The sequence below is a fragment of the Passer montanus genome, unplaced genomic scaffold (genome assembly GCF_014805655.1).
Source record: "Passer montanus isolate IOZ18808 unplaced genomic scaffold, ASM1480565v1 scaffold45, whole genome shotgun sequence".
In the NCBI taxonomy this organism is placed as follows: domain Eukaryota; kingdom Metazoa; phylum Chordata; class Aves; order Passeriformes; family Passeridae; genus Passer; species Passer montanus.
This window is the reverse complement of record NW_024369373.1, coordinates 11,008,472-11,080,278: the sequence shown is the minus strand read 5'-3', so window position 1 is coordinate 11,080,278 and position 71,807 is coordinate 11,008,472. Positions and strand designations below refer to the sequence as shown.

Here is a 71,807-nt window from a genome sequence, read left to right as displayed (position 1 = left end):
AATAATTTCTGTATTTAAGCAGCTTGTGCAGTATAATTTCAATCCTACATAATTAACACAGTATAAGAAAAATACTACATATGAGGTATGACCAGTAATGCAACACTTCACACCTCTCAGTGTCATTAACCTGTGGAATTACATGCCACATTGATTTGGAATTTGATTTGAAGTTTCAGATAATTACAGTGATCATATTTCTTACTCAACTACATTAATTTCAATTAGTTCTGAATTTTGAGGCGGTGTTCCTGCCATGCAGGGTAGCTGCTGTGCCCATCCATTTTCTGTAGCTGCTTACAGGTTTCCTGGCAGTTTTAACATCTGGAGGTGGTTAAAAAAACTAAAAATCAATGCTTTTCTTATATTTTTTATACTGACTGTGCTCCACTGTGCATTTGTCTGATTTTACAGTTGTGTCAGGTATCTCTGCCTGTATTGTGCCACACACACAAAGGTGAGAGGAGGAAGGCACGTTCTAGTTGTAGCACACTGGCACTCTTGGGAGCAGTCATTTAGCATTGCTGTGATAGCCTTCATGATAATTATATGCCATAATTCATTTTAGTGCTTTTATCAGAAAACAGACTGAAACCTCAAAGTACATTCTGTGTCTTTCATAAAAGTTGTTTCAAGTGCTTACCAGATCTGATCATCTCTACAGCTGCAGAAAGTACCTAATTTGTAGCTGAAAGGCAAAGAGATAACCTTTGAAAAGGCAAAATGCAAGGCAGTAAAATCAGACTACTACCAATTATTTTAAAATAACTATAACCATGCACTTTACTTCAATAGTACAGTATTTTCTTTAACATTTTCCTAGTTTTCTGCACCCAAATACAGAACCTACTAGGGGATAAAAGGATTGGTACAGAATCCCAATGTCTAAATATTAACATTTTGGGAACCCTAACAACTGATTAGATTTTTAAAGAAAAAAACCTACATTTTTATATGTGTACTAGCAGAATCCTAGAACTGTTTTCCCTGTATTTCATTTGATAATCTTTAAATGTATTTTCTACTTGACTTGGCCAGCCTTTGGGAGAGTTCAGTGACTCAGTGTTTTGGGGTGTCAGGAATATGTCTCAGAAATAGGGGGGAAAAGTCTATAATGTAATGCATGTACAGTGCCTTTAACACTACTATCACTTTTTAGCAGAATTTAAAGTGTCTGTGTTAAACTGGAATCTTGCTGCCATATTTACAGAGAAATCCAAGGCATAATCCATTATCTCTTCAAGTGAGCTAGATTTTGTTTGTTTCAGTTCCTGTTTTCACTGACACATGGAGAAGACAACTCAGCTATAATTTAAGGAGAAAAAAAATCTGATACAATTATTGGAAAATCACTCTTTCTTCATTTTAACTGTAATAGCTCTGCAGAGAAAAGTGACTAATCTAAGAAAAAGGCTGCTTAAGAGTGAAGCAATACAAAAACTCATCAACAACAGAATTTAACAATAGAGCCCAGGGCAATTTCCAGGCTATTAGAACTGCCTGTGGAGACTGCCAAACTGCAGTAGCTGGAAAAATATTTTTCAGTTGGATGTGAAATCATGTGTTTTCCTGGCCTCCCTTCTTGCTTTAAGGACATACCATATAGTTATTAAAAGGCAATAAACAGTACATTTAGCATGAATTTTAAAACTAAGTACATACAGTAGCAACGCTAACAATCAAATACTAAATGCTACTAAAGTGAGTTTGTTTCTCTAAGTTTATTTTTAGTAGATATCTAACTTTTAAACTTAAATAGAATTAGGACTGAGTTGAAAAAGGAAAAAAATACTTATTGCATGTTAATGTCTTATTAGGATTTGAAATTTTTGCAGACTGAAACCCTATTTAAGGAAAAAAAATCCCCAAAATCTGAATATCCCCCCAAACTGAGGCACTTAGCTGAGATTGCACAATGACGACAAGACAATAGTAACATACTTCTACTAATAATGAATAAACCCCTTCTAATTCCTTTTATGAAATGAAGCAAACTGAGATTCATTTTCTCTCATGCATTCTAAAAAAAATGAGTTATGTTTATGTATCCTAAACACCCAGAGTTTTTTTGGATTTTTGTTGATTTTTTACCAGCACTCTAGGAAAGTAATCAGATTTGGGACATACTGTACTAAATAGGATATAGATACAGAAAGAAAATGTAGCCTATTCTTTGTCTTTAGTGAAATAGTTCCAAGCTCATTTTAAGAAGATATTAAAAGCAAGTTTGATATGTTATAAAAGGGCAGTAATTTGAGATGAAATCCATATTCAGTAATAGTGACACACAGATTAGCTGCATGCATGAACAACAAACATCCTTTTCTAAGGTACAGAAAGATGCCCTGTGTTGCCAGTGGAATGTTTATCTCTTTGAGAAGCATTTCTTGGGACTTACTTGGGTTTTTTTTTTTCTATTTACTGAATATAAAGGACTAACATTTAATATGGTAATATTACCTGTTGTTTACGAAGCCTTGCAGATTGATGTGTAAAATTACTTCAGTAAACTCAGTGAAAGAAATTCTCTGCAAGCATGGAAATTGAAGCTAAATTCTGCTCCACCATAGAAAAGAGAATTATGCATGTAGTTTTATATGAATGTCTCTGTCTACAGATTAGACAAAAGATAAGTCAAGGAACTCTGGAGATGGTAAGTTTGAGGAGAATTATCTTTCCTGGATGAAATTGTGTGTTTCTGAGAATCAAACCTCAGTGTGGTGTGAACCATCCCATTTACAATGTGTGTCTGACAGTGAGAGCACCTCTGGTGTGCACAGCGTATCCTGGCTATATTGATAGCTCCCTGTTTGGAATCCTGCCAGATCAGCCTGTTTTAATTGGCCTGATGGATCACTGGGTACCAGTGAACTGCAGTGAATTCTCTACTCCTGTGCATGCTGGCTCTGGTCAAACCTTGAGAGAGCTTTTGTAAGCAGCAAGATACATGTTAGCAGCATCTGAACCCTCTAATGATCCTGAACCTTATCTATTTGAAACATTTCTAAAGGTTGCCTAAAACTCAAAGGTAGAAGAATATGCTATGTTTAAAGATTGGCAAAGTGAGACTGGATTTCATTGCAGGTCTGTAGTTGAAATCAGTAGCATTTGTGTTACTGCTCCATTTGTAAATATAACAAGCTCCAGGATTGTTGCAGCTTGTGAAGCACAGTAACACTGACGGAAAAACTGTGTTTTATCACCCTGTTGAATGGGGTTATCAGCCTAGAGTATCCACAATCAGCTGAATTTAAAGGCAGCATTGCCTATCTAAATTAGGGTAAAACGAAATACAGAATGTTCAACTGTATTTGTCTTACTGATTGACAGAGTTGTCTTTTTTTCATAAGCATGAATTGCAGTGAGACCTTGCACAGAGGGTTCTGTATGAGACAGCAGTGGAGATCTGCTGGTTTTCATTCCTGTTAGTTCTTAGATAGTTCTCAGAAAAACTGAAACAGTTGCAGACTGTAGTAACTGTATGTGCCAGTGAAACTCCTGGCTGTAAACCACAGCTGATAGTTTGTTAATGACACTGTCTCATGCAGGTGATCTGAACTGAAATGTTGCAGTGTGTGCACAGTGACAGCTCTCTCATCATTTGTGCTCTATAATTTTGCCTGAATGTCCCAAGAATGCAGAACTCTACATGTTCTTCTGGCCTCTGCTTTGATTTTTCATATCAGCTGAGTTCTGATTTCAATTTAGTGAAAATTTGAGTTTTAAAATACCCTGCACCCTCAGAAGTCTGCAAGAAGGAAGAAGGTAGTCCCCTGTCACTGAGAAGAGTGACAGTTTTATGTAGGTTTGGCATGTGGAGAGTTAGGACAGCCTTGCAACTTTCAGTTTTAACACATCTATCTTAGGATGCCTTCAAAAACCTGTTTCAGGGAGTAGCTACCAGCACTTGAATTGGTTCCCTTCAGGTTATCTCAGGTCAGTTGAAAACTCTGTCTGCACTTGCTACTTCTGTCTCCTTTGTCCCCAGGTCCTCCCTGAAGCTTTTAGCATAGAAGAATGTTACCAATACCTTTTTTGTACTCATAATCTCCTGTCATGTTTCAGTAGTCTTAATACACTAGTAACAAAATAATGCAAGATCTTTTCCCTTGCAAAACCTCTCTTATGTTATTTTGTGTCCTTTCATTAGTGCTGTTTTGGGAATATTGAAGTCTGGAAAAACATACAAGAAAAAGAGTGAAAATGCTTTAATAGGTATTGTTAGAAAGGGACAGACACTTGAGGAATAGCAGCACACCTAATCAAGAATACACTCTTTAAAAGAGGACAGCTGTGTTCTCTGGAGTGATGCCTGAATGGGAGAAATGATCTTTGAATTTTCTAAATTCTTGCATTGCTGGGTGCTCTCTACCATGTGCTACAGCAGTGAATTTCCAGCCATTTCAGTGTGCCATTCTAACCCGGCCTATTTCTGGATCTTTGTGGATGGCTGCAGGACTGTGGCTGAGCAGGCAGCAGTGCTGGACACCAGCCTTTGTAATCACACTCTGCACACATGGAGAGACTTGACTACATCAGAAAAAATGACTTAACCAGAGCCCTTTGTAGAAAAAGCAGACAATAATTGACAGCTTGCCATGCTGAATGTGCTTACTATATAAGATACTGTGTTCTACTGTTCTCAGCTTCTGATCAGCCTTTACAAAGAACTGAAGATTAAGGCTAAAAATCAAAAGGATGCACTGTAAATTTCTGTAGGTCAAACAAAAAGGACAATTCAAATCACTAAAAATATCTTGAAGGAGTAGTACATCGACTTACCTAAACAGTGTAAACAAACTGATATCTATGATAGCAACTGCAATTAGCAGCAAAAGAAAAACAAGAGCTATTTTGACTAGAATAAAGAAGAGTTCAAACTGCTGCAAAAAAATCTCAGTGTGAGATGGAAGGCTCACATCCAGTTCATGTGTATTATTAGCAGAAATGGTTCATTAGGCTGCCAGTGGGATTTGTATCAGAGAAACTCGCTGGACTCTGTAAAATCTGTGGATAATGGGAAAGAACAAAATCAGATGGTGGAGTTAAAAATTATAGGAGAAGCAAACAATTTTATTACAGCTTTTTCAATATGAGCATTTATAAAGCACCTTCTTAAGTAATGCTTTTGAGAGGAAATAAATTTCTTCAAGTCTGAAAGTCTTCCTGTTGCTTTCATAAGTAAGGAAAAATAAAGAAAAGCATTAGAGTTAGGATATCAAGGATTTGATGATTTCACAGCAAAATATACTACTCCACTTAGCTCTGTGTCTTGTACACAAATAACAGCAACATCAGTGAAAGCAGATTAGAGAGGCTGTTACAGACTGAGGTTACACAGAGTGATGGCTTCACTGAGACACCCTGTTAGAGACTTTCAGACATTTTATGAAGATTAACTGAGTAAGAGCTTTTATAGGTAGTACTTTTTGTATTGTAATAGCAAACCTGATGTAAAAGGCTGTAATTCATGTAATCTGCTTCAGGTATCCATAATGTAGATGTCTGCAGTTGCCAGTCCTGTTGCTACATCTCTTCTTTCTTTCCTTTAGTTTCACATGCCCCCTATGCATTTCTCAAGTTATATAGAATCATGGAGTAGTTTAGGGTTGGAAGGGATATTTAAAACTCATCCAATTCAACTTTTCTCGAATGAGTAGGGACATCTACAACTAGATCAGGTTGCTCAGAGCTCCACCCAGCCTGACCTTGAATGTTTAAAGGGATAGGGCATCTCCCACCTCTCTGGGCATCCTATGCCAGTGTTTTACAGCCCTCATCATAAAAAAATACCCCTTCCTTACATTTACTCTGAATTTACTTCCTTTAGTTTGATACCACTGTCCCTTGTCCTATTGCTACAGGCAGTGCTAAAATGTCTGTCCCCATCTTTCCTATAGTCCCCCTTCAAGTCCTGCAAGACTACAATAAAGTCTCCCTGGAGCTTTCTCTTGTCCAGGCCCCAATTTTCTCAACTCTTGCCTGTAGGAGAGGTGTTCCATCCCTCTGAACTGTTTTTTGACCCTTCTGGACCAGTTCCCACAGGCCTATGACTTCCTTGTGCTGAGGAGCCAGGAGCTGGATTCAGTGCTCCAGGTGGTTTACAGGAGCTGCAATACAAAATGCTTTGTGGAACAAGATGTGCTGGTTTTTGTGCTAATGTCTGCCAATATTAAGCATACTTTAGCACAATAACCACATAAAAGTGCCTTTGTGTAAGCTATTTCACAGGAACTTTTTTTTCAAACTTACTTATTCATACACAGAGTCCTTGCCTTTGCTAAATGCTGCTGTGTGGTAAGTACTCCTTCCATTTTGTAGCACTTATTGACTGACTAACAAATTATAATAAATTATATGTACTTACTTGGAATGATGAGTAGGTCTGCATACAGAACTGCATTGATATTCCATTTTCCCCCTTCTCATCATTGACAAAACAAAATGTCAATAGGAAGAAATGCAAAAGCCAAATTTTGTTCCATAGACAAGTAGTTATAGATCCATTTCCCCCTCTGCCTCCCCTTTTCTATTTTTCTGAATTGAACTAGCAGGGCAGAATTTTTATAGATTAAAAAGTGATTTGTGATCTTGAAATGAACCTTCAAGCTATAAAGAAAATTGCTAAGGGATGATGTAAGAGAGATCTGAAAAGATGAGAACAAACTAAACAAGATGGGTAGGAATTAGATGGTCAGTGATAATTGGGATGGCCAAAACTTTTCTGAGCCAAGGGTGGTGGGTTCTTTATAGCATAGGCAGTAATCTCTGGAATTTTACTGTCTGTGCTCTGTGTAGTTCCAAAGGCAGACTGGACAAGTTCAAGAGGAAGAAATCAATAGATTTCATAGATTACTGAATACTCAGAAACTACAGTTAGTTAGGGAATTGCTTTATATGGCCTTCAAATAGCTAAACTCACTTCCATAACCTGTGTTACTGATGGAATGCAAACATATTTTTGATCCCATAAAGACTTGAAAGGGGTTTTTTTTTTTGCCATGGGTGGTGATGAAGTGGAAGTGTGCTTCTGCCTGTTCATTGAAACTGTAGGAATATCAGGTTCCAGGATTGTGTTGGGGCAAAACAGGAATCAGGTCAAGCTAATGTACAAGTTCAAAGAAATGAGTTGTCAGTGAAGACAGACAGCTTAAGCTTTTGTTTAAACTGTTCTGGAATGATCAGTGGGCAGAACACACAGAAGTGATACAACTGGTAAATATTAGCTCTCATTTAGAGTCCTTATTTTACCTTGGTGATCCAAGATAATTAGTTAGCTTGCCAAAAAACCAAAAAAATCAAACTCCACATACACAAAAAAAAGGAAATGTTCTTTTTATTTAATGATTTATATTTCAAAACAGTTGGATACTTGGACATTTGTACATCCGCTAATTTTTTTTAGGGACAATTCTTCTATTTTCTGAAAGGCACTTGCTCTTTGCAAACAAACAAAGGCCATGAAAAATACTCAGAATTGAAAGAAACAAATATGAAGCCATGTAGATTGGTCTTTTCTTGAAACAAGACTGACAGAACTAAAAAGCTCAGTTCATTGCAACAGGTAAACATGAAGTAAAAATCGGTTTTTAATGTTAATATTATCTTGTTACTGATCTTCATAGTGAGTTTGTCACAAAAAATCTCTCTCCCCTTGAAAACTCAAATGCTTTGTATTTACCTGTTACTCCCTCTCTTCTACCTGCACTACAGCAATCTTCAGATGTATTGTTTGCTTTCTGTTCTGTTTCTAAAGGGAAAGTGGTGTCTCTGATACTTATTTGCATACTTTTTTTAAGAATTGTTACTATTTTATGAAAATGCATATGCATATTTTATACCACAGCATTCATAAGCGAAAAAGACCCCTATTTACCCCCTGTAGTCGAAGCATTGCCAACAGTATTGTTTTTATTTATTTTTGGTTTTTATTTAAGAGCAGCTTTTATGCCTTGTTCCAAAATAAGCTTTCCAACATGTGCATTAACTGCTGGTAGGGGATCATCCAACAAATAAATATCTCTTCTGGCATAAACAACAAGCACAAAGATGATTTCTTGTTGCTGATCACCAGACCTCTTTCATCTATGCAGGGGGAAGAGGGAACTACACGAATTAGAGGATAGATACCTAGACAAAACACTGTTACAGCATAATTACAACTGATCCATGATTATAAGGCTGTGTTCATAATCAGGATTTACTTACCTGATACAGTTTTGGCATTCCATGGAGCATAACCATTAAATCCCACACAAATTTTATGAAGCTTTACTCTGTGCCTCTGTTTCTTTTTTTCTTGTTAGTGTTGCAGTTGCTGATTTTCATGTTGCATATCTTCATAAAACAGCATTGGCACCTGTCTCCTGATGTTTGCTGATTTTGCTAATATTATAGGAAATTATTCCCTCACAGAGCTAGGCATAACCTCCTAGACATAATCCCAAAACTTAAGGAAATTTGCAGCAAATTTAGACTTCAATTTGATGTCATTTGCTACTTCAGCTCTTCCATCTTCAGTCCCAGAGTCTCTAAAATTACAATTTTTAACAGAAGAAGACATATCAGTGCAGGGAAAAAAAAAAGAAAAAAAAGGGATTGTGGCTGTGTAAAGCTGCTAAAGAGAATGAAAAAAGAAAAGGCAGCATTCAATCTTGTAGGCATTAGTAACTTGCATTCAAAATTACTTCAAAGCATTCCACAAAATGGCTATTGCTCAGGAAAAGTGCTGCATATTTACTAAAATTCTGCATATTGTTCTTTATCTGATTCAGATGAATCACATGAGATTTCTTTTAGTTTTCAAAATGGTTAAGCCAATCAGTACTTTTCAGAGACGATCAGCAGGTAGTAAAAGGGGCAGATGGAAAATGGGTAGGAAGGTCCTTTATGACTTCAGCTGCCCCCCAGATTTAACAATTTTTTTGTGCTACAGCACAGCATTTGATTCCAAATCTTTCTGAAGGCTGTAATCCCATCTTTCCTAAACCTGAAATAAAAGTTGTGGTTATCAACTGTTTAGCCAGAATATACACTTGGAGAAATTAATATATGAGCTTCAGTGTGAGTTGAGAGGGATATAAATATGGAAAACTTCTGTTTAAATGTATCCTTCTGACAGCTACTTCTCCAGCCAAGGAAAAGACCTTTCCCAGCACAGGTCAGGGAATAACTGATCTATTATAAACTGGCATAGAGAGGTCTCCTCTTGTGCAGTTTTGGAAGTGGGTCATTCTCATTCCAAGTTTTTTGCAAGAGAAGGATGAAATCTTAAGGGGAACCAAGTGGCTGTGTACCAGGCTGCTCTGATTGTATCACTTTTGTGACTGATCACATTAGCATTTTCTCTGATTATTAGGAGCAACTATATAATTTGAAATGCATGCCTCTGGAGTAGCTGGATTAGTTTAATCAGTCATAGCATAATTTTTCATTTGCATTTTGAATCCCTTCATGCAGATCAGGGATTAGTCACTTTTAAAAAATGCCTAATTTCAAAACATTTCAGAATGTTTGCTCTTAAATGCATGATCAGAGAAAAAAACAGGCAAAATTCTGCACTTAATTCACCATTTGGAAACTGACTGTAACATTCAGTAACAGATGCTTAGCAGCTATAATATAATAGAGCTTCATTCACTTCAGTCCCCCCCAGCTGAGACACTGGCCCTTGTTAATGGACTATAAATGACTCTCAGGAAGTCACCACACTGAAATGGCAGAAGGGAACACAATAATTCTCCTGAGCCGGTTAATGAGAGTTTCTTTATGAAGATGCTCAGTGAACCTCTCTATTTCATTGTTTTACCAGCTTGATTGCTAAATCTGACAGGATGTGATGTAACTTTATCAGCAGTAGAAGGAAAATATTAAAAGATGGTAAAACACAGAGCTATTTATAAGTAGTAGTACTTCAAAAACGAATACATACTGCACAGTTTATTTGAGGTTATTAGAGGTAAATCCACCAGTACAAGGAAAATATATCCCAAAGATGATTGTGCATAGGAGACCTTGGTGGACACAACCAAGGGCATGTTGGAGCCTTGGGCCTCCAACCATGGCAGGATTCTGACAGGCTACAAAGCAGCATGTCTGAAACAGATGTGAGTGCAACTGAACATGTGCTGCTTTGCAGAATTTTTAAGAAACATAAGTGTGTGAAAGAAATCCTGAGACACAAAATAGGTGGGTATATTTGAAGACTTTTCTTTTTAGGGTTAATTTTATTAATAAATTTGCTACAATAAGATTGATCCTACAACACAGTTTTGGTTCTCTTCACTTAAAAAATTATAAGCAACTTCAAATCTAGTCTTTCTCTTTTATTTTCTCCCTTTTTCTTACATGACAGTATAGTTGGATGCATTTTAGTATGAATTGTAATATTTCAATTGTAGCTTCATGAGGAAGAATTTCCATACGTAACTCCAGGCTGTATATAGACCACATAATTGTATCTCAGAGTACGACTTCAGTATTTCTTATTTCTCCCCATCTGAATAAAATGTAGTGCATTTTTAATTGTAGTATGTGTGCTCTGAACTATTCCATAACTAAGATTCGGTGCTTCATCTTGCTTTTCTGTGTTTCTGTGTAAAATTGCAGCTGTTTCCTACTGTGAGACCTGTGGTATTCTCTTTAGTTCTAAAATTCCAGATTGTACGAGAAGAGATCAATTGTTACACTTTCTAACTGACATTATGGACAAGAAGCACTCTTTGAAATTTTGAGCACTTACTAACAAGTTATTGACTTAACATAAGCTTTTACTGTTAAAAATTCCAAACGAGGCCAGATTCCAGAGCAAGTTGAAACAGGCTCTCGTTTATTAAAAAAAATAATAAGCCAGCAAGAACAAGGGACCTGGGATAAGCCCAGAATCCCTACACAACAGCTCAAAACAGCACATCACCAACAACAAAACCGAAAGAACCCCCAAGCAACTGAAAATCCCCCTTTTTATTGCTACCCCGGTCCAGGATTGGTGGGTTTTGGATCCGCGCACCGATTGGTGGAATTCAGGCGCTTTGATTGGTCCTTACTGGTGTTCATTCTGGACCAATCATTTCCTCAGGGCGTCGAGTGATTGGTCAGTGCCCTGGTCCAATCACCTTCCACCGCCAGCCCCCACCAAGTCCTGGACACTTCCCTTCCCCCACAACAAGCAAACCCCAACTTTATAAAAAACCAAACTTATAACATTTACTTAGTATATACCATGTACAGGATTTTTTTCCTCTCATAGGCCAGTTTGCCCTACCAGTGGGGTTACAGATTTCTCAGGTGGATTATTTGCCTTTTTCATCCCATTTTCACAGACACTGTTACACTTGCCAGTTATCTTAAGCCAACATGGGCATGGTAGCCACTTCTATATGTCCCATAAGACTGTGTTTCTCCTCATCTATCTTTCTATCAGCATTTCAAGATTGATGCTTAACAGGAAAATTGGGATGAGTTCAAAAAACTGCATGAAAAGTTACTTGGAGAAAAATGGAATAATTGATGAGGAAAGACTCAGTTAAATACATGTGACTTAAAGAAACATCTGAGTTTTTCATACAGGTCTGCATATCTTGAACAGCAAAGAGGTTGTGAGTAGAATCATTAAGGGACTGTCAGTCACTTGACTAAGGAAAAGAAGCAGCTTTGGGGTTTTTCTAAGTATCTGAAAAGCAGAGAGAAAGTAATGGTACAAATAATAAAGTCTTTACAGGCTTTAAAGGTCAGCACATGTGACCTTGAGCATGCTCCAAGATCAGTTACAAAATTCAAAGTCTCTGAAGAACCGTGTGATTTGGAGACTATTTATCCTTTCATTGTCATGGTTGTTAGGACAGAGTCTGGATTTTAAAATGGTTGGAATTTTGAATATAACGAGTTTAGGTGCTTGGAACGTTTGGACTGGATATGAATCAAGTGCCAGATACCAGGGAAAAGCATGCACTGAGAAAGCACTAGCAACACTGAGATTGGTGTTTGGGAGACGGCCCTGCTGCGGGAGATGGAGCAGAGCAGCCAGGAGGAGCCCAAAATCACCCTGTGGAGCCTGGTGCTCCAGCTCTGCCGAAGCTGCCGGTTCTGGTGCGCTGCAAGGATGCTCTTCATGGTCTTCAGCACCTACTGGCAGCTCAGGCACGGCAGCTCTGGCAGCAACAGCTCAGCCCGGGGAGAAATTCCAGCAGCGCCCAGAAGGAAGAGAAGGAGGAGGAGGAAGAAGACAATGAATGCCACAGCAGAGTGTGGTGAACAGCTGGATCAAGTCAGCTCGCCCGATCTGCGTCTTGAGTGGAACGACATGCAGAACTGAGAAGAGGAGAGGATCGAAGAAAGGATGATGGAGGCGTCTGCCACGCCCTCCCCCCAAGAAACTTTGGGACAGAACTGCGTCCAGGGAATACACTAGAATTCATTCCCAGGCTGGATGTTTTTAGCTTCCCAAAACCAGACTGTATTTTAGATGCTTAAGAATTTTTCATTTGAAGTGTAGAATCTAAGAATATTAATGAAATTGTTCATCAATAGGAAGTAGTTCTATTAAAGCAGCAAATGTAATGCTAACTAAATATGCACAGAGTTGAATCTAGGGAATAGAGTAGTATTCATTGTTAGACTATATATTTTACCTTTCCAAAACCAGATTGTATCTTAAATGTTTAGGGAGTTTTCACTTTATGTATAGAGAATAGGAATATTAATAAAAACGTTCATAAATAGGATTTAGATCTATTAAAGTAGCAAAAGTAATGCTAACTAAATGTACCCAGGGCTGCAGCCAGGGGAATAGAGTAGTATTCATTGTTAGACTCTATATATTTTATTTTTCTAAATCCAGATAGTATTTTAGATGTTTAAGAAGTTTTCATTTTAAGTATAGAATATATTCTTATATGGTAAAGAATATTATATATAATAGAATAGAATATATAGAATATTATTGTATTGTAAAGACTATTGTAAAGAATATCGTACTAATATAAGAATATTAGTAAAATTGTTCATGACTAGGATGTAGAACTTAGAGCTGTTAAGTAGCAAATGTAATGCTAACTAAATTACACGTAGCTAATTAAATGTGTTATGATATCCATTAAAAGTCATGTTCTTTGTTATATCCGTAGTACTTTACTCAATTAAACCTTTGTTTTGGTTCAGTGTTTGCAAGCTGTACTTTTTAAAGATGAAACTGTAAATAAATAAATTTCCCTTTTTCCTATATCTTCCCTTTCTGTCACTACATCAAGTGACAGACTTGATGGAATTTTGTCCAATACCCAAGTGGTGTAAGCCATTTGTATAGGAAACAAATTAAGAAATTAAATTTATTTCTTGCACTGTCCACCGGTTTATTGGAAGACATCTTTAGAAGTGACATACAGAGCACATTTTCACAGAGCCACATCTAATGAAATGAATGGATCAGTCCAGGGCCCCAGGCTGCGCCCTGCCACCTTTGCCCAGTGCTGAGTATTTGGGACAAAAATTGAAAAAAACTTTAGAAGTAGCTTTAAAAACTTTTAAGTACCTATTTACACCTGGTGACAAACTCCCTGGGATTTTTTCCAGTCATGACAAAATGTGATCTTTGGAGATAAATACCGAAAATGTTCCAACAGAATATATGCATGTGTGTGTGTGTATACATTGGATCTTTGCATGTACCAGGGGATTAGAGGCCATGGTAAAGGGAATGTTTACAGACAGCCAATAAATAAGGCCAGTTTCCAAGCAGTAATTTATTACACTGATATCCAGTCACAGTACAGTACACATGAGCAGTGGTTAGCTCTTGATTGCTGTCAGTCATTATCAGCACATGTCCAGTGTACGACTCCTGGCCTTTCCCATGAAACAGCAGTGGAAGAAAGCCCCTGGCCCAGTCCCACATGGGCAGCACTGATAGCCCTTGATGGTCTCCCTTGCAGAAATCAGGATGCTCAGAGGTGAGAGCTCTTCAGCAAGAAAAGCTGGAACTGAAGGAGGATATTTTTTTGCCCCCTGCAGTTGTTCATCTGTCCTTAATGCTCGATTTTTCCCACAGTATCTTGTCATACTTTGTTGTCTTGGAATTCTGGCTTTTGCCAGGCATATTTATTCCTTACTCTGCAGGATCGCTTTGCTTTGATGATACACTTTCTGCTTTGTCTGCAGGATAAATTTGGTTTCCCTGGACATCTTCCTGCCCGCTCTGCATGCTTTATCTTCTGAGCAGATTTTACTGCTTGTATATGTTTTCCTCTACACTATTTGTGCGGTTGTTCTGTAAATCTCTGTATGCCCATTTTGCAGTACATGTGTACATACATATATATAGATATAGATAGAGATAGATATCGATATATATTTCGACTGTGTTACATAAATGGTTGCTTGGTTGGTATTGTTATTCCTGTTGTTACTGTTTACAAGATTCTTACTCACTCCCTGTGGTTAGGTTGTTTTAGTTTTCTGAGGTCTAGGTTGAAGACAAAGTAATATTATTTATACTTTAGTCTGTTTTTTTTTCTAGGGACTCATCAGGCCTCTGCCTGAAGTCTGAAACTTCTGAAAAGGCTACTTTTTGCTTCTTCCAGTTAATATTTTATTACTTGATACTTACTGGACAAAAAAAATGTTACATGCTTTTTTGTCTTGCTGCTCAGTTAGGATTTCCTTATTTCCTGTCTTTCTTACCTTTCAGTGTTTTGCTCCACCCTCACTATGCCCAAAAACATCTCTTCAGTGTCTGGATTGTGTAGATTCTAACTGGAATCAGTGAGATTTTTTCCCAGTAGTACTTTGGAATTAAGCCCCCAGCCTTTTTATTTTGCTTAATTTGCCTCATTTGTTTAGGCAGAATTCTCTGCTCAAGAGTCTTTAACTGTAATTAGGGTCAGCTTGTGCCAAAGCTGTATTTTAACAGTTAAATTGTGCATGCATACAGGTATGTAGGTGTGTGTACATGTGTACAAACAGGGAGTTCATAATGATGTAGACATGCACACACCTGTATTTACAAACACTGCAGAAATCCCACTGTTCCAGAACTGGTTCCCAGTGCATCCTGTCACCATAATTCAGTTGCATCAAGCACCATTTCCTTTTCCTCCACAGAGTTTTAGATCACCTGCATATTTGATTAAGGCACAATACAGCTTTTTCCAGTCTTTCATAAAAATTAATTATGTTAATTAAATATTAAATCAAATAGTAAATCATAATTAAAATTAAAATATTAAATATTTATTGAAGGAGATCTAGTGTCAGTGACTCTGAGAGCACATATCCAGACATTTCCTTCTAGTTAATGTTGTGCCATTTATAATTGTTATGGTAATGGTCCAGCAGCCAATTATGTCTTTCAGACTGCTAAATTCATGTTCAAGTCACATCATTCTTTCTCCTTGAAAGAGATTTGTTGAGCTATATTGAAACCACTGATAACATTTCTGCAGCAAATTTCTGGTTTGGAGAATGGTGATTGTAGCACAAGAGCTGAGAATTATTCTGCTCAAAGCTGAGCTTACTCTGCAGTTCAAAGGCTGCTGCCCCTGGAACTTGGTCTTTGAGTAGTTTGGAATGTAGTGAAGGAATGTTACATTTTAACTTAATCATCACTGGGAAGGGAAAAAACCCACCTGATTATACTTTCTACTCTTGGAATTTCATCCCACCTGGGGCACTGGAGTCGGTGTTTTTATTGCCAAACTGACACTAATTTACATTAGAACATGTAAATTATAGTAGGATGGGGAGAAGTCAGGTTATTAATGCCTGTACTGTTTACCTTTTCTCTATTTATGCTGCTTATTTTGAAATGTTATGATTTTCACATATTTAACTGATTTTCAAATATTCAACACACCTGTCAGATTATTTTCACTAAATCACCATTCTGAAGAGAAGTATAAAGAACTGACATAGTTCCAGCATTAGAATCATAGTGTTTGACAAGAATCCTGCCTCTTGTCTTTTTCTTCCAAGTTTTAGGCGATAAAGTGCTCCTGAAACCTACAAATCCAGCATGTCTGAAAGCATTTCTTTTTGATGGAATAGACCAAACAATAGACATTTGAACAAAGCCCTTGATGCAACTATGCAATAAATAAATGTGAGGGTTGCTTTGGTGAAGCAGGTCTGAGACTTTCTGATACCAAATGATATCTGAATATTCCATTCTGAGACCTCAGTTTCCCAAATAAAAGATTTCCCAGAAGAAATAGGAAAAGACTGCTTTTTTTCTTTCTTTTTTTATTTTTTTTTCCTACTAGTGCTCATAGGACCTGATTTTATTAGTTTTTATTTGCGGCCTCATTTTTGTTCCCATGTGAAGATTCTATTCCACTTGAAATTGTGGAGGCTGAGATTATAATCATCAGCCTAGCACAGCTACCTGTTTGAAATAGCTGATCAAACCAAAAATGAGGCAAGAAAGAATCAAAACATGTAAGTTTGGTTAATTTTTAAATTATGCATTTGTAATGCATCTGCTGTCACCATGTTTTGCCAGATAATTTTGTATAGCCTAATATTTCCTGATAAGCTTGCTTGCTGTTTCTTCTGTTCTTCCTACATGTAGCAATTTAGAATTAAAAATAATTATCCCCGTAAATTATGTCAAGTATTTGCTTTTCACCAATTGTGCTGTAAATGTTTTTAAACCCATTGTGGGATTAAATGAGAAAGAAAGATGGTGAAATACTCTGCACATAATACATGTGCCACCTACTGTTGGACATTTTGATTCATATTACAACTATATTTATTAATCTAGTATGGGTATTATTTATAAATATTTGTGTTGAAACAGATGAGGCTGAAGAGAATACTCCCTGCATTTGCAATAAAACAGTCAGGCTTTTCATTTGTTTCAATGTGGAAACTACTTTTTAAAAATTCAAATGTAAATTCTAAACATTTTGTAAAACAAAAAAAACCAACCAACAAACAAGAGGTTGGTAGCAAAGAGATATTAATCTCTGAATAAATTTTTAAAAGCTAACCAGAAGTCCATTATTAGACATTTTTATTTGGCAACAGAGCCTTGGTTATCAGTGGCAGCTGCAGAGCAGGCAGTGCTGGGTGAGAGTTCTCAGTCTGTGCCCCTTGCATTCCTCTGGAATGTGCCTGGCACAGCCTTTCCACTGCTCTGGACTGGGAGGATGAGAACAAAGCCCCTGCTGCCATTAATATTTGCATGCCAGAATGGAACCTGCTGGGCTTTCTCCAGTGCACCTGGCAGAAGATGTGCTCCTCCCTCCTAAACAGCTTATAGATGAACACGAAAAGCCCAGCTTTTCTGTCTCCCTCTTCTGCATTTCCATAATTCAGGGGAAAATTCCTTGTGTGGAAAGGAACCTTCTTGACATGTTTTCACTCTGTCAATATGAATGCTTTCCAGAGGTGACTAGATAAACCAACAGAGATTGTTTGTCTCGCTGGCAAAAGAGGCCATAAAAGCAAATGACTGTGAGGAGAGCAAAGTGGAGTAAAATGTCAAGATTTATGCAGAGGTGTAGGGAAATCAAGGTTGTTTTTTCATCTCTTAATTTGTAGCCCATTTTGAAATACATTCAGGATTGTGTTTTCTTCTTCCTATCCTGAAGAAATCATCCCAAAATAAATGATTTAATTGGAGACAGAAGTAATTTTGATAACATGTCTTGCTGTCTCAGATGGTACCAGAGAAACTGTTAATTAAATGGAAGACTCTTTACTGGGGCCAGTTCTGAAGTGTGCTTCATGCTTCATCATGAAGCTGCAATATATGTCCAGTTTAAGAAACTGTAAATTAAAAATTATGCACTTCACGGTGACTTAGTAAATCTCACATTTGTAAATCACAAAACATTCTCAGCTATTTATTATAGACTTTATAATGTCGAAGATTCCCGTCTTTCTTTTATCTGTATTTTTGTTTACAGCAGGTTTTGGCAAGACTCCCAGGATTTTTGGAACTGGTAAGGAATTTTAGTTTTTATAATGCATACTGAAAACAAGTTTGTACACATGAAAGTTTTACAAAGAGGCAATAGGTAAAAACAAATGTACTTTTATCTGCCATGTTTTGTATTTTCTCTATCATAATCTACAAGAGGGCCAACAGGGGAAAAATGTAGATCTGTGGATGCTGCTGTGCTTAGCTAATACAATAATTACAATAATTTCTATGAGAAATATGATTGGTTTAACTTAATTTATGTACATTAGAAGACCCAGCACAAAGCAGCAGTGTTGTTGCCATGTACACATTATATGTTTGTGCTGTGGAGATTTCAGAATTTCAGACAATGAGGTCAGTGGCTACCTGACCTGAATTTCCACAACTATATTAGAGAGGAAATTGGTTCTAGTATATAATTTCCTGGAACATCCTCAGGGAGTACACAGTTAAGATTACTCAGTGGCTTTAAATCAATGTAGTGGATGGAACAATATTTATAATATTTGGCAGCTTAAAAATATTTTTGAAGATGAAATGATGGATAGCATTTTGGCTAATGACTCCCTTCAGTTTGTATTGTGGTCAAACTGCCACTGAAGGGTTGGGTAACTGTGTAACACAGCCCCTGCCAACAGATACACCAGCAGAGAAAATAGAAGGATTATTTTGCTAATTCACAGATAGATAATTGCTTTTATTAACTTTAATTTTTAAGAGTTTTGCCTCTGAACAATTGAATAACGTCGATAAAATTTGTTTGAATAACTGAAAGCAGAGCAGGTCGTGGTTCATGTAGAGAATCATTATCCTGCAGATTTGAAAGGGATCAGGTAGGAAAACATTCTTGAATTGATTGACCTGCAGTGTGCAGTTAATATCCTCTCAAACTGTTGGAAACACAGAGGAGTAACTAAATTCAGACCAGGCAATCTACCCAGTTGCTAAGGAGAAAAAGCAAAACTCCTGTTCATTCCCAAACTTTACTGTGCTTATGTCTATGGAATAATTCTGGGCTCCATCCCACAGTCTGTGTGGACTTTCTGTAAGGTCAAACCCTAAAATTACTTCAGAACATTTGCATGCATTTTTTAGGTGTCAGTCAGCAAATTTCATTTGAACAACGGGAAAGAAAATGCTCCCTTGGGTAAGAGGGACAAAAAAAATGTGATTCTGCAGCTCCTTCAAATGGTTGCTTCACTAAAATATTGACTACAAATGTGATTGAGTTTGACTTGGAAGAGGTTTTATTCCAATAATCTGTGGCAATAACTCCACTATTTTCCACATTTCTCTTCTTTGGTGGCAAAATTTTTTCCTCTTAATGAGGTTAAAAAGAGGAGGGTTAGGCTTACAAAACCTTACCAAATATATCTGAGCCTCAAATGTAGCCTTTTCAGCTTTCATTCAGTTGCATTATACTAAGGAAACATATTTTTATCTCTTACTAGCAGTTCTCTAAAAAGGCTGATTTGGCAGTATGCAGATTAAAGAGAAAAAAAAAATATTCCAGGTAGTATGGTATTGTGTGCAGCAAAACTAAGTGTGAGTGAAATTCCTTTTCAATTCCTTCAGCTGCAGCCTCATCAGCACAGCTCTACTGATGGCATTTCTTTAATTTCCCATGGATGTTTTCTGTCCTTTTTTCTGAATCCTTATTTTTTTGTGGTATGGATATATCTGGTGTGAAAATCTGGTTAGGCAAGGCAGGTGAACTCTCTCTGCCCCATGCTATTCTAGCTCAAATTTCAATTTTTAACAGTAATTTTGAATTCCTCTTCCTGTGAACCTCCCCCTGTCCCTTTCTTGGCATTCACTCATACTTTTAAATAAAAGATTAAGCCTTTAAGTTCAACTGCTCTGGTGAGGTCTGTTAGCACTTACTCCTAAAACACATTTTACAGTTGCCATAAAGAATCCTCCACAGAGCTTCAGCAATGTCTGAAAGGTCTCTCACTCTGTTAGTCAGTAATGTGCTGCCAGCAGCTCCTGGTGTGTTCCATGTGCTGTTCTTACATAACCAAATGGAGCTTTTTAATCAGTCAGGATCTGAAAAAAAACCAAATTCTCTTGTGCAAAGGAGGATTGATTGAGGATACAAATAATAATAAAGACTACATTAAAAAAACACATTTTAAAACTTCCACTTCAACCTTACACTGAGTAGAAAAATTGGACATTAAAATAAATGCACTTTAAAATGCAGTTCAGTTATATTATTACATCCTTTCAATATCTTTACATAAACCTCCTTCCTAATATTGTTATTTTAAAGATTTTTGAGGTATTTGTGATGCAGGCCAAGATGGGAGGAAGCATCTGGGTTGGAGGAAATATTATTGAGGAAAATAACCTAATGAACAGGGAAGTCATGAAGTCTACCTGTGCACAAACCATGCATCCATATAATCTCTCACCTCAGAAGACACAAAAGGCATGTTTTATCATAACATGCATTTCAAAATCCTGACAGTTGATTCTTCATGTTGCACCAAGCTTGTACAGTCCTTACTGGATATCTCATGTTAACTGAAGTATAGAAACAGACCTTGAGTCAACCCAAAGCACATTTTCACAGCATCTTCAAGAGAAATGGATTTAGAGCCAGATTATGTAATTGTTAAGAGAGGCTCTTAATTTTTCACACAGTAGAGAGGGAATTTGAAAAGAAAATGGAAAAACTTTATCTTTGATTTATAGACATAGCAGTTGAGACTAGAAAGCAATAGTTCCTAAAGAACATCACTGCATCAAACAATCTGTGAGTACGAAATAGAAGCAGTATGAGAAAGGGAAAGTCTGCTGACAGACTGAGAATCTTGTTTTATAAAATAGCTGCAGAGGGCTTGAGAGCTTTAAAGAGTGCCAGTGAGGGGGCAGAAGAGAAGTGTGTGCACATCTTAGGAGAAAATTACTGAGCTTTAATCTCAAACACATTAACCTCAAGTCTTCACTGTGAGGTAGCTTGGTCTTGGTTTTTGGAAATACTGAGCTCTCTCTTCTCTTTGTGTAAATAGAAATAATGCAGAGGTGGGGGAGAGGAAAATATATATGAGTTTTACAGGCATAAAATATAGATATCTGTGAATTGAAATCCTTTTTAAAGAAATAGGTCTTGAGAAGATCATTACTGCAAAATCCTTACTATGGTCTCCCAGGGAGCTCAGGAAGAGCATGGCTATCCTGTCAGCCTCTGAAGCACATGAAATGAATACCACTACTTACATGCTTAACTGGCACCTAAACCAGTGCCCAGCTGTTCTATCCATGAAAATTCTGTGGGGTCCAGCTGTTGTGTCAGTCCAGCTTCAGAGAGAGGAAGCAGGGGACCCTGCAGGACACGGATTTCTAACTGGGGAGCACAGGTGCACTCCACCATCTGGTAGAGTGTCCCTGTCCTCACCCCATTGCACTGACACCCATCTCCTTCAGCCAGGCTCCTCGTGCTGCAGGACCAAAGCAGGACTTCCTGAGCTGTGTGAAGAGGGGCTGCAGCCAAACAACCTTCACACTCGATTTCACATTGAATGGAAACACAAAAAGGGTATTATATGACATTTATATAACATTTTCAAGATGATTACTGCAGTTTCAGGCTACCCACATTTCAAGGAGGATGAGACTTTATTTAAAAAATGAGAAAGAGAAGCTCAAAGTTGAGCCATGACTCACACATGAAGCACTGGTCGTGCTCACTGAAGAATGATTTTATTACAGCAGGCAACTCTTCAGTCTGTTAGATACAACAGAAGTCAGTCTCTGGAAGCCAAGAGTACAAGTCAAATGTGCAGGGTGCAGATTTTGACCAGGTAATCCACTACTGAACAGCACACCCATAAAGGTGGTAGGTGCTCTCTTGCAGTCACTCATAACCAAGGCTGAGCCTTTGAGATACAATGTAAGTCAAAAACTATGGGCTTGATGCACAAGTTGGTGAGAGTTAGAGGAGGTCAGACCATGTGGCAATTATTCCTTTTATATTCCCCGAGTTCGAGGCATATCTTAATACTTACTGCTACACTGCTTCTCCAGGTGTCAAGAAATGTTCAGCTAGTCTAGAAAAACATTCTGAAAGGTTGTTGCTCAAATCTGATGTTTGTATTTAAACAAAATACAATTTGGGGGATCCAGTACTATCTCGACTTCATAATCAGGATGTGACCCTGTAGTCTTGCTTAGCACACACTGTAAAACACAGCCCTGGGTATTAAGAATTGTTCAGGAGAAACTGAAAGGCATTTAAAACAAATTATAATAATTGAAAATTTTTGATACAGCTCCAGAATTAATTAAGAAACTATTGTTAATGACCACAGATTACCACCAGTAATCTCTCAAGGAAGTAGAAAACGGTAGTCTGCAGAATAAACATGATGCCATTTGTAGATTCTTTTTAATCAAAATACTCAAACTGAGAAAATTACTCAATAAACATGATGAGCAAATATTTAACCTTTAGGTTTAGTTTGTGTTCACATTCCAAACAAATATAGTTAGAGATGCTTAAACATTTGTAAGTGTTGAACATATGTTTACAGAGTAATTATATTTAACATTGGGAAATTCACAAAACACTTTCCACATGTGTTATGTGCCCTTTTATATAAATGTTTTCTAAATGTCATGTTGAATAGTATATTAAATTCCAGCTTCTTCCTAAGGTAGGTTTAGGTAGGAAGTGGAAGCTTTAGAAGATATTTTTCTCAGCTGTAATAACTTCTTGCATTTAAATATATTGTTGGTATTTCCATATATCCTATTACCTTGCATTTTCCAGTAAACCAACAGATGAAGGTTTTAATAAACCCCATGATTTAGCAAGGTTTTTACTGCAGCTATCCTTTTGCACTTCAAATTGTCAGTTTGCTGCTACTGTGATTTCCCCTCTGTACAGGATTACCTTTGTTCAACAGGAATCATGCAAGGCAGAGATTAACAAGAGATTGGCTGACGTAGTTCACTGCATTATGCAATTTTGATATTGCACCTCATTTACCAACGGGGAAAGAAGTTAAAAAGGAAAGTTTCTAAACCCCACATTTTTGTCGGAACTCTCCACAGGGCCTTGGAGCCCTTTCACCTGGGCTGTTTTGTCTCGCTGTCCCAGTGGGCTGTGGCCTGGCTGGCGCCTGAGCATCACTGTGGCAGCGGAATTCCCGCTGTGAGCGGGGCCTCGGCAGGCGGCCGGGCGGGAACGGGGAGCGCCGGCGGGGCTCTGCTCCTCGCTGCCCTGGGCCCGCAGCGAGGTGTCGGCTCCGGCACCTCCTCCTGCCCTCCGGGCTGCCCGAGCGCGTGGAAGGACAGCTCCGCTTCCTCAGCAGCAGGAGCTGCTTCCCACGAGGGGCAGAGCCCGAACAGCTGCCCAGGGAGGCCGTGGCGTGTCCCGCTCCGGGACGTTTCAAACCGGCCGGGACGCGTTCCTGTGCCCCTGCCCCAGGTGGCCCTGCCTTGGCAGGGGCGGCACCGGGTGACCTCCCGGGCTCCTTCCAGCCCGAACGACTCTGGGACTCTGAACCGGGGTGCTGAGCCCTTCCACCCGGAGCACGGGTGCGGGAGAGCAGATTTGTGTAAAAAACAACCAAAAAGGGGATTTCACCCCGTAGCCGTCCCACTTCACAGACGATTTGCCACACGCTCGCTCTGTAATGTCGGAGCGCTCAGCACTCGTTCTGAGCGCTCAGCCCACACCCATTGCCAGTGCCAGCCTGACACCTGCCGGCGGCCCAGCGGCCTCGGGGCACTGAGGGGGAATCCGCTCGGCTCCGTGTTTGCAGAGACCGGACCCGAGAGGCCTCGGGAGCGGCAGCGGGAGGGCGCGCGGGGGGCCGGGCTGCCATGGCGGCGGGGCCGGCCTGAGGGCACGGGCAGGGCCAGGGGCGCGGGCGGCCATGGCGGCGGGCAGCGCCATCCAGATCCCCAGCCGGCTGCCGCTGCTGCTCACGCACGAGAGCGTGCTGCTGCCCGGCTCCACCATGCGCACCAGCGTGGACTCGCCGCGCAACATGCAGCTGGTGCGCAGCCGGCTGCTGAAGGGCACCTCGCTGCGGAGCACCATCATCGGCGTCATCCCCAACACCAGCGACCCCACCTCCGACTGCGACGACCTGCCCAGCCTGCACAGGTGCGGCTCGGGCCGGCTCTCCCCGCGGCCTGCGGGCCCCGAGCCCGGTGGGGCTGGCCGTGGGTCACCCCGCGGGGCCGCCCCGGGAATCCCCTGTGCCCCCCGGAAACCTGGCCAGAACCGAGCCGCGGGCCCGGGACGGGACGGGCTGGCCCCAGGGGAAGTTGGAAAAGAGGCTAAAGAGCGAAATAAGACGAAAGAACGCAGCTCTAGGGCTGTCGCAGCTGTTAACCATAGGTTTCGCCTAATAGGTAACATGGATGTTGACTTAGTTCACGTAAAATAAAAACAAATTGTATTTCTGTCTGGTGAAGCTAACATGATGTAACCCTTACTCTCCGAACTTTATCCCATCAGTGGACTTAGTCAGATGTTGCAAGAAAATAACTTCTGTTGTAAATCTGCTTCAGTAGGTACGGTGATCTAAAATATTGATTCAGTTCAAGGCTGGGGAGAACTGTCATTTACAGACACTCCCATTTCCCAGTGCATATTGCTTAAGCAGAAATGTCAGTGTGCCTGTCCACAGCCACATCCATTATTATGAAAAAATTACATGTTTCTAAATTGCATGACTGATAATACAGTACCTTCATTTTTTCAGTTAACTCCTTTGTGTTCAGGTTTCAGGGTTTGGTTTTGTAATCTGTGTTACAAAGGGAATTGGATAATTTCATTTAATTTCACAATAGCAGCTATGTCCCATCAGGGTCTTACAACCTACAGCTTGGTTGCCTCTGATAAGGAGCACACCAGATGCTCTGTGGAAGTGACAGATAATACGAGATTTGATCTGTTTTTAGGATTGGCACTGCTGCCCTGGCAGTTCAGGTGGTTGGTAGCAACTGGCCCAAGCCCCATTACACGCTGCTGGTGACGGGCCTGTGCCGCTTCCAGATCCTGCAGCTGCTGAAGGAGAAGCCCTATCCCGTTGCTGAAGTGCAGCAGTTGGATCGACTGGAGCAGTTCACTAATGGCCATAAATCTGAGGAGGAGCTTGGAGAGCTGTCAGAGCAATTCTACAAGTATGCAGTACAGGTAATTTGTTTTATTCTTGTGTGTCACATAACCCGGGCATACTTAGGCTCTTTACTTGTTTTCTATCTGCCCTTCTGTTTCTCCAGTTCCTCTATGTTTCAGTGACAAGTAGAGTTTCAGTATTTCTGCTACAAAACAAATGTAACTGTTACAGCTTGAGGTTTCTGTGCCAAGTTCCAGGGTGTTTGCACAGCTCATTGCAGCAGGATCTTGTGCAACTGCTTGTGTTGGTGCTATGATAAGTTGGTGTTTCATATGTGGCAATACTATAGACACATTCTAGTAAAAGATTTGATTAATTTTTACAGAGATATAAGAAAATATATACGATACAAACATAATGAATCAGAATTTGAAAGATGTAGTGAAGAAGAGTTATGGGGAAGTTTTTCATCTGGGTATGTGGGGGAAATAGGAGATGTATGTACTGAAAAAAAGTTGCAAATCATAATGATACTTTTGAACTTCTCAAACAAGCAGAAAGCTCAAAGTCTTGGTGCTCTATGCTGAGTTAGTGCCTCATCTGTGAAATTTTGGTGAATTTATTTCAGAACCTTTTTGACAAAGTACCTGGACATGCTTCACACTGAAAGACACAGTTGTGTTTAGGTCAGGGAGGCACTGAGATGATTCCAGGAGGAACCCAGCAGCCACTAGCATTGTTCCTTGTGTGTTGTAGCTGGTTGAAATGCTGGATATGTCCGTGCCTGCAGTCGCAAAGCTCCGGCGCCTCCTGGACAATCTGCCCAGAGAAGCTCTGCCAGATATCCTGACCTCTATCATCCGAACTACCAACCAAGAGAAGCTGCAGGTACTGTCTTCTTCAGTGCCTTTAGTGCTAGTTAGGTGTTGCTGTCTTTTAGAGTCAGTCACTTTTAGGTAATTTTGGAATTGCTTACACTTGTGACTGTACAGAGATAACATTGTGCCAGCAGGGATTTGTGTTACAGCTGAGCATGAATGCTTGCAAAATGGTTTGATGGTGCTGTTTAAAGTGTTTATGTATGCATGTGGCAGAACTTGCCTAAGGTAAATAGATCTAGTTGGGAAATCTTGGAAATGGTTCATTTTATTAAACTTTAATAAGTAGAGCATGGACTTCCCATAGTAAGGATGATAAATCTTTCTTCGGATTGGGTTGAAACTTTGCATATTTATCCCAGCTGACTGATCATTATACATATCATAATACTAATAACTTCAGAATTAAAATACTTTTAGTATTAGATTTAAGTATTTTAAAAACATCTTGAAGTTTGGGTTTCTTTAAACACTGAGACAGTGGTTAAATTTCTGTCATATGTCAAAGTAATTCTGTGCAAAAATTATCTTTATGGCTTGGCGCTTATTCATCTGATTTCTGTATTTGCTTGCTGTGTTTTGGAAGATGTTCCTTTTCTTCTCTGCTCATGCTGCACCTGGAATTGAATGTGTGTTGGGTTCTTTCAAAGCACCACAAGTAGAAATTAATGCAGTAATCTTAAGGGAAGATGTGTACTATAGCTGAATATCCTGCTGGAGGAAGGTACATTAGGGATTAGTGTGTCACTTTTTCATTATTAGAAGTTCTAAAGAAGAGAGCAGCTGATGGAAGCTGTGGAAATACAGAGGAGCAGAATTCTACCCATTTCCACACATTAACTTCATTTAATATGAAAATGGAATTGTATACAAAATATCAGAAAAAACCAAAATAAACAAAAAATCTCTGAATGAAAACCTTAAGGCACAAGGGGATTTTTTTCCCCTCGGTTACCCAAGGAGATGATGCTGTAATTTTTTGAACAGGGCCATCTCTTTCCTGAGGCCCAGTAATTGAAAAATAGGACTTTGATAGATGTTTGCCACAGAAAATGCAACTGAAATATTAAGATGTTTTAAAACTAGACAGAATAAGAGAATTTCCTCTAGTTTAAAGTGCTTTGTAGTTCAGGCACACAGACCCTTGAGGGCTAGATTTTGTGTACTGTATTCTCCTTGCTTTTCTTGCTACCTGTTTTCCTAAATCCATCTATTCTGTACCTCTGGTCAAAAGGCAGTAGCAGTGCCTCCACGTTCCCTTCCCCAGAGTGAGGATTCATCTGTGAACTTGCTGGCTGCTTACCACTCCCTGCTCTTAGATTTTAGATGCTGTTAGGCTGGAAGAACGGTTCAAGATGACCATACCACTGCTTGTTAGACAGATTGAAGGCCTGAAGCTGCTTCAGAAAACAAGAAAATCCAAACAGGATGATGATAAAAGGGTATGGAGCTTTAAATTTGGAATACTTAAACATCCTAAATAAGTACTAAGATGCACTTTTTAAACAGGCTAATGAATGCATGATTTTAATCTGCATCTTTAATGTGTAGCCATAGCCGTCAACTTTGGCTGGTAGATACACAAAAGACAAAATATTTGTTTAAAACTGCCTAGGCTTTATTTTAATGTTTGTTTGTTTTTTTTTAATTTAATTTTTATTTTAATCTGAGCACTTTGTGACATTAAATGAGTGCTCAGATTCCTCTGAAGAGTCATTTCACGTGCATGGTGTGCACACAGTGAGTTCTGGCCTGTGCAGTGAAAGGTGGATTGTTTACTGATGGCATTGCAGATGAGTGACAGATTTTTAACTACAGATAAAGAATGGGTGTTGTCAAATGGAGCTTGTTCACTTTTGCTTCATCTAACTGCTCTTAAATAGTTTAGTAACTGGAAAGTCATTGAGAAATGAAAAACGATAAGAGAGACTTACCCATTTTTCTGCTAAATATGATTGGCTGCAGTGCTTGAAATATCACAAATAGCTGCTTTCAGTTTTGTTCTTGTTTTGTGTTGTTTGCAAGTTTAAGATCTATGATAAACTTACTCAGAAAATATATAAAGAACTGTAACTTTTTAATGTAGCACCAGTAACTCTTTCTGAAGTTAATTTCTGGATTTAAAACTTTCTAGAGTTCTGAATTTTTCTGTGCACCTTACCTTGTTTTGCCTTGATTTTCCTTCAAAGCCAAAGTACACAGCTTATTTAAAAACCAAGATCTGGTGCAATTCTGTGGCTCTGTTTCCATTGCACAGGTTGTAGCTATTCGTCCTAACAGAAGAATCACTCATGGAAGCATTACAGAAGATGAGGAGGAAGAAGAAGATCATGATGATGTTGTTATGCTAGAAAAAAAGATCAGAACATCCAGCATGTCAGAACAAGCTCTTAAAGTTTGTCTTAAAGAAATAAAAAGGTAGGAGGCTTGATTTCTTTTAAAATTTAGAATGAATCTTGCAGACCTTTTCCTGTTTGATATATATTTGTGTTGGTTGTGTTTTTGAAATGATTTTAAACCTCAGGCAGCAATTGCTGCCTTATGGTCCAGTAGAGGCTTCCTTTGCATTTAATTTCTGGTTGGCCTTTTGAATTCTGTACTTACATTTCCAGATTAAAGAAGATGCCTCAGTCAATGCCAGAATATGCTTTGACAAGAAATTACTTGGAACTGATGGTAGAATTGCCATGGAACAAGAGTACAAAAGGTAAACCCCTCTCTTAGTGGTGATTCTCATACACAAACATTTTAGGACAAGTAACTGTCATGTGAACACTGTGAATTAGTTCTGCCTTGTAAAAACATTATTGATAAGTTACTGTAAGCCAGGTAAACCTTTAGATTTCAGTGAGATCTGTACACTGAATACCCTGTATAGCTCAGTTATATATCTAAGAATGTGGATTTAAAAAGTGTTAAGAATAGTTTAATTACAAAATGAAGGTGTTACTGATTACAATTTGTGCCAGTATGTATCAGAGAAATGAACATCTAATTAGTTTTTATCTGTCAGACAAAAAACCCTTTTGAAGATTTTTGTAACATTAGTCTTTCTGAAGAAGATTCTGGTTTATCTTAAGCTTCTTTTGTAAGAAGCAAAAGGATAAAAAAGCGCAATTTTAGTTAATTTTACTAATTACAGCCTGGGGTGCAGTAGAAAAACTGAGTCCTTGTCTGCTTCGCACCATAGTTTTTGGAGTTGTGAGTAGAGGGTGACACTGTTAATGCAGATACAGTGTGCAAAAATGGAGAGTGAGGGAAGAGTGAGAAACCAAGCACGACCAACTGACCAGCACATGTAGGTTAAGTGGGCAACATTACTTTGCACAAGGTGAACTTAGCACACCTGCATGTCCAGGTCTACCCTTCTGGTGGTGTTTGTAGTGAAGAGTTGTTACTGGTTTGAAATAGAGCCCTGGCTGTTTACAAATCTTGTAGATATTTTCTTTAATCATTAAATTGTAAAAAGATCTGCCTACATGTAGCTTGCAGTATTATTCAAAGAATCCCCAAATGAGTAAAATGTTTGTTGACTGTCATGTCCTAGCAGAATGTTTTTTTGGTGAAAGTTGCTCTTTGATCTTTTAAAACTATGCTGTGTCATGTGAAGTTTGGTGCTTTTACTTTAAGCAAAGTTTGTCAGTGTGACCCACATGATTGCTACTTTGAACTCTGTAGCTACAGTGAATAAAAACACACATGAATACAGAAATAGAAAATCATGATAATTATTTTAGCCTTGGATGTCATTATCAGTACTGTGTCATTTTCAGTACTATAATCTGTGTATCTTAGGTCTAATTTTTTTGTCAAAGAAGGAAATTAAAGAACTTTAATACCTTTGTTTTAGAAAAGCATTGTCTGTGATATGTGTGAGTTGGGGGATTGTCCTGTTGAGGTATCTGCCTCCAGTGGGATCAGTAGTTTCATTCCTGAGGTGAAGGTGCTGTCTCTGCTGTTGTTGGTGCCAGATCGCCTGGAGATCCGTGCGGCTCGCATTGTTCTGGACAACGACCACTATGCCATGGAGAAGCTGAAGAAGAGGGTTTTGGAGTACTTGGCTGTGCGACAGCTCAAAAACAACCTCAAGGGACCCATTCTTTGTTTTGTGGGGCCCCCAGGAGTTGGTAAAACCAGTGTTGGAAGATCAATTGCAAAGACTTTGGGCAGAGAATTCCACAGAATTGCTTTGGGAGGAGTCTGTGATCAGTCTGATATTCGAGGCCACAGGTAATCACTTCTTCTTTTACTAATTGCAGTTTTTTATTTGCAGAATGTATTGATTGTTTTCACTGTTCAGCTGATACAGAGAAATTTTGTTTCTATGAAACAATGGTAGGTTTTTACTGATTTTCCTTGGTATTCAGTGGTATTATTTGAGAGAGAATTTTAATGGGAACGGGTGTTTAGTGTTGTGGTACAGCCTTTATTCTTTCCTCCTCTTTCTGCCCTTTACTTTCATAGGGAATGAATTTCATCTTCAGTTATTTTAGCACTTTGAAGTAAAATTCTGTAGGAAGTTTAATGCAAACTCTTGATTATTTCTGCTTTTTAAGAGAGATGTAAAGATTTAATTATCCAGCATAATCTATGGTAGCAATACATTCCTTTATAACCATGTTTGCTGCTAAAAGATTAGACAAAACTTGGAGTGATACATGAAAGTTGCAAAAGGATAGCAGTGGACTTGTTTGTGCACTGTTTTCCTGTTTCAAAAGGAGATTTATGCAAGAACACCTAAGCTGGCAGGTTTCAAAGGAGATTTTTTGGATGACATTCCTTAGGGCTGTTTTTGATGTTGGGCTCTTTATGTATCTGCTACTTAGTCTTTTAAATTTGTATTAGTCCATTCCTCAATCCTTGCACCTGCAGGCATAATGAATGGACAGTAGAGAAAGGTAACTGCCAAGCATTTTTGTTTCCATTACACGTATTTTATGCTTATTGCATGCAGTGTAGGAAATGTGGACTAATGGATTTTAGTCAGGTTTTCTTTTTTAAGTCATGTTATTGAATAAAATTTCTCCTTACAGCAGTAGGTGAATTAAAGCTTCAGTTATTTTTTGATGCCATCTCTCTAACAGTTACTTTTGCCCAGTGGCTATGTAGCTACTCTCAGTAGGATACACCTAAAATAGAATGTCTTAAAACAACTTAAAATGTGACTCAACAACAAGTGCTATTCGAAGTGAAGCCACTAGAGGCTGTGGAATACTCAGCATTATGGAAAGTAACTTTTCCAGAGCAGAGCAGGACTCAGTCCTTTGTAACAGGGAAGCCATATCTTGAGCTTGACATTATAAACAAAAGTCAAACTTCCCACCTTGTCCTTAGACCTCATAAAGAGTAAAGACAGGGAGAGTCATATGAGAGAGCCTCTAAAAAGCTTTTTAGTTCAGGTGTTTGTGGTTGTCACACATTTTTGAGGGCATTATTAAGTTAATAATTAATGTTAGAGGCTAACTGTTATAAATTTAATATTAAAAAGTATATTAAATTAGCCAACGAGAAATATGTGCTAAGAGATTTTATTTTTCATCAGCAATGGAAAATCTAATCTAGAATTAGCATGAATACTGTGTGGTTATTGTTCAACAAGCAAGTGTATGGTTTAAAAATGAACTTCAGAGCAGTTGGTACCTGGAGTCCTTTGTAGCCAACTGCTTTTTGCAGTTTTTTTGTAGCTAAAATCAAACCCACCTGTTGCACTCTGGATTTTAAATTCTGCTTTGGTTAGTTTTCCTCCTTCTCAGAATATGATTTAATCAGATTAGAACTACATCTTTTCTGTAGAGCTCTGCAGTGTCCTTTTGTGTGAATAAATCCTTCCAGTTACTCCCAGGCAGGTGAATCCATGTTGGCAGTCTGGTGGCAGTCAGAGGGAGGTGGTCTGGAAGTGGAGGAGGCACAGACTGTTGTTTTCTGAGTTTCACTGTTGAGCAGGCTGATTTTCTAATATTATACCTTAGAAGACATTGTCTTTCTCCTAAAAGCTCCTTATTAGGCTTTGGGGCTTAAGTTAAGAATTCCATTAACATTGCAGGAGAACAGTACTGTATGTGCCCACTGATGTACTGAGCATGTAGAAAAATGTACCAAATGTACCAGAACATTCAAAAGGAACTGTTGCAGCTTGCCTTGCAAGGAAAGAGTGCCTGAAATAGCATTCACTTGGCCCCTTGGTGAAAGGTGCAGACTGAGGCATGCAGCAGACAAAGCTCTTGGAGAGCAGCAGGGTGGGCTGTGCTGTCCCTCTGATGGGTAAAGGGGCAACTGGAGCTGCCCAGGTTTGGCCATTTCACTGGGATCATGTGCCTGCCCCTGGAGCTTGGGAATCCTTCACTGACTGAGTGAAGGGTAGCAAGCATTGCTCTGCATTCCCAATGTGAAATCATCCTCTGGGTACAAAACCAGAACTCCTTTATCAGAAGTCCTTCAGCTGTTGTCTGCATTTATCACTCATCTATACCATGTGTTCAAGTATGTTGGCTTACATTTGTTGTTTACTTGTATTAAAAAAAAAAAAACCAAACCACAATCCACTCTGAGGGATGACTTAGAACTTTTTTCCAAGAAGCTTGTTGCTTTTAAAATCTCCTCAGTATTGATATTTTGTATCACACAGGAAATGTATGATCTTCTCTGTTGTGTGTCTTTCTGTTTCTGAAAAGGAAAGATGTAATTGTGCCATTTATTTATGGTGGTGCTGGTGAGGTAAGTGTGAAGCTCTGCTTTCTCACCTTCATGTGAAGCACTCCTTCCTGTGCTACCACTGCTTTGCAGTTTCAAAAGCTTGGGCAGTTCACTTCTGCCTTGGGCCTTTGCTGAAGACTTGTTGAAATGCACCTGTTTGAGCAGAGGTTGGATTCCTCACCAGAACTTTCCTGCACAGGCCTTGTTGCACCAGAGAAAAACAGCTTCAAACAGCTTCACCCATGACAGGAATGAGCTTTGTTAGACAAGTACAAAGCACAGATAGATTTGTAAATCCCTTGAGTGGATGCAATCTCTGGCCTAGCACCAAAAAATGCCCAAAAAACCCAAAAAGGCTGTGACCTTGTGCAAAGCCCTGCAGTTAAAAATTACTTAAAACTATTTGTCTTGAGATCACTATGAAGAAAGTGAGTCCTGTTTCTTTCAATAGCACTACCACTGCTTTAAGGGTTCTGTTTCCTAGGCTTTCCCAGTTTACTTTGGAAGAACCAAGAAGGTTGGATTTCCCAGCTGGTTTTGTTGCATTTTCTAGGATACATGGTTCCTGATCACAGACTGCACCACTCTAGTGTTTTGTTTAAAGGTTCTTTCTCACTCTGTATAAAAAGATTACTAAGTTGCAGACCTCTCCTTGGAGCTCTCCAGGGGTTGGGCTTTTTAAGCGTTTCTTACTACACAAATGAGATGAGTAGAAACCTGCTCTGTGCTTCCTGTTTTGTGTGGGGAAAGCTGACTGTCCTTTGGGTGCAGGGAAAGAAACTGTATCAAAAAATGAGCAAACAATGTAGGATATTGTTTAACCTCCTTTCAACCCTAGCAAAAATAATGAAATCAACATCACATTTAGTGATAGTGTTCCTAAACATTAGCATTTAGTTTCACATCTTACAAGGCAAAGGTTAACAGCCAGACAGATAAATAGCCATATCTGCTTGTAATTTTAATATATTCTGGCTGGCTTTGTATGTAAATCCCTGCAAGGCCTGCCTTACCAAGGATTCTTTTGATGAGTTGTGTTCCGCTAATAACTTTGGAGATCTCAAGCATTTGATTATTAGTATAGATAAATGATTATATAATGATTATTTATACCTAAAAAATAGGTAGTGGTTCATCTCTAATAAATGAAGAGGTACTGCAGATTTAGACTATTGCATTTGTTTACCTTCATTTAGTTTATAAATCTTTCTTAAAACTCAATGGAACATGGATAGCTCAAATCTTTATAGGATTCAAAAGGACCAAGTAAAACTGTGTATCTAAGAACACAAACATGCATTAAAAAAGTGTGATGCTTTAAAGCATGCACTTGAGAATAATGTAGCAAGCAAGAACACAGAATGTTTGATGTTTACCTAATTATGTTACCCTATTACTGCTGTAAGCAAAATACTGAAACAGTTGGGCTGCATTGTCTCTGAAGCATATAAAATTATTCTCAAGTGCAGTGAGCACCTTGTGGTAAAAACAATCCAGAGAAGAGCAAAATTACCACCACCAACAAAGAGAAAAAAACCCAAACCCATAACTGAAAAAACCCCAAATGCCCCCAAAACCAAAGAAATGCCCAAACTGCTACACTGACACATTTATTTACACTGGTAAGTGATTCACTTGTGTGAGCTCCGATTGAGTCTCTCCTTTTCTGAATGCTCTCTATGGAGTGCTTTCCCTGTCTTGGCAAGGCTGTGGGTGTGCAGATGGAGGAGGAGGAGGCAGGCTGGCTGTGTCATAGCTCCCCATGCAGAGTCCTGATCTGTGCTGAACGTTCCACAGGCAGCCCTCCCTGACAGCAATCCTCTCCCTGGCTGCAGACTGAGACTACACAAAAGCACTGGAGTGAGGGGCTGTTGCCTGCTGGCTGCTTCAGTCTTTAGCAGCTGCCTCAGGAAGGTGGTAACAGGCAAACTGATTTTTTCTTGCATTGCTGGCTATTTAAAAGATCTTAAAACCTTTTATTTTTTCCTCAGATCTAGAATTAAATTAAAACTAAATTCTATGTACTGCAATTTGTTTCCTCAGTGGTTGAATGTTACATGGAACTGACACCACTGCTGTGTGGTTTGGGTTCTGTTTCTCTTGGTTTTTTGGGGGTTTTTTGTACATTTAAAGTCATCTCTAATATTTTTTGAAATTAGTCCCGTGGTATTTTTGGTTTCGTGTTTGTAAATGTCATCCTGTTTATTTTGGACAGTAGTAAAGCAGATCGTATGGCAAAGCAGGCCTGTTCTGCTTGTCTGCTTTGTGAGGGTCATGAGCTAGATATGTAATTCAGCACTTAATGTATCTCTTTCTCTTTAGAATTTCATGCTCTTAATTATAGTGTTTTGAGTAGTTATGGCACAAGCAGAAATGAGTGTGATAAATGCAGCAAACAAGAGTTATATACATCTGTAAAATGTAGTTGTGCTCTGTGTGTGTTGTGGAAAAAAGATTGTACTGATTTTCGAAATAAATTCAAACTCGTCATTTTTTGTTTCATTGCAATGTTCAGCTTTTCATTTTCTACTGAAATGGCAGTAAATACAGTTCTTTTTGCTGGGTGTTTATTAAACCGTGCTGTCAAGGGGACATTGACAGTTCAGCATAATTGGAATTTTGCTCTCTTTTTTAACATGCTGTTTGAACTCTGTTGTGATGACAAAATCTCAGCATTGTAATAGTGAAAATGTTTTTATTAATGAGGTTCCCAAATCTGCTTCTGCTTGTCCTTACAGTAGAAGGATGCTGGTACTGGAACATGTTAAGATGTTCACAAGCTGTAAAGTTTGGATACACTTTAATGCAAGTCATTATCTTTGCAGTCCAGCTAGTTCACCATGGAACTCAAATTTTCATCTGCTTCTCCAATTGCTTGTATTAGCTCTGTTTTATAGTCCATATTTTTAACAAGTATTCCACAAATTTTTGCAAAAAAAGCAAGAATTGTTGCAGTGCTTCTTGTTCCTCTATTTTGCCTGGAGTTTTCTTTGTGATGTTTCTGATGTTACTCCTCCTGTTCCCTGTGTCACTACCCTGTTTTCCATCCCCTTTCCTTTGCAGGCGCACCTATGTGGGCAGCATGCCTGGCAGGATCATCAATGGGCTGAAGACTGTCGGGGTGAACAATCCTGTCTTCCTCTTGGATGAGGTGGATAAGCTGGCAAAGAGCTTGCAGGGGGATCCTGCAGCAGCCTTGCTTGAGGTAAGAGGTGTTAAACTGCCTTGTTTCATTTGGATTTTAAAAGAACTAAACTGGACTCAGAAGATTCACTGGGCAAAAGAAGGCCTGACAGTGCCAGCTGTGTTACTCAAATATCAGCTGCTGAGTTCTGACATGGTGGGTTTCTGCAGTTCCTTGGGCACAGTGCTGTGACACAGTGGCTAAGTAACAGAAATCTCAGTTGACAGTGCCAGCTGTGTTACTCAAATATCAAATATCAGCTGCTGAGTTCTGCAGTTCCTTGGGCACAGTGCAGATGCTGTTACACAGTGGCTAAGTAACAGAAATCTCACCGAGTTGTACTTGAACACAAGGATAGATTTTGGGGTGTTTTGTGTATTTAGTGTTCAAGCCCTAAACATCACTTACTTGGGGGACTTTAGGATGCTGATTTTTAATGATCAGTGTTGTTAGCTAAGAAAGAACTGTAGAGGATCTAGACAATAAGTAGACTTCTTCAAGATTTCAATTTCTTCCTTTGAATAACTTTAATATATTTTTGAAGCTCTTGATGTGCATAATGTGGACTAGACGCATGTTCTTTTAGGAGCATTTCTTTAATTAGTGTTGTAATTAACTTTCTGAACTTAGATTTTTCATGTAAGTCACAGATTCCCACTCCTTGACTGATTATGGTGTGATGAGTGTTTGGCTGATTATGGTGTGATGAGTGTTAGCTTTCCATGACAGTCAGGTTTTCCATGAGTGCATTTTTTCTGAACTTCTGGCACTCAGATATATTAATTAATCTAATTTTGAAGCATGTATCAGTTATTTTATCACAAAAGTTTTAGAGTTGTCAAAGTTGATTTGCTTAAAGATACAAATAACATTCCGTAGATGCAATTGATGACTTTGGTGAATGGGATACTATTGGACTATTTTGTGAATCCCATCAAGTGTTGAGATGTTATTAATTAGGTTAGCTGGGCTTTCAGGAGGCCAGAACTGGAGTGGTCATGAGGAAAATGAATTGAGAACTGTGCCTTGCAAGCTTCATGTATCATGTAGCAGACAGCAGTAAGAGTTGTCAAAACCTTCATCCCAATTTCCATTTTCTGGAGTGTGATGTGATATCCCATTACAATTCCATTTTCCACTGATTTGTGCATATTCAGTGCTTTTATTTTAGCAGTTTGCTGGAGAGAGGAAGGAGCATGCCCTCAGGTGTGGGGAAGAGACAAAGCATTGCCCTTCCCTGGGCAGAAGGCTGTGCCAGCACTGATAGCAAAGGAGAGAATGAGGGAGGTGCTGGCACAGGGGGCTGGGCCAGGCTGAACTGTTGAGGCTGCCAGGGCAGATGCAGCACTAATGCAGTGATGGTTTTAGTACTGTGCATGCTTAGAGATGCCTTGTACTGCTGTAGTTTTACACTCTGCCTTCTCTTTTGTGTTTTCTCTGGCCTTAGGGGCTGCCTTGCTCCCACTGTTGCAGCTTCACTGCTTCTGGCATGGTTCTGCACCTGTTTCAGTCAAAAGGAGAGGCATTAATAAAAAATACCCACATTTTTTGAGAAGTGACTTAGGGTATAATCCTAGAAGCATCTCAGTTGTCACAGCTGAGGTGTGGTAGCTTTGGTAGGTGGGGGTGAAAGTGGTTCTGGTAGTATTTGCCTACAGAGTCATTCTAATGACTCTTTTGACTGACAGTGCTTAATGCAGTGATTTAAATATGAAAAATGCTACTTAAATTAAGGTGTCATGAGCTCATCTGGATGCTGTATGACATTCTGCAAATGAAGTGTCAATTGACTTCCTACAAACGTCATTATTTTCTTCCTCCTAGATAGTGGAAAATTACTGTTTTGACAAGGCCAACGAGTTCTTTGAAAATCAGTCTTTGAACAGGCTGTGGTTTGAGAGCTCTGTTTTGATCTTTGCATGTTAACATGAACTAGTAGTAATTTAAATGTGCTAGAAAATAGTGTGGCTTCCCTTCTTTAGCTTCTAAAAATGACAGTTGTGCTCCTTTACCTGTGCATTTCTCAGGTGTGTAGTACACTTTGTTAGGGTGCATAAAGGGCCTCAAAGTGCAAAGAAAACAAGCAGAGAAGTGTAATAAATACATTATTATGTATTATGTATTATTCCATGTGCTGTTCCTCTGAGGGATTTTATTTATGCTTTCCTGAAAGTTTAATGCTCCCTGTTTCTGAGTTTGATGATACCTCTCCTGTCATTTGTCTTTTAGATACTTGAACTGAGCTGTCCTAATTCTAGTCAAGGAATGGATAAAAATACCTGAAAATCAAATTTTTCTATTTAGCTGACTGTTGTTTGCTATGATTTGGGATTTCTTGGAAAGAGTGTTCCAATCATGAATCCAGATCTCTATATTAATATTGGTAATTTTATTCAACCTTTGGGTTTTATGAGGTTTTTTTTTTTCATTTCCTGCCCTTCAGTAGAGAACAATTATGGTTTTCTATTGTATTGTTTGTGAAGGCAAACAAATTTAATTAATACTTGTTTAACTGGTTGTGTTTGAATTCTGGGTACTTCATTGCTGCTTTGAGATGTTTCTGTTTTCCATCTTTTAAAACCACGTTCTCAGGACTACTCAGCTCTGCTCCTGTCATGGATTTTTCCTGCTGAGCCTCATAAGGTTCACTTCCCACTGCCTGCCTGGGCTACAGGGTTTATGTAAGCCCTGCTAATTGCCCATTAGCTACATCTGGAGAAATAATTGCTCTATTAACCATGGCTGGGCTGCTCCCCTGTGAGATCTTTGTACCTCTCTACTGCTGGCTAAAGATCCTGCAGCAGGTGCTTTACCTCTTCTCATGGACAGCTCATGGCTGCACATAATAGCTTCATTTTCATCTGCTTCTCGTGGTTTGTGTGGTTGGAAAGTCCATCTGGCGTGAGCAGAGGTGGCTGTTATGCTGGAGAGCAAACAATAGTCAGTGGTCACCTCACTGCTGCATTTGCTGTTCCCACTGCTGCTTGTCTGGTAAGTGCCATCATTAAGTATGAAAGGCACATCCTTTATTCCTTAATGTCTAGGTGTGTTAAATTCTTGCTGTCCACAACAGGCATATTCAGGAAGAAAACTGCCATCCCTGTGAGCTTGGTGGCAAAGCTTGGTGCTTTCTAATTGCTGGATATGGGTTCTGTTCTAATGCTTCTGCAGAGCTGTTGCTTCAGCAAGGCAGAATGTCTTCCTCTTTCCAGTTACTGTTCATTAACAAAGGAATATTTTAGTCTAAATTTAGATGACCTCTGTTAAAAACAGAAGAAAACAGAAATGGATCCAAGTGCCTGATAGTGACTATTTGTATGCAGGGAAATTAGACCAGGAGCATAGCCAGGCAATTAAATGTTCATGGAATTTATTCTGGATTTTGTGGTAATAAAAAGCTGTTACAGAGAAGCCTTTGTATGCATGTGAGCGATCTGTCATAAATTAGCCAAGATATTTTGTGCACTGAATGTTCTTTTTGTACTTTGTATTTCTGTATTAGTTGAATATCTTGGAAAACTTTTCAACTTGAACTTCAGGACAGATACCTAACTGCAGAACAGTTCTGTTTGCTTTGGAAGTCTGTTTGAAATACATAGGCAGGGCATTGGGTTTGTATTTTATTCTAAAAAACAGTTACCATGACAAAGAATTATGAGTCCAGAGGATCTCTGGCCCTTGTAAAAAAATCTCAGATAATTCCCATTTTTAGATATAATCCAAGTTGGTTTGGATTACAGTTTCTGTTATCTTTATTGGATAGCATTTTTTGCATCTGAGTACAGCATCAATATTTTGTATATCTTCCTAAATAATATTCTAATCACCAGCTTGGCACTTAGCAGGGTTCATTTCTGGTTGCAGACTAGAAGGAGAAAGAAACATGCAAGTAAATAAATGTGTCAAAATGGCAATTTGGTCTGTCAGAGTACATTGTTTTTCAGCAGCTTTGGAATTACTTGCAAACACTTCAGCTGATAGGCTGGAATTCTGTGGAAATATCAGTATTAAAAAAAAGGAGTAAGTTGAATTAGGATTAGCTGTTTAAAACAGTTTAGAAAAATTTGCAAGAGTAGACTTTGAGTGGGAAGCTAATATTTGGTGTAGACCTGCTTGTTTTGAGTCAGTTTGTAGCCGCTGTGCTTGCATGCCCTGCCTGCTGTGTCTCCCTGTGGTTTAGGGCTGGACTGGGGGGCTGGCTGAGGTGAGGCACACCTCTGAATTGTGCATCAGTGGACTTGGCTTGTCAGGATGCTTCAAGGCCTTTGCCTTTGTAAAGAAGGGAGTGAATGACAGCAGCTTCTTGCTGAAGAGGGTAAGAAAAGCTTTTGAATAGCTTAGAGCCAGTGCACAGTGGCATTCACTGAGTTCCAGCCCCAGGTTCAGAATCAAAGCATGTGCTTCAGTATGTTTTAAGATTTCACTATTAGGGGGAATGTGTAACTGCTCTTAAATCTGTGCAGCTTTTCAAAATAAAATCCAAATTTATTTTGTTTTTTAGGAGTCAGCTGTGATTCTGGCATTCTGTAATAGAAGAATTTTCTAAGTTTGTTCTGATCATAAATTTTTTCAAAATATTTTTTTCACTTCTCAAAGCCTGAGGAGAATTTAAGAGTAATGAAAATTCAGAATTGTTTATTTTATAACTATTGAAGAAGTCCTCAAATTCAGTTGGTTTTTTTTAATTATCAACACTGTTCTTGGCTATAATTCAGGTTGTGTGCATTCATTTGGGTGTAGGCAGATAAGTTATTTTGACAGTGGAGTGCTGTTCCTCAGGAGATGCATGGGTCCCTTTATTTGTGACATGACAATTGTTCGTGTGGGTGTAGCATTGCTCATTCATCATTTGAGAAGGAACAGTGTGCCTGTACTTCAAGGGGATGTGAAGCAAAGGTGGTTCACAGGTGATACAGAAGCCAGGAGTACATTGCTGTGTACAATGAACTTTCCATTTGTGGCACTGTTAAAAAATCTACAAGACAGCATCTCAGTACCCGTGTGTTCTACAGATGTATTAATCTAGGCAAGTTTAGTATTACCACACGTAAGTTCTACTAAAAGCAACAGGAAGACAGCACAGTTATTGAAGCCCTAGTTCTACTTGTTCAGTAGCTTTTTGAGGTTAGTCAGACTGTGTTTTTGTTCTGCAGTGCTTGTTCAGTTTTGTCTCTGTTGTTTTGGAACAAAAAGAAAAATGATTGTGTTGGGAAGGCCAGGGCTTGCCAAGGGTCAAAGCTTGCCTGGGATGTCGTGGACAATAGGAACTTGTACTCCTCCTTTAGTAATAAAGGCTGGACAAAGCAGAAAGAGTGGGGCAGTGATTTTGTGACAGGAGATAAGGCTGGGATTGTGTTCTTCCCCTTGGTCTCACAGGAGATCTCATGGGCTGGTGTGAGAGTAAGAAGTAAGCTTAGAGAACGAAGAGCTGCCAGCAGCAGGTGAGGGTTGGAGTCAGGGATTTCTTGGGAGAATTTCCCTTGTTCCATGGGACCACGTGGGCTGCTTTTCCAAGGTTGCTGTGAGTCTTTGAAGGGCCACTCTACCATGTGTGAAAGGTCATGGAGGTGCAGCTTAGGGGAGGTGCTTGGTGGCTGAAGAAATGCTGAGCCCCTCTAGAAAAGAGTAGGAACAGCTCATGGGGAAGTGGCTTTTTGACCTGTACATGTGATGTGACATGTAGTCACAGAGTAATCCAGGCAAGGCCAGGATTTAGTGATATCCATAATGTATTTCTTTACTGTAAAGTCAGATTTGACAGATCCAAATGGAATATAATAAAAATGTGCATATTTTATTTACTTCTGATTGAACAATTGTATGAATTTTGTGTTCATTCTTGTTAAGGTCTTGGATCCAGAACAAAATCACAGTTTCACTGATCACTATCTGAACGTAGCCTTTGACCTGTCCCAAGTGCTTTTCATTGCCACAGCCAACACTACAGCTACAATCCCACCCGCCCTGCTGGACAGGATGGAGGTTATCCAGGTGCCAGGTAACACTGCACTGCCTTCATTGCATGCCTCTTGCAGGCCCTTAAACAAGTTGCTGAAATGACAAATGGAATATAATAAAAATGTGCATATTTTATTTACTTCTGATTGAACAATTGTATGAATTTTGTGTTCATTCTTGTTAAGGTCTTGGATCCAGAACAAAATCACAGTTTCACTGATCACTATCTGAACGTAGCCTTTGACCTGTCCCAAGTGCTTTTCATTGCCACAGCCAACACTACAGCTACAATCCCACCCGCCCTGCTGGACAGGATGGAGGTTATCCAGGTGCCAGGTAACACTGCACTGCCTTCATTGCATGCCTCTTGCAGGCCCTTAAACAAGTTTGGGGTGTTCTTGCTGAAATGTAAGGTAGTTCCTTAAGGAAAGCCTGCCAGGAATCTGGAGTGCATGGCTGGGGTCATTAAAAGGGGCAAGGCAGGATGCCACTGCTGTGGTTTCTGTCATGAGAATAGGATTTAGCATTGTATTAGAACTCAAGAAAGTTATTTAAAAGTATTTAGCAATCAGGAAAATTCAGTTCCAGGTCTGTGGTGATACATGGATACATTCTATAATAATATGTTCCTTCACTGATTCATTTGTCAGTTGGCTGATGCATCTTTTTAAGATTCCAATGGAGAAAGGAGTCTTTGAAATACTAAAATTCTTTTCTTGTTTGCATGGAGTTCTGAATAGCCACAAAGGATCATACCAACAGCCTTGTAAATTATAGATGGGGGAGGTTTTTTCTTAAATTCAGTCAGGTAGAATTGTAAAAGATAAGATGTTTGATTATATTGTAGTGTCTAAGCAAAGTTATTATTAACAAATACATGCTTTTTTTTTTTTTTAAGGATACACCCAAGAAGAAAAAATTGAAATTGCACATAGACACTTGATTCCTAAACAGCTTGAATTACATGGTTTGACTCCACAGCAAATACAGATTCCCCAAGTAACCACTTTGGACATAATTACCAGGTAAATCTGTTCTTTGCTTTCAATTTAAATGCCTTCTTTTATAAATCAGTTTATAAAGTGGTAATACAAATATATCTTAAGTATTGTCCTTAATAGCTTCAACAGTTGGTAGCTTATGGAATTGCTCTTTCCCTGGCTCCTGCCTTCTCTAGAGAACATCCTTTCTGTAGAGAATTCTTTCTCTTGCTCCCCAGGTGTGGGGAGGTCCTGTGAATAAACAGGAGCACCTGGGGCTGGTGTGGCTCTGCTGTGTGGAGCCATGGCTTGGCAGCAGACAACATGTAGTTTAAAGAACCAAGTTATATTTCTGTCATTTTCATACAAAAAATGGAAATTACACTTCCTTTTTTTTCCTTGTCACTTGATGGATACATTTGTTTAGATTTTGAATTAGGTTTAAAAAATTAAAATACAGGGTTTTAAAATAGCTTCTATTCATTAGAACTGGGGTTTTTGTTAGACATGACAGCAAATGTATTGATCAAAACATCTTTTGAACTTGAAACTAGCTCATTTCCAATGGAAAAAGTGTACTGATTCAATGAATTGAAGTATTTTATGACCAGTATTTTGGCTGTTTTGTGTAGTGTTATTGCCTGGTGCTTCTTTTTAGTCCACAGACTAAAACAAAATATTATTTTATGGCCAGTTCCTCAACTTCCAGTGAGTTATATATTTTAAGTTTTAAAATAACTCTTCCTTTTAATTTTTGTGTGTCCAAGAAGAGCTCAGTGCTATTGGACATTGCTTAGCATTTGATGAAGGTTTGGCACCAGCTGTTAGTCCTGTCTTCCCACTCAGTCATTTGTCTACAGTTTCATCAGCAACCACAATTATTTTGATACAAACAAATTATTTTTTCCTATGTACTAGAGTAGTCCAAGCTTTTGGTACATTTCCCCTGCCTTTTCTGTGGCTGTGTGCTTAGTGAGGAGTGTGTTTCCCTTGCAAGGAGCCCTGCCTTGCAAAGCCCAGCCCTGCTGTTCTCTCCCAGGTACACGAGGGAGGCCGGAGTGCGCGCCCTGGATCGCAAGCTGGGAGCCATTTGCAGAGCAGTGGCTGTGAAAGTGGCAGAGGGGCAGCACAAAGAAGCAAAGCCAGATCGTGCTGAGGTGGGGGAAGGAGAAGGTGTGTATCTTTGGTATGTTTTGGTATGATTTGTGTATGTCTTCCTAGTTTTTTTATGCAAATCTTTCACTTCTGCTCTAAGCATGGCTGTAGTTCCTGCTAGCTCAGAATTCAGCCTGGTTATTTTGTTGGAGGCCGGAGTGCGCGCCCTGGATCGCAAGCTGGGAGCCATTTGCAGAGCAGTGGCTGTGAAAGTGGCAGAGGGGCAGCACAAAGAAGCAAAGCCAGATCGTGCTGAGGTGGGGGAAGGAGAAGGTGTGTATCTTTGGTATGTTTTGGTATGATTTGTGTATGCCTTCCTAGTTTTTTTAATGCAAATCTTTCACTTCTGCTCTAAGCACGGCTGTAGTTCCTGCTAGCTCAGAACTCAGTCTGGTTATTTTGTCGTACACTAAAAAGGGAATTCTAATGTAGCAACTTTTTCTCCTATTTTACTCTTCTTTAAGGACTCTTGTTTTCAAAAGCCTGGCAGTTACTGTGACATTATTATTATTATGTACAGTTTTAGTGCTGAATTATGACTTAGGACATAAGCTGAGTCGTTTCAGCCTGCTGAGTTGGTAATTGACAAGTTCAGTGCATCTGGTTTGTGTCTTAGGGATGCAGCTATGATTTGTGTATGTCTTCCTTGGTTTTTTAATGCAAATTTTCACTTCTGCTCTAAGCACAGCTGTAGTTCCTGCTAGCTCAGAACTCAATCTGGTTATTTTGTTGTACACTTAAAAAGTTGTCTGCTTGAAGGGTTCTGAAATTAGAGTTGTTTTATGTGCCTCTTAAGACCATGCTTATTCAAAGTCTCTTGGAGCTTTGGTAATGTCACAGCCTTGGTTACTCTGGTCTTGTTTCCCATGTGTACAAACAGTGTTTTATCATTTCCAGTCATGAAACAGACTGAAAACAAACTAAATACAAAACTCTCAAACAGCAAAAATACCCAGGTAACTACTTCACCAAAGGTAGGTCTCTTTCTAGTCTGTAAACAGAAGAGGGAAGGATGAAGTGAGTTGAGTGTTCTAGGATCACTGTAATGTCTGTGAAAACTGTAATACAAGAACATTGAATTTGGCAGTGTTTGCCTAAGCAGGTTCAGCTTGGTTTTCTCTGAACATTTGGCTTAAAGGCAGTGAGCTCTCACAGTAGCAGTGACTGAATCCATCAGCAATCCTGCAGTTTAAATCATCCCATCTGCATTAAAAGCAGAGGTTTTGAGACATTTACCAATGCTTTTATTTTTATATTATGTGTGTGTTCTCTGCCTTCTGTGCTCTGATGGACTCTGTGAAGTCAAACACTGACTTGTTGATGCTTCTGTGATTGTGACTGCTGAGCCTTTGGCTGTGCTGGCCCAGCTCACCAGCACCAGGCAGTACCAGGTGTCCTGGCTACTGCACCTTCTGGGTGGTAATTTTGACAAGTCATATTTGCCAAGTAGGTAGCTGTGTCTAAAATGTGTTTCAGAGGTCTAGTACAGCTGCTGAATAAAAAGAGACATTCTGCTCTTCAAGCATTCTGGTAAAATAGACAGGAGGTAGGTTCAGAGCACAACTCATGGTGCTGTAAGAAGAAACACATTATTAAGGCAAGTAACAAAAAGGAACTGTATTAGACATCTCAGTCCAGTGAGAGAGTTATTTACCATGTTAAAATTAGCACTGTGCTTGCAACTGAGGTATTTACACTGTTAAAATTATACACTGTTAAAATTAGTTCTGGACTTGCAACTTACCAAACTAAGTGAAAATAGCAGCCCAAGTGCTTCAAAAGGGAGCAAAATGCTGGCATTTTTGATTGACCCAGTTTGGAGTTAAGAAAAATGAGGTGTGAGAGTTGCCTTTGTACTTCTGAAGTGAAAACTGTCCATAAGAAAAAGCTGTATTAATAAAAGGGAGTCTGAGGGACAGGTGTCTCTACAGTGACACTTTGCTGTTATAAAGACTTGTACAGAATGGTGCAGTCTACAAAGTGTTTTTTATTATGTACTAATACTGTGCCCTGGTGTGTTTTACAGTGTGTTATTTGCTGGGAGTGTATGAGAGTAGGAGCCTTTTAAAAATACTTTTATTTTCATTCTGTCCGTTGGAAACAAGTGTTCAAAACAAAGCTTGTAAATATCTCCAAATGCTTGCGAGTTGATGCAAATAATAGGACTTGTAGTCTAAATTGATTTCTTTGGCATTTTTTCTCCTGTTGATTAGTGAACATTTGTGCAGTTGTGCATCATGGTGATGAATTTTTATATCATATAATGAATTACTCTGGAAGATTAGTTAATCAAGTTCTCATCCCTTTGTAGTTTCATTTAGAATTATTTCTTGATTTTTTTTTCTTTTTCTCTATGAAAATACCTGGAAGTCATTTTTGCTTCCTCCATTTGTGTGTTGCTGATGTGAGTCTGAGACTCTGCAGTTAGTGCATTGGTATGCCTTGGAAATACCTGGAAGTCATTTTTGCTTCCTCCATTTGTGTGTTGCTGATGTGAGTCTGCAGTTAATGCATTGGTATGCCTTGAGCTGTGACTAGGAGAGGGCAGACTGCAGGCTTGTCTTGCTTGCTAAAACTTAATTTATACTGAGCCAGAGCACAGCCAAATCCTGCCATGGTGCCTGTTGTGTTCGTTCTGGCTGGTGGCTTGTAGTAAGAGTTAAGGACACTAGGTGGTAGAATCCCAGGCTTTCCAGCATTCCATTGGTGAAATCAGATTATTAACTGCAGGGCAGCACCTGTTTTCAGGGCTTCTGCCACTGTTTGGCAGTGGGCTCTGGGGAGGGAGGGCACTGCCCCTGCAGAGCTGGAGACTCAGGCTGGCTTCAGCCCTTCCAGCAATGCACCACTGAAATGCACGGGCAGCTTGTGGTGCCTCCCTTGCTCCTCTGATTCCTGGGCTTTCTGGAGAAGGTGGTGAGTGCAGGAATGTTGGTTTGTGTCAGTTGTTGAGTTTGCACAGGGAACTTCAGCATTTTTCAGAGCTCTCTGGGGAGTCGTCCCTGTGGACAGCAGTGCTATCTGATATTTCACTGAAACACTATCTCAGATTTATGAGACACTCCTCGAGTCTTTTGACACTACAAGAAATTCTAGGAGTCACAAAAATATGTGAAACTCTCCTTCCTATTTTAGTGCCTTGAGAATACAATGCAGCAACTGTGCACTAAGGTATCATATCATGGTACAGAAGTTGAAACCCAGAGTAAAAAACAATTTGTCTGATTCAGACCCAGAGGGAGATTTAGGACAGGTAATATTTCATAACTAAAAGTGATGAAATGAGGATTGTATTTACATTGAAACCAAGGCTTTAAACATACTTAAAATTTCCATAACCCAGCAGTACAGAGCAGTTTGTTACACTCCTTGTGGAGGAAACACTTGATTTTAAATTAAATGCAAGTTTGACCAAAGTGGTCAATGTGCACTGACATGTGAAATCTGCTGAGCATCAGTCCCAGGGTGGTGTGACTGCAGCTACTCAGGTCTGAGCTCTGCTGGCCTTAGAGAGCTTCCAGCTCTGCAGGCTGCAGTGTGGGCCTTTGTCTGAAATTTCTAAAAATTCCTTGGAATTATTTCTCTGTAGGAGGTCAGAAAGGCATAAGTGTTCTGAGAAGTTTGGCTTGAATATAAATTAATTTTTAAAGTGTTCTTTTTTCCATGTTAATTTATCTTAAGTATTCCTTACCTTCAAGTGTTTCAAGTACACATTGTTACTGTAGGTCACAAATGATGGAATGTATTTTGTTATTTTGTGGAAAGAACTTTCCTGATGCTGTGGGGGGAAATGCACAGAGCATTAAATTTAAGCATGTAAGGAGGTGCAAACAGGAGTAGGGTCCCAGGAAATTGTTCCCTTCCTAAAGAAACACTTCCTACAAGTTTGGTGCATAAGATTGAAGTTTGACAGTGGAATGTTACTTTTAGGGTGCAGTTTCATGTTATGGCTGGATTTGAATGTGAACTGTTGTCAGCAGAAGCAATCCCATCCTTCTCTACCTAAATGCAGTTTTGGGGGGGAGGTTTAGTTTGGAGGGGCTAAAAGAATTCTGAGTCTATCTGTTGTGTGCTGAAGCATCTGCTGCCCTTAGATGACAAATAAAGAATGTTGTTATCCCTTTAATTGCCCACAGACTCGAAGCCTTGTCCATCCTACTGATGTTCTTTTTTTTTTTTTGTAGCAATTCAGCAAATCAGTATGTGTTATGTTAAAAACTACTGTAAAATGTTAGCCTTCTATTTTTCTGTCTTGGTCAGTAAGTATGGCTAGAAATCTTTGGGTTTAAGACTTGTGTTGCTAGTGCTTAATTTAAGTCTGTTCTATGAGGAGATGAGAAATTGCTACGTGTTGAGGAAGTTTTAGACTTTTGTATTATTTTCATTACATCTGTAGAAGGAAGGAGTCTTAGTTTTTTAATTTTTTTAAGTATTTGTGTCATGAAATGTCTATTAAGAGTAAATATTTAATTATATTTAATAGTTCATTGTCAGTATGTTTTCTTAGGAGTCTGTTTTATTACAAATACATTATTTACATGTGAGACTTTCTTTTATTTTGGGAACTTACAAAGACAGATTCCTGAAGAACATTGTGATCTTTGAGTAGCTGCAAATTCTGCTTGGAAAATTTTACAAACAATCTTTTTTTGGTTGGTTGTTTTTTGAACTTATTTTTGGCTACTTGGGGAGGGCTATGTGTTGTTTATTTTTAGTATTACAATTTTTAAATGTTAAAACAGCTCAATACCAATCAGACATGTAATAGCAGAGCAGGAGGTGCTTCCTCTAGTACAGTTTGCAGCTCTGCTAAGGGCACTTTTTGACCTTTTAGTTTATTTTGCCAACTTGTCTTAAACTGTAAGATGATTAAGCTGCTGCCCTAACGAGAAGTTCTGTTTCTGGAAACCTGAATTGAAGTGTCTTGTTTTAGATAAATATGCCATTTAGCTTGTACTGTGGTTTATGGCTTTAGTCTGGGGTAGGTAAGGAACTCAATTTGTCATTGTTAGTGGAAATCTTAATTGCTTGTGTCTGTATAGATTCCTCATAGTCAGCACCTGTTTAAAGATGATAAACGAAGATGGCTTTTTCCTTCAAAGAAAAAGGTAGAGTTTGTAATTACATGTAGTACATCACTGCATGCTTTTACAGAAAATTAGATAATGCCAGAATTTACTTTAACATTTTTAGAAAAAGTCTGGAGTTTGTTATTGTTACAGATCATAAAACAGGATCTGCTCATTAAATCAGATAAAGCCAAAGAAAAGAGTTTCTGGTTCTTTTAATGGGGCAGGCATCCTCAAATTCCCTGATTTGTTTATGAGGAGTTTCTCTTCTGCTGTATACAGAGCTAAGTGACATAAATACATTTGTGTTTGTTAGGCAGTAAAATCTTGGTATAGAACAAAAGCAGCTGGTTTTAAACTCAATTTTGTTTTGAAATATGGATTGCATCTCAGATTATCAAATAGTGTTGAAATTGCAGTCTGAATTGCAAGAATAGCATGCAAGGTCAAGTTTCCTAGACTTGCCAGTATTTATGTCTTTGAATTTATTATGTACAAAAATAGTAGTTTAACAAAAGAGAGACATGCTGGAACAACAGCAGGCATGTGACTAAGGCAGTGTTTGCAGTGAAGGAATGGGATTTAACCATGGAGCAGTGAGTTGTACAGTGCAAAGATCTGGGGCTGTGGGATAGGAGCTGTTAGACTGGAGTCCTGAATGCCAGCTGAGCTGCTGCTGTCATGTCAATAGTGATGTGCAGTGTTTGTCTTGGTGCTCTGTTAAGGCGTTAGTGAGAATTGCACAGTCACAAAATTACCTGTAAAAAGGCCTTTATGTATCAGGATTAGTAACAGGAAAGTTTGTATCTTGTGAAAGGAGACATGCTCATTCATCCCTTCTGAGAATTGCTTTTGCACCACTGACCACCTCTTCACGTTATGGTGAATAGATCAGATCAGTGATTTGTGTTTTTCTGTACTTGTTTGAGCTCTTGGATCTGCAGTTACTGTGCATGCATTGATGTGCAGAGGAAGAACCAGAAAGCTCCTTTTCAAACTAAAATTAGAAAGAATTCAAAGAGAGTAAACAACCCATATTTGGATCCAAAATATGGTGCAGGAGTCCTGAACTCGGTGTACCCTGCTGTGTAATACAGCCTTCAGATGTGTGTTAGGCTGGGGTTTGGGGTGGGGAGAAAAGTCTTCACTCTGTGTGCAGGACAGCCTCAGGGCAGGGAGGCACTGACTGAGAGTGCCACAGAGCCTTAGGAGCAGCTGGATTGTCCAAGCTTTCTTCATTTCTCTGATAGGTGTTTCACTAAACACTGCTTAGGGCTCTTGAGAAGTGCTGATCAGCCCCTTGCACCTGGATCAGATTCTGTGGGGAAGTGACTCCCTGCTGGCTTTGTCCCTCTGCCCCCAGACCCTGGGTACCTGTGCAGTGTCAGTCCCTGCCAGGGACTGCCAGTTCTGGAGCTCAGTCATGCAAACAACTCCTCTGCAGGCTGGCTGTGGGACTTTTGGTTCCCAGTACAGTTCACTTCTGTATAAAAAGAGAAAACAGAGATTTGAAGGCAGTTCTGCTAAGGAAGCCACTGTGCAGGTGAGATTCCATGGGGAAGTGACTCCCTGCTGGCATTGTCCCTCTGCCCCCAGGCCCTGGGTACCTGTGCAGTGCCAGTCCCTGCCAGGGACTGCCAGTTCTGGAGCTCAGTCATGCAAACAGCTCCTCTGCAGGCTAGCTGTGGGACTTTGGCATGGACGTGGCTCCCAGTACAGTTCACTTCTGTATTAAAAAAGAAAACAGAGATTTGAAGGCAGTTGTGCTAAGGAAGCCACTGTGCAGGTAAGAATCCACTCATGCTGTGAGTGCAGGAAGGGAAGAGCCCCCTCTGACCCCATAACTGTTGCTTCAATTGTGTGGTCCCTCCTAGGTGACACTTGAGTATATTGCATTCAGAAGTGTCAGGCTGCTGGGGCTTTATAGCCCTTCCTGAGGAGTGTACCATGCCTGTAGGTATTTCTGAAAATATCTGGTAATTGGACCTTGGAGGAATTTTTTGCTGCTACTGGTTATTGAGCATGGCACCTTAGCAATATCTCCTTCAACAAAGAAGAGAACAGAGCCCTCTGTGTGTGTATTTCAAGACAAAGCCCACAGGTTGTTACACCAAAATTGAGGTTTTTCTACTGAACAAGGCCTGTAGGTGTTGTGTTCTGAGCTGGCTGTTGAACAGACAGGAGAGGTCAGTTTTGTGAGTTAAGCAGCCTGAGTAGTTGGAAGGTGTCCCCGTGTGTGGTGTGTGATGATCTTTAAGGGTCCCTTCCAACCCAAACCCTTCTATGATTGTGCAAAGCATAAAAGTCATAGAAAACAAAAATCAACCTGAGAAGTGTCACATCAGAGCCTGTGCTGCTAGGGCTGCCCTGGAGGTGCTCTGTGCTGGGGCACAGCTGCAAACACTCAGGAAAAGAACAGGAGCTCCTGCCCTGTCAGAACTGCCCTGTTGAGCTGCACATTCTGTGTTACACCACCCTGCAGTGATTCCTCCTGCAGGGAGGGACAAACCCTTCCCTGGGAGGGTGGGGAGGCCTGGCACAGAGAAGCTGTGGCTGCCCCACCCCTTGAAAGTGTCCAAGGCCAGGTTGGACGTGGCCTGGAGCAGCCTGGGATGGTGGAAGGTGTCCCTGCAAGACCTTAAAGCAAGATCAGCTTTAAGGTCCTTTACAGCCCAAACTCTTCTGATTCTGTGAAATACTGGTTTTCTGCACAAATCTGGTGAAAAATGTAAAGTCTTAAATGAGCCTAATGTGTTTTGCTATTTGAATTAGTTTAAAATGCACTTAAGCTGATGAGTTTCATCTCTGTCAGTGCTCTAGATTTAATTTTATCTTTGATGAACAGTTAGAACATGTTTAAGCTTAATAATTACATTTCATGCCATATTATCTTTAATTTGACAAGATTTTTGTGAGAGATGTTTTGAGCCCATTTTCCTGAACTTACTGAGCCTTTCATTGCATGTTTTATTTTTCCCTGTCACGATTTTAAAAAAATTCCTCTGCCTAGGAAAGACCATTACAAATCCTAAATTAGATTTTCTTCCCTTAGATTGCAAAGAACACGTCACAGAAGATGCCAAACCAGAATCCATCAGTGACACAGCTGACCTGGCTCTGCCACCTGAAATGCCAATTTTAATTGATTTCCATGCTCTGAAAGATATCCTGGGGCCCCCCATGTACGACATGGAGGTAACATCCTCATCTGTTCTGTTTGATGCTGTTTCTGGCTGATATGATTATTGCTATGGACCGAGTCTATACAATGTTGACAACTTCAAAATAAGTTAATAACAATGCTGGTTTCTTTATATTCCACCAAGTGTGTTTTAACCTAAAGAAATTTCTCTTTTCTTTTAATTCAGGGTACATAAATGTCATAATGCCCTGGCTTTTCTGTTGGCAAAGGTTCCTGCAGCAGTGCTGAAGAATGTGGTGGTGTTTTTTCAGTTTGAAACAATTTTGCTTTTGTTTGGGGGATGTTTGGTGGTCTTGGGAAAGAAGCCAAAAGTAGAACCCAGGAATCCTGTCTCTGCAGCAGCTGTGCTAAGGACTGCTCCTCATACCTCCTTAAAGTCAGGAAGCATTTTTGGGTATTAAAAACCACTCCAGTTTGCACCAGAAGTTCTCAGACATTCTTTAGGTTAATGTGACTCTTAGCTATTAAAATGTTTTATGATCAGTCAGGCACCTCCAGCTTTGCTCCTCAATAGGCATATTTCAGATTTTTTGCTTTCCCCCATCTGTGTTTTGCTCTGTTCTATGGAAATGCCATCAGTTAAAGTAGTTTGTTAGTTTGGGGCTCTCATTTCACCAGTGACACTGTTCTCTGTTTCTGAGAACTTTCCTCTTACAATTACTTTCTCCTAAATAAGAGGACCAGACTTCCAGTGGGACTTGAAGAACAAAAAGGGGCAAAGTGATTGGGATAGCAGGAGAAAGTGAATGTTTGTTCAGGAATGAATCAGGTTTTAGACCTGAACTGAGGCTTTTGGATATGAAGATTTTATCATGGAAGAGATTCTTAAGGAAGGGACAGAAATGAGGAAACAAACTGAAAGGAGACAGTGCCATTGGTTTGGCAGAGGATGGTGGTAGGAGCAGTGGGAGGCAGGAAGAGAAATGACCAACAGCCTCTGGGCTGAGGGCATTCCCTGGGATCTTTGGTGATCTGTTTCTTTACTTTCATAAATAAGAATTTACTCTTTAGCAAATGACTGAATTGTCAGCAGCTTACATTTGTTCTTTCCAACTCTCAGAAGCCTCTGTACCCAGCAGGAAGGTGACACAAATGTAAGAATTCAGTGCTAATATGGGATTTTTCTTAGGTGTTCCACCTGGTGTCAGTTTTGTTTCTGGAGTTGATTATTCATTTAAATTTGATAGTGTGTCTCTGTTGGAAAATAATTTCTGCTATTTTGTCTTTTTCTGTAGGATTAAGTAATCCAAGTGAGGTTCTTAATTTCAAGTGTACAAATACAGGGTGCTAGCTGGGCGTTATCTTTTGTGAGTTTTTGTTTATTTGTTGTGGAGTCCACAATAGATGCCATAAATTTGCAGATAAGCATTCCATGGATCTGCTGGCCTCTAAAATGAAATAAGAATGATTGAAACTTGTGGCTTCTGTTTCAAAAGGGTTTTTTAACATTTCCATATTTAGAAGGCAAATTTAGTGCATAAATAGAAGTAGAGATGAATGCACACATTTCAGTTCCCCAAGCAGCCCAGGATTTCTTTCCATGTACTATTTGCTGTATTGATTGAGTGAATATTTTTCAGTACACACTTTGGTTTTTTCCACGTAAATTGTTCAGATAACAACATAACTCCCATTTTAAAGAATTTTCCCAACTAATGTGTAATTCCTTAGAATTTTCCCAAGTCCCCCCAAGGTTCTTTGGAGGAGCAGAGTTTGTGCTCTGAGCTTGGCTGCTGTGGGTTCTGTTCTGCAGTCACAGGCTGGGTCTGGCCTGAGAGCTTCACCCTGGGCCTGCATTTTGCCATTTATCAGCAGCTGAAACAAAGACACAATGAGGCAGCCACTGTGTCAGTACCTGCACGAGGCTGAGCAAATGGAACTGAAAACATGACATGACTTAATGGATCTGTTGTCCTTCAGGGAATTCCTGACCCAGGGATTCATCTTTCACCTTTCCAGGGCAGTGCTTGGCTGTTGTCTGCACAGCTCTCCCAGCAGGAAGATGGGACAGAATATTCAGCTCCTACTTGCTGGATGAATTCATTTATCACAAATAAATAATCTATGTGTCTCCCTACAGAACAAATGTTGGAATTAATCACACAGTGAGGCTTTGAAATAATAATCTCATCAGTTTAAATTGCAGAAGATTTAATGAAATGTTTCAGCACAGCACACTTCTGGGGGAAGGGGTTTCTAACATATCCAGTGGGTTTATAACAAACTATTTGGATTTTTGGCTTGGATTTTGGTTGATGTTTTAGAGGGTTTTTTTGGCTTTTTTTTTTTCTTTGAACCCTTAATTCTGCTCAAGTAGCAAAGGTTGTTGGCACCACAGGAAGGCCCATCAGGATTGGTTTATACCCTCATAACTTGAGTGAAGTTGAAGGGACAGAAGCTGCAGGTCAGGGAAATTACCTGTTCTAGAAAATGAAAGTGCAGATTTTTTGGCTTTTTTTTTCTTTGAACCCTTAATTCTGCTCAAGTAGCAAAGGTTGTTGGCACCACAGGAAGGCCCATCAGGATTGGTTTATACCCTCATAACTTGAGTGCAGTTGAAGGGACAGAAGCTGCCATAAAAGAATGGCTCTGTTTCATGGGACACACACAATTCCAATCAGGATAAAAATCAGGGTGTCTTTGAGAAGCAAAACCTGTCCAAAGTACAGGTTTAGATTGGCATTTTTATCTAAGCACTATCAGTCTTGTGCTGATATTTCTGGGAAATCCTCCTCCCTCAGAGGGAAGCCACTGCTTTGCCAGCAGTGATTTGCCAGGGAATGAATCAGAAGAGAAGAAGAAAAGTTAGTACAGTCAGGCTGGGAGAAGCTGTGGAAGGAAAGCAAATGTGCTAAAGGGCAGCAAGTGGCTGAACTGGTGCTCATCTTCCCATTGCCAGGCAGGGACTTAGAGCTTCTTGTCTATTGCACTGACTTGGTGTAGCTCCACAACTGCAGATGATAACCTGAAATACTCTAAAATAAGTGACTGTGCTGAATGTTAAGACAAATTTTGCAGTATCCAGGCAGGTAAAATGCATCTGGCAGTATGTTCATGTACTCAGGGTACAGCTAAATCACAGCTGGTTTGGTCTCATCTACAAAAGTTCTCAAACCCTAAGGCTCCGTTGGCATCTTCAGTGGCATCTTCATCACCTGACAGCCATCAGTTGATTCCAATGGTCATGTTTAATTGAGATTGTTTAGAAAGTGTAAGAAAGGAGTTATTCTAATCAGACTTTATCTGACTTCTGGTGAGAATAAATGATTCAGAGGTGCCAGGAGCAGTTCAGTCTTGGGGGGCTCCCTGTAGCACTTTGTGGCTGTCTCAGGCAGTCCAGGGTGCTTTCCTCTGAGTGTTGGGGTTCTGTGGCTCTGGCTGCGTTTGGGGGTTTCCAAGGGGCTTCTGTGCAGCCAGACCTCACAGCTGCCACCAGTGCCTGCCAGAGGCTCACTAAGGCTCAGCTGAGCTCACGTCTGGGGTGGTGCAGTCTCTCTCCAGGACAGCAGGAGAGGTGGCCTGGCTTTGGAGGCACCAGGTAATGCAAGGAGCAATGGTCCAAAGGTGATCAACACCTATACACAGGCAGCTTCTCTTATCTAATCTCAACTGACTTGTGAAAGCAGGAGGAGGTGCCTGCCTAGTCTGAGGATGGAGGAGGGAGCCTGTGCTGAGTCTGTAGAACCATTTGGGTTTTGATTTGTTGTCCCATTTGCTCTGTTCTGCCCCATAGCTCTCAAACAGTCTCTAGACTGTTTCCAGTTGATCCAGAGTGCAGGGTAAAAAAACTGAGACAAAACCCCCAAATCAATAAACCTTGTTGATGGCTGCTTTGGGCTGAGAGAGGGTGTGGACAGTTAATTGTGTTTATCTCACCTTTAATGTTTGAAACAATGATGGTCAAAACTAGCATTGTCTGCAGTGCAAAGGGGAATGTTCCAGCATTGTTGGACTTCAGTGTGACCAGGATGAACTGACTTTGTTAACCTGAGCTACTGAGCAGTTACTGAAGTGATCAATCACTGCAACTAATAACACACAGGGAATGGATATAGGAACTGATGCTAGCAAGGATGAAAATGCTTGGTGAGGTATTTTGATACCATAAAAGTGAAACACAGAGTTCTGTACAATTTTCTTAAATGCTAGAAAAAGAAAGAGCCTTTTTAGCCTGATCATGCTAATGAAAGCAAAAGGCAGGGTGCTGATGCCAGTGCACAGGTTAGGGAGAAGCAGGAGGAGGGGCTGTGTGGCTTCCTTTGGCTGCTTGTAACCCCTAAAGGGGGAGAAGCAGGAGGAGGGGCTGTGTGGCTTCCTTGGCTTTGGCTGCTTGTAACCCCTAAGGAGGCTCTGTCCCCTCTGCCTGGCCTGGAACACATTCACGTTTCTGCTGTTCCAAAGTGAAAATGTCTGCAGGGAGCAACATCAGGGGCTTGGCTGGCCACAGCTCAGGCAGTGCCACCACCTTTGAAAAGGCTTGTAGGGAACACCAGGGAGCCAAATTGGCTTTGTCACAGGAGTAACAGTCAGGGCAAACACACTCCAGGAGATGGGTTAAGTCACATAAACATTCAGCCAGGATTGACTGAATACTTGAAGTCTTTGAGGAGAAAGATTCTCATGGTGTTTTTGGGGGCAGGGAAGGTTTCAAGAATGACAGGCCAGGATGTTTGCCATGGCCTTAAGCTAAGTGCCACATACAGCTCCTGCTGTGTAATTAGTGTTTACACATATCCAGAACTACTGCTGCATTAAATAATAAACTAAAATATAAGAGGTCAGACACTTGGCTTAAGTGTTTTGATGGGTACAGTTGTTTCAAAGCCAACTATTGAATTGTTTTTGCAAATTTTGTAATGGCTGTTTCCTGAACCGCTTGCCGTGTTTGCCCTCAGGTGTCCGAGCGCCTCAACCAGCCCGGGGTGGCCATCGGGCTGGCCTGGACACCCCTGGGAGGGGAGATCATGTTTGTGGAAGCCAGCAGGATGGACGGGGAGGGCCAGCTGACACTCACCGGGCAGCTGGGGGACGTCATGAAGGAGTCAGCTCACCTGGCCATCAGCTGGCTGCGCAGCAACGCCAAGAGATACCAGCTCACCAACGGTGAGGGCACTGCAGGGAGCAGCCCTGGCAGTACTGGAGTGGCCGTGGAACAGAGAAGGGGTTTCAGCCTGAGGATGACATCAGCTCCAGAGTGCCTCTGTGTAGTTCTTTCCCAGTTGCTGCCAAGCCAGGGTGGTTGTGGCCTGGCAGAATGTGAGTTGTGTCTCCCTGCCCTAGCCTGGAAGGTTGTGGGCAGCCTCAGTGCCAAGGTGCTTCTCCTTGCTTGTGGCAGACTCTGCCTCTGACTCATTTTTACACTCAAGCTTTCCAGCAGTATTTTTATGATGGAGACAGATATGGAAGTCTAGCTTTTCTCTGACAGGTTCTCTTAAAAGGTTTTTTAGTCGAAGTTTTAGTATTTTGAGAATGTTGGGGTTTTTTGGCAGCTGTGGAACTGCAGTGCAATAGGGCTCTGGACAAGAACATTTTAACTATTTTTTTGTCTGAACCTCCCAGGACTTGTAGAAATTTGCCTTCTAGATTGATCATCTGCTGATCAAACAAATAATTGACCAGTGTCTTCCACTATTTGTGCAAGTTTAGATAGGTTAAAAACCAGAATGTAATTAATGTATGAAATGCTGCAGGCATTACCTGTGTGCATGTTCACCTCTCTGGTTTACACTCCGTGTACTCCATTACAGGTGAAAGGACATAAATAAGAGTTCCACTTGATTATAATTGTGAGTTTCTGTGGAGCGTTCTCTGAATATTGACATTGATGGTTTGGGACATAAAAATTCTATGTGGAAATTCCTTGGTTTGCACATTAATCCCTACTCTCAATTTCTCAGTGCAAATGCCAAGTTTATTGGTTATCATGTTACAGTTTTTCTAGGAATCTGGATGTAGGAGAGCTCATTGGGATTTCTTTGTTGTTTTTTTTTTCCTAGGGCCTCTGCAATATTGTTTTCTTCAGCCTACTGTTAGTAAATAGTGCCAAGGCTTTTAGTTCTTGGTGGGCTTTTAGAATAAAGACCAGAATAAAATGAGTTTAGATTTTTAACATTCAAACCATTCTTTTTTTCCTTAAGCTTCTGGAAGTTTTGATCTCCTTGACAACACTGACATCCATCTGCACTTCCCAGCTGGAGCTGTCACAAAAGATGGACCATCTGCTGGTGTTACCATAGTAACCTGCCTTGCTTCACTCTTCAGTGGGCGGCTGGTGTGCTCAGATGTAGCCATGACAGGAGAAATTACACTGAGAGGCCTTGTTCTTCCAGTAAGCATCATTGCAGAAAAGAGCTAAGTTGTATTAATTCTTCCTATTTTGGATATAAAATCTGTTTATGGCCACTTAGAAAAGAGTGGATCCAGAGCCTTGCTGGATCATTCCTTAGCAGCAATGTGGTCTCTGCTGGTGCAGGTGGAAGAGGCCAGGCTGCTGCAGGACTGCCCCACTCCTCTGCTTTGCCTTTCAAGCTAAAGCCAGCCTGGATGTGGCTTTTTGGGAAAATACATTAAAATGTCTGCTTAGAAAGGAAACCTCAAAGGCTTAAAATGCAGGGTGGCTCTGAGTCTGCACTGCAGTTTCTTAATGTGCTTCCTCAGACTGTTGGTACAGAGCTACTTCTGGTGTCTGTGAAAAGTTGTGTCTTAAAGCTCTCACAGAACTGCACACAGGTTACTCCTGAATCCATGGATCTACTTTTAGGTTTCTCTTAAATGTTGATCCTTGGATTGGCTCAGCCAAATGGGGTTTCCATAAAGGTTTCTCAAAGCATGAAGGCAAAGAAGGCATTCAAACAAACAGAGTCCAGTTTGAAGTGCCACTGGAGCCTGGCACAGGTGCTGCAGCCAGTGTGGGAGTTATCATCTCACACCAAGAGATGGACAGGAGGAGGATGAAGCTGGAAATCAGGGACAGGATTTTGTTTGCTGCAGAGGAGACAGAACCAGAGGAGCCGTGGCAGGCAGTGGCCTGGGAGGCTCTGGGGGCAGAGAGACAGGACAGGCCTTTGTCCAGGGTTCTGCAGTGCCTCTGGTGGGAGCCAGCTGAGCCCTGCAGCCAGCCTGCCCTGACTGTGCCTGCTGCTGAAGCTGTGTGCAGAGATAAGGTACCTGTGAATATTAAACCACATTTTCCTCCTCCCCCGAGGCAGTCTGCAATCTTGCTGTTACCAGGGGCTGCATTGGCAGGGCTGTGCCAGGGGCTGCCCTTGCTGCTGAGTGTGCAGCAGTGCCCGGTCACGTGGGGATCACGGGTCACTCTGCCCCTGTCACAGCAGCCAGGGTTTGCCCTTTGTACTGTAACACAGGCCCTTCCTCTCCTCTCAAGCACTGTAAAATTACAAGTTTCTGCTCTAAGATGGTCTCAGTGGAGCAGTGCCTCTCCACTCCTGGAGCACAGGTTTGCTTTGCTGTGCATATTTTGTTGTACAGCTCAAGTTATTTTTCATGGGATATTGCTGCTTTAGGACTCTTTTCCCCCTAAATCTAACACTGCCTTTATCTGAAAATCTGTTCTGATGCAGGTTTAGGATTTCAGCACGTGATATAAAAAAAACAGAGCGAAGGCCACTTTTGTTAAAGAAATTCCTGAAAAGCAGTGACTTTTCCACTATTGACTCTCTTGTACCTGCACTCCTAAATTAATTTTTCTCTCATTATTAGCTGTTACAGAATGAATACTGTAGCATATTAATATATTTCCCTCATTAAGCACATGATGGGCTACAACTGACTGCATTTTTAATTGCTTTCCTAAATGAATGAGGCAGAACCTTTCCTCAAAATTTAACTCCTGACGTGATGTTACAATAACTATTTTGTTACATGTATAAAAATAATGAACTAATCTATCTCTTCTCCTCCCCAGGTTGGGGGAATCAAAGACAAAGTGCTGGCAGCACACCGAGCTGGCCTGAAGAGAGTCATCATTCCTCAGAGGAACGAGAAGGATCTGGAGGAGATCGCGGCGCACGTGCGGCAGGACCTGACCTTCGTGCTGGCCGCCTGCCTGGACCAGGTGCTGAACGCCGCCTTCGACGGCGGCTTCGCAGCCACGGCCAGCCTGGAGCACTTGAACAGCAAACTGTAGGCACACAGCCTCGCTTCCTTCTCCAATTCCATAGTTTTGATCTCTTTCAGCTACGTTTAGGTATCAGGTACAGCTATGAGCTAAATGGGTTTGAATGGGGGTGTCAGTGCCATCAAAAGGAAGATGCTGCTGCAGTTCACAACCTGAAACTGCACTTTAGGGGCATTTGCTGCTCTTTATCAGCAAAGAATCTTGAATCTCATTTCCTGATGGATTTGAGCATGAGAAAGAATTCCTTAGCCTGTCTGGCACCTAGGTGTGTACATGGCAGCAGCTGCTCATAGCCTTAGAGGGAATAATGTACAGCAGGAGAGGGCCATAGGTGGGGTTGTTACAAAAAGCAAACTGATTTAGTGCAAGTTTACTTATTTACAAAATATCTGTAATAATAATGAATAATGATGTGCTAAGGAGCAGCAGTATCTGGGGAAAATAAGGTTTGTGAAATCTAAAAAAAAATGCTTAAGGCATCTGAAGAGAAGCACTATGGGCTAATAAATGAAGTTAAGTTCTTTTAGCACTTGGTTCTAGTTTGTTCTATTTTTCAAATGCAGGAAGCAATGCCAGAACTGACATGTAGGAATTGTTGTGTAGGAAGGGAGAGAACACATCAGTTCCCATCTGGCACAGCTGTCCCTGCAGCAGCAGGGGGTGGAGTGTGCATGAGGCCTTAATGAAAAAACCCAGGGATGGTTTGGAGGGGCAGAGTGCATGTCCTGCATTCCCACCCACTACAAACCCACTTGGTTCAGGGACGCTGATGCTTGGAGGTTCACCTATGGAAATTAAATCCATTTGAACAATGCCAAGAAAATTCTGAATCTTTATTCAGTGTGAATAATGTAAGGTTCAAGAAGTCTGGCAGCCTCCCTGTTCTTTGCTAGCTTTGTCTCGATCTCCCCTTGAAGCTCAGTGAGAACTGTGCTCCAGGTGTGATCGGGGCCCTTGGCACTGTTTATTCCAGGGTGAGCCCCACGAGCAAATCCTGGGTGTTGTTACATCCTTCTCTTGCTCACTGGTTCTGAAACAAACCCCAAAGTGCTTATGAAACACAAACTGTACCAGTCACAACAGCCTGTTCCAGAAGCTGCCTAAAAATCAAAAGTAAAGAGTTTGCTTTGCTTTCATTTTTGTAGATAACAAAGCTGATTTACCTGGAATATAACAGCACTGATTGTAATCAATTCAGTGGGAATTTCAACACCTATTTTACAAAAGATTTTACAACTTTGACAAAAGACTTAATCTAATAAAATGATAAAAACAAAACCTGCTTCTGTGTCACTATTTTAAGAGCTGCACTTAGTCACTCACATGTTCTGAGAGTACAGACAACAGCCCCAGTCCCAGAACATGTTCTGCCTCATGAGAAATGTGTAGGGAAGTGCAAAGAAACTTCCCCCTGGGTAAAACCCCAGCCTGGTAACTCTGTGCTGCTGCTTTGCTTTTGATCAAACCAGGAGGGAAAAATCCTTTACCAAACAGATGAGAAACAATCCTGCACTGCTCTGCACTGTGAGAGCACTGACATGCTCGGAATTCCAGCACAGTCTGTTTACACAGGGACAAAACAAATCTGCATTTTTTAGAAGAGAAAAAGGACTACTAAAAAAAAAAAAAAAATTCTAGCATGGCAAAACAGGGCCCTGCTGCCCAGAAAGTTAAAAGAATCACTCCAATTCCCAAGTCTTGTCCCCATGGACTCCACCTGAAGGTGAGGGGTTTAATGGCACTCTGAAGATGATGCCAGGCATTTAGTGCCACCTCTCCTGTCCCTGCTGCCAGAGCTGAGGTTGTTACTGAACTGAGATTTTTCTGAACAAACACAAGCATTACCCATCACAGCAGACACTGCAGCCACACTTCAGTGCCTTTTGTTCTGCTTCCACTAAGCCCAGTAATGCAGTGCAGCAGTGAGCCAGAGCAGTGCAGAACTTCTGAAGGGGTGACAATCCCCTGGGATATCTGCTTAGGAACAGTTGGATGGAGCAGAGATTCAGCTTGTGTCCCTCAGAAAAATACCCCAAAAGTGCTGAAGCTTATCAAAAGTAAAAGCAGTGGCAGCTCCTTTCCTCTATCCACACTCTAAACTGCTACAGATAGTAACTATCCCACTAGAACAATTCCTGCTTGAATCACAGCAGCTTGGAAAAGATTCTGGATAAAACAACAGGACAGGCAGCAATACAAAACCATTCACCTGCTTTAATTTTAAACCACTACTGCAAACAAGAACTAGCAGGAACTGTCACAACAGAATCAAAATATTTACATCCACATTTGTCAAAACATTTTAAGGCCTTTTTTTTTTTTTTAAAGGGCAATGAAAAACCATGGAGGTAGTGCTAGCAGACAAATGCAAGATCTACTGTGTTTCATCTTTTAAAGACAAATTTGAATACTCCTCCCAATACAGCAAAGTAAAACAGCACTTTCTAAAATAAATAGCTAATGTTACGACAATGCCAGGCTTTAATACACCATTTATTTTAGATAAGGTAGTAAACTGTACAGACTTCTAGTATGGTTCCTTTTTTCATATAGAACAGTGTAGGTTGACTTACCAGATCCTCACACTCTTTAAGCTTTTAATACTGTTGAGGATCTGGGCCCAAGGGTAATTTCATAATTCCATCTGACGATGGATATTAAAGGTTTTATACAATTATTTAACACCAAATGGAGCAATACCAATTTACATTACAGTAAGTCAGCATACAGTAGTTATGCTATAGCTCTTGTCCTCTGAAACATGAACCAACCTGTCTGAGCACAGCTCTGCAGCTCACTGCCAAGGCCTTTCCTGAAGGCCCTTGCAGAGCACAGCCCTGACTTCAGCCCACTGCACCTCAATGAAACCACTGCAGCTCAGCACGAGGGTTCAGGGTGACAGTGCTCCTGGGGACACAGCCCCAGCTGCACCCTCCCAGCCACAGCAGCAGTGGCCAGCCCTGCTCAGCCCTGGCCTCTCAGCTCACACACGTTCTCCCCCACATTCCCTCAGCTCAGCCAGGCAGGCACTGGGGAGGCAAGGGAGATGGGGCTCCTCTAAAGGAGTATTTAGCCAACTTTCTGTTAAAGACAAACTGGAGGTAAATACAGACAAGCTTAATTAGGTGAGAATAATTACTGAATTTAGAAAACTGCAAACAGTTGGCTGTATATTCAAAAAGAAAAAAATGCTAGATTGCAGGAGTTTTGGAAGCATTTATCTACTGTCACAAGGTACCAGTACATCTTTTAAATTACATCTGTGCACAGTTCAAACAGTCTTAAGTATCAAACTTTCAGAGTGAAACTTTACTACATGAAGCCAACTATTTCTGTATTTTATTAATCCAACCCATGGATTTTATGTTCCTTACCTGTGGAACTACTTACCTCATCATGCATCAAAAATAGTAACAAGAGTTGTCCTAACAGATCAACTTCTGATAAGAAAGTTAAGACAGTGCACAGTAAATAAACTGTATTTTAATGTGTTACAAAAGTAGCCAACAGCCAGACCAGCTCCCCGACACGTCCGCTAGCACTCCCTTTGACAAAGTTTCCTTCCTGCTGAGGTGGAACAGCTCTCCCTGCTCCTGTCTGTGTCTGTTTGTAACACAAATCCCGTTTACATTCGTGGTTCAGGTTTGCACATACAGGCAGTCTGCATAAAGCCCAGTATCCTTCCAAAGCCTTTAGGGCTGGTCAGTCACACCTGGAAGAGATTTATCTGCATTGTCATGTGGATCATGTCACCAAAATGAGATACAAAAGTCAGTTCCAGACAGTTGCTTTAGTAACAACCAAAAGACATGAAGACAAGAAACTGAGCAAGAGCATCAATGTGTCAAACTTTGAGCTAAAGCAAAAAGCAGAAGTTGGCTGTGTTTTTTTCATTTGCCAGGTAATCTTTTAATGACAAATATAAAAAGACTGAAAACATCTCACTCTGACTGCCTTTTTTTTTTTAGACAAATGGTCTGCTTTTATAATTACAAATATTGTGTAATACAGTATTCCTTTGTACTGCAAACCGACAAATACAAGGATGCAATCAATTTTCTAAGCATCTCTAAATTTGAAATGTGAATTGCTATTTTTTTTAAATTTGGAAAGTTCTTAATAATTGTTTCATTTTTTTAGAAGATAACTCAAAGTACAACAACATCTAGACCTGTTTTTAAAGGAGCTGTCTTTCCTGACACATCTTTGAACATAAGCACTCCTTTCGAGTTCAGTACATTCACAAATAGCTCAATTAAGAACAGTATCACCAATGAATTGACTACTGGAAAGAGACAAAATTTACCAAACATACAGAAATATAAGTTTTACCATAGCAATTATGCATATCAAAAGATGACACCTGTAATTAATCTTAAAAAGATACAAAAAAGAGAAAAACCTGAATTACAGAAAAGAAAGTCATATTTATTTAATGAAAAACTAGAAGTTAATAAAAATTAGCAAATACACAAAAAATATACACAAACAGCAGCAATACTATGTAGTGACTTACAAAGGGGGGTGGGGAGGAGGAGGGGAAGCAGCGGCCAGAGACCAGACCGCTCAACATGGCTTGTCAGTCAAAGGGGGAGGAAAAAAACACAAACAAAAACACGAAACAGTATCCTTTTCAACAGTACAATCAATCTACAAACAAGTTTTAGAATTATTTTACAACATTTCCTGTAGAATCAATTCTTAATACAAAAGATGCCCATTTTGGGTGTATATATATTTTCAGTGGTTTACTGTTGACTTATTTTAAATATATTAGTTACTACATGCAACTGCTTCCTGTAATTTAACAGCCTTTCCTTTTATTTACCTTCATTTATGTCTACCCTCCATCTACCAAATAATTTGTCTGACAGTCAAAGATGGTTACCCTATTTCTGCTAAATTAAATGCAACGGTTTTAAACACTGGCCTGAAGAGGTTTGATTGCCATTTCAACACATGGATATAGTTACGTTGATGCCTAAATTGCCATTTTCTGCAAAGAGCTGTGCAATGCTGGTGTCAAAGACTAGACAGTCACTATTCATAATGGCTGTTGCAATTCCCTCATGAATGGATCGAGGAGTTGCTTCCCAAGTCAATCGCCGCCTATGCCCGTTTAGCTCGAGTCGATAAGCAAAGTTTTCTGCCTGCTTGCGTGTTCCTATCAGCTGTACAATTGCAAAGAACTGCTGGTGACCATCATACTTTTCCTGTTTCTCCAACACTAGCATGAAATGAAAGCCAAAACAAGACTGCATCATAACCCAGTCAACAGCACCAGGAAGATTAATGTCCGTGGCCAGGAACACTATATCTTCTCCCTGCAGCGTTGTAATTGACTTATGCTGATGCATCAGGTGTGGCATTACAGCATCCAGGGAGCCTTGCCATTTACACGAAGCACCGGGACAGGGACAGGAGTAAGGCCTAAACTCACACAGCTCCTCGTGGTCTGCTTTTTCTGTGTGTGGCAAAGTTATCTCGCAGCCGGAGGAGGCGTATTTACACGGGAAGAGTACGGAATTGGCAACTTTCTCCATGGCCAGGTTACGGATGGAGCCCAGCGGGCCTCGGCAGGTGGGGCAGCACGTGAGTTTGGGGCGACAGTTGCTACAGACCAGATGGCCACTCTGACACTGCAGGATGGGTGGCAGCACATAGTCAAAGCACACGGGACACTCGAAGAGGCTGGCCAAGTCATTGTTGGAAGCTGTGGTGCCCGTCAGCGCGGGCACCCTCTGCGATGGCGTGCACTTGGAGGTACCTGTGGGTAGGGCTGTAGCGGTCTGACGGCTCATTTCTGCAACAGAACAAACAGACAATTCAGATCTGCACACTTCACTGCCATGCAGACAGAATTCCTGACTCACAAAGAAGCTTCAAGAGGCAGTGAGATACAAATGAAAGCAAACCCCCCCATGCAGTACAAACTGCATATATGGTATGTGCAGATCAGTTGTACACATACGGCACAGACACTCGCCTGACATGGAAACTGAGCAAGTGAAGAAGTTCTGCTCATTGTTCTAAAGTGGCATTTACCTACTGGAAGCTGCAAGGGAGGGGAGTAAAAACATGCTAAAAGTAAGACATTTGTTGTTGTTGGTTTTTTTAATATTGCGTTTATGAAATGCTTCACCCAGATCACCTGTGTGTATCAACTCTGTGTATGGAACAATTCTAAGCTGCTGTGTATGAGAAACGAGGCATTTTTCATGAAAAAACTATCTTCTGGATGTGACCTTCTCAGTAATCATTATTACAGTGTGATTTATTTTATAAAAGTTGAAAAACACAGCTCAGACAATTACTACCCTGCTTTTTTCCCAGGATAGGACAGTGACTCTTCATTTTCATTACTGTGCTACTGAGGCCCATGGCTTGTAAAGCACAGCCACTGCTTCAGCTTCCTTAACGAAACCATTTGTAAGGATACCAGGAAAAAAAAAAAAAAAAGCAATTACTTTGATTTCCCAAATAAGACTAGAAATTCAAACTTCACTTGTCAAATTTGAGAATTCATTGTACCATGTAAATACTCAAGACATTTTCAGTCCCTCTTGATGAAGTTCTATGATCAGTGGAGCTCCCACTGAAGTTCTGTCCTCTCCAATGTCCCCAGACAAAGGTGACAGCTGTCTGACCAAACAGCTTGCCTGAGCATTCCACAGATGTGGAACAAGTACCAACCATATTTCTTAACACGTTTTGTTTTCCTGCACTCCTAACTCTCCTCCTTCCTATGGAAAAGAAATTACTAGCACTATCTGAAAAAAATAAACACAGTTTTGAAAAAATAAACCATACCTTTGTAGGTAAAGGGCAGTTAAATAAAATGCTATCCAAAATTGGCTTCTGTTACACAGCACAATTCTCAGCCACCCTAAGTGCCTCTCTGCGAGTACAACCAGCTCTGGATCTGTCACGTACGTATAAAGCTCTCAAAATAAACCTCATCTTTAATCTCCCTGCTATTTGACATGGGAATATTAGGCAATAGGCAAGCTTCCCATATTTAGCATCATTTCACCCACAAACTTACTCATACTTGGACCAGACAGCTCAGAGCAGCATACTGTGCATGCTTTTGCAAGACATGCACTGTTCAGGGCACAAAGCAGAGAACTAAGAGATTCCTACTTGCAAAACTACTTAGTCCTTGACATTTAAAAAGTAATGAGAGACAGACAAGTCCAAATTCCTCTACAGAAGTACCTCTCCCCAGAGCTAGAAAAGTAAGAGGGCCTAAGATACGATTCTCAGACACTGCTTTTATGAGTCTCACAAGTCGCACTGGCAGCATCCTCCTAACCCACCAAACTCTTCCTCCATCTCAGTCTTGGTGGTCTAGAAATACCTTGGGAAAAACACCCATGCAGCAGTTTTCAGTGCTGGGCCATAACTGATCCTGTAGAGATATGACAAGAATGTTGGTGTCTTTTGGCTGAATCTTCCCACTATGAAGCATTCCAGCTTAGACGAGAAGTTTAGGATGTCTGTGACAAATCAAGCATGTGTCCTGGGGAAGTGATGCTGCACCAGCGAGGGCGCTGGAGCAGCAAGGCCTCTGCCAGCTGCCCTGCTCTGTGTCCCAGCTGCAGGTGGGGGCACCCTGCAGTTCTGTGCTCCACAACAAACCACTGGACATGGGAGAACCAACGCTGATCACGCCGTTCGCTTGGGAAGAGCTTACAAATAACAAACATATTCATATGTAAAATTCTGCAAGTGTTTCCCTTCAAATACTGCAAACACACATATTTCAGAAAAGTCTGTGTGTGCTTCCTCTCACCTGACCCTGTACATCCTGATCCAAGGATCCTCCATACCCTGCAGATAACGCTGGTGAAAACCACTGTCAGACCAGTTCCCTGGGCAGCCTGACAAGCTGGGTGAGCTCTGCTGTCTTTAATTACACCTTGCTGAGCCATGCAACAGTTAAATGAAGCAACCTACAAACTTTGTGAAAGACCTTGTGCACGGATGCACTTCCCACTTGAGCTTTCTAAGGCAGGGAAGCACAGGAGAACAGAAGTGTGCTACCAGCACTCCTGTGTGAGCAGCCTTCACATACCTTCCACAACACCCACAGGAGAGGGACTGGAAACCAGGAGGAATCTCTGAACCAGACCACTGGGATTAGCATGCAGGAAAGACACTGCATTAGGCTATAAACTGTAATTTACCAAGCCTAAACCTGCCCAAAGCCTACGTTTTCATCACTCTTGTTAACACAAAGATGAATAATACATCTTTAATGGTTATCTCAAAAGTTACAAGTTAATCACAAGCAGAAGTTTTAACAGTGGAATACATTTAACCCACCAAACTATGAAAACCATGCATTTACAAACCAAGGAAAAACAACTACAGAACTGGACATAAAGTTTACAGATATTTTGTTACAAACCCCTTACTACAGGTAAAAACACTTTTATGCAATATTTGCTATTTCATTATCTTTATTTGCACACATTAAGAACAAGTTTCTAAGCAACAGCGACAAACTAAGGATCACTAAGGTGTCATTTTCAAGAGTATTAGTTCCTTTAATTCCAATTACCAAAAAGGCTGTACATATTAAAAAAAATTATCCAACAGTAAGAGTGAAAAAGGGAGAACGCATCTTAACATTTCCTAGCTCTAAATCAAGACAAGCTGTTCCTGGTAACATCTAGAACGCACCGACCTGTTGCTAAAAGCATTCTCGACACTGTTCTGGGAAAGGTGACATGCACAGGCTACCGAGACCTCCCGGGAGACACAACTTAACAGCTCCTACAAGCCCAGCTTTAAATACTGCGCAAAGGCAATTTAAACGGCGCTACCTTTCCCCTTGCAGGTTTTACTCCCCGGCAAGCACGCAGACCAGACGCCCTTCCAGGAATACGGCCCGCTGGAGGCGGATCTGCCCGTCATGGGGCGCGGAGCAGCTCATGGCGTGTCCGCGCAGCACAGGCGGGCTCGGGCCGCGGGCCGGGCGGTGACCGCGGCGAAAGCCCCGGCATCCGGCCCGGCCCCACCATGGCCCCGGGATCCGGCCCGGCCGCCCCACGCGTCCCCGGGGCCCGGCCGTGCCTCGCACGTGCGCACGGAGAACGCCCTCCGCTTCCCCCGAAATATCTGCTTTGAAAAAGCTGCAGCTTCCATTCACAACTCTGCTAAGACATGAAAATCACTTCCTTCTATCTCAAGGATATTCCTCAGATGAGCATTTTTCACTGTGGATCTGTAAAGTCCTATTCAACAGAAATTTTCTCCATTTGTATAAATATTATTCAATTAAGCAAAAATAAAATCTCAAGGAAAAGAGATGACCAACAGAACTAAAACAATGTGGTGTGTTTGATTATCTACTTGGATTATTAAAACAATTAGAACAGGTAAAAGAATAAAGCAGTTGGAGCCAAGCCAACACCCTTGCGTGATGCACACTTTGCTCAGAAAAGCTCAGACATTATGGAGCACTGATGTAATGATGGTAAGATCATGGAGCAACCAGTTTCAGTGGAGGCAACAGAACAAACACACTGAGATAAACTGTTGTGCTCACATAAAAAGTAAGGCTACAAAATCTGAGTAAAGATAATTATCTTTCAAAATGCTTTCCTAGTATTTGAAATCCAAGTCCTTTTCAAGAAGACTTGTATCAGCACTGTAAAGATGCAAATAATGCCCGATTGCTACAAAGAAAACCTGCCCACTCCATACAAGGCTTCCTTCAGTCTCACCCCCAAACCTGCAATACACAGCATCCCACCAGGTAAGAGTCAAGAAAGTTTACAAGCAGAACAGAAAAGCTGAAGGAAAACCGCACAGGATCAGCTTTTGAGGAACTAAGAGCGCGTTGTGAGGTGTGTGAAACATGCCCTAGGCCACCTCGTGCGGCAGTGTCCCCGAGCACAGCCGCCGGGACACAGCAGCTGCTGCCCGCTGCTGGGCTGGCTGCACGGCGCCTCGGGGACACAGCCTTCGGGACCGGACACAGAACCTGAATCCTGTGGGAGTGGAAGCACAACCAAACCACTGGGCAAAAAGCTCTGCTGAGGCGCAGGTGCACAGAATGCAGCTTGAAGGAGTTGAAAAAGATCGTGTGCCTCATGCGCCAGGAAATTATCAACAGTAACAGGACTAGACTGATGCTCTTCCAGCTTCTCACCTTACCAAGGTGTTAGCTCCAGACACATTCTAAAAATCACATTTGTCCTTCACTGCAATACAGGGCACCTCTGACAAATTCAACTTAGCATCATCCACTTCTCTCATATCAAACAGTTCATCTTCTCTCATATCCTCACCCATATCAAATAGATTAGACTTGAGTTTAGCATTTTAGTTTGCTTTTGAAAGGGTAACTGAACATTAGTTTGAGGAACAAAAAACACACAAAAGTTCTGTATAGTCTTCTTAATGGTTGGAAGGGAAAAAGTCTCATATAAGAGTAATAAAAGGACAGAAAAAATTATTTATCACAATTGTCTGTATGTGATGCAACAACATATTTTTTTCTATAACATTTCAAAACTAACTCAGTTCAGGAACTTCCATTCAAAATGCACTCTTAATGCATAACAGCCACCAACAAAGTCATAGAAAATCTTTCATCTTCTTCAACAGTACAATCATATTTCAGAATAAGACTTTTTTACACACAGTACTGTTAAGAGAGCACTGGAAATGAGAATAGGATGAAGTTGTGAAAAACACTGACAAGTTACTTTTTTCAAGATGTAACACAAGCCAAAGAATGCCAAAACCCAAAAGTTAAATGAAAGGTTGAAAATACTCATTAAACATAAAACATAGCAAAGAAAAGCTTGCCAATATTTTTGAAGAAACTAGTATTTTTAATTTTATTTATTTCAAAGACATTTTAGGGCCTAAGGCTTTGCCTTTTGCAGTATATCACTTTCTCTTTCCCATCTCTCGGGAGATTTTGGACCCAAGGGCCTGGCGTGGTTAGGATCCAATACAGGCCTGGACAAACATGTGCACCCCTGCTCAGACACAGCCTCTGGACCTGCTGGCCTATTTCACAATTTCTGGAAGACAGCTCGTGACATAAATTATTAATCAACTATATAATACAATTTATCCTATACAATTATTAATCAACTATACAATACAATACAATTTTTATACACTCTGGTTTCAATTAATGAATTAGGATTTTTTTCAACCCTTCCAGATGCTCTTTTCTTTGGTGCCCTTAACTATGCTCTTTGTTATTTCAGACACCTCAGGGCTTCTCTTCTCCTGCATAACAAGCAAAAGCTAGATCAATCCAATGTAACAGAGTATTATAAAATGAGACCAAAATAAATATACAAAATTGAGTCAAAACTCTTGATGATTTCCTTTGCCAAAATGTCATCTGTCCAGTTCATCTCCTTTTCATACACAATCAGACCATTTCCCGCCACCTTGCAGTGACCCTGAAACTGCGGGCAGCTTTCTTCTTGCACCTCAAGATATTCCCTACCAAGCCCATTTTCCAACCTCCAGGAAGGGAAATCCCAACAGATTTATATAACCATGGAACT

The 71,807-nt window shown here is 40.5% G+C and overlaps 2 protein-coding genes across 2 annotated transcripts; one reads left to right on the top strand and one right to left on the bottom strand.

Annotated features, from left to right (window-relative positions):
* Positions 1-23,736: 23,736 nt before the first annotated feature.
* On the top strand, positions 23,737-61,539 carry LONP2 (lon peptidase 2, peroxisomal). The gene is made up of 15 exons (XM_039721534.1): positions 23,737-24,044; positions 24,848-25,082; positions 25,762-25,893; positions 27,203-27,325; positions 28,141-28,301; positions 28,496-28,590; positions 29,855-30,113; positions 35,640-35,781; positions 41,608-41,758; positions 42,617-42,743; positions 43,738-43,871; positions 51,975-52,117; positions 57,020-57,227; positions 58,262-58,452; positions 60,049-61,539. Exons 1-15 carry the CDS (start codon positions 23,812-23,814, stop codon positions 60,268-60,270), a joined length of 2,556 nt encoding a protein of 851 aa, XP_039577468.1. The 5' UTR covers positions 23,737-23,811; the 3' UTR covers positions 60,271-61,539.
* A 916-nt stretch (positions 61,540-62,455) lies between these two features.
* On the bottom strand, positions 62,456-69,298 carry SIAH1 (siah E3 ubiquitin protein ligase 1). Its single transcript, XM_039721535.1, has 2 exons — positions 69,093-69,298; positions 62,456-66,064 (listed from the first exon to the last, which is right to left on the bottom strand). Exons 1-2 carry the CDS (start codon positions 69,181-69,183, stop codon positions 65,214-65,216), a joined length of 942 nt encoding a protein of 313 aa, XP_039577469.1. The 5' UTR covers positions 69,184-69,298; the 3' UTR covers positions 62,456-65,213.
* Between the last annotated feature and the right edge of the window lie 2,509 nt (positions 69,299-71,807).

Excerpts from the sequence above, each read along its gene's own strand:
- SIAH1 (XM_039721535.1), bottom strand. The coding sequence starts at position 69,183 with ATGACGGGCAGATCCGCCTCCAGCGGGCCGTATTCCTGGAAGGGCGTC. Across the intron at positions 66,065-69,092 it reads TAAAACCTGCAAGGGGAAAG|AAATGAGCCGTCAGACCGCT; the intron begins GTAGCGCCGTTT and ends GTTCTGTTGCAG.
- LONP2 (XM_039721534.1), top strand. The coding sequence starts at position 23,812 with ATGGCGGCGGGCAGCGCCATCCAGATCCCCAGCCGGCTGCCGCTGCTG. Across the intron at positions 27,326-28,140 it reads AACAGGATGATGATAAAAGG|GTTGTAGCTATTCGTCCTAA; the intron begins GTATGGAGCTTT and ends TCCATTGCACAG. Across the intron at positions 30,114-35,639 it reads TCTGATATTCGAGGCCACAG|GCGCACCTATGTGGGCAGCA; the intron begins GTAATCACTTCT and ends TTTCCTTTGCAG.